General features: G+C 43.3%; 2 protein-coding genes across 2 annotated transcripts in view; both read right to left on the bottom strand.

The window, feature by feature from the left end:
• Positions 1-13374: 13374 nt before the first annotated feature.
• LOC311237131 (sushi domain-containing protein 2-like) lies at positions 13375-38366 on the bottom strand (the record flags this gene model as incomplete). The annotated part of the gene is made up of 15 exons (XM_084324937.1): positions 13375-13502; positions 14426-14608; positions 24759-24853; positions 25960-26143; positions 28084-28332; positions 31436-31594; positions 32392-32535; positions 32978-33246; positions 33966-34051; positions 34202-34403; positions 34689-34863; positions 35380-35547; positions 36485-36636; positions 38004-38205; positions 38360-38366. The coding sequence occupies 15 exons, from the start codon at positions 38364-38366 to the stop codon at positions 13459-13461; spliced, it is 2319 nt and encodes a 772-aa protein (XP_084181063.1). The 3' UTR covers positions 13375-13458.
• Positions 38367-68890: 30524 nt separating this feature from the next.
• The window catches only part of LOC311237407 (uncharacterized protein), a 7838-nt gene continuing 4639 nt past the window's right edge, over positions 68891-72089 (bottom strand). Inside the window, exon 2 of the mRNA XM_084325263.1 lies at positions 68891-72089. This exon is cut by the window's right edge and continues 570 nt beyond it. Coding sequence (XP_084181389.1) covers positions 71382-72089 — 708 coding nt within the window. The 3' untranslated portion in view covers positions 68891-71381.

The following is a 72089-nucleotide window of genomic DNA, read 5'->3' as shown; positions in this document are numbered from 1 at the left end:
ATATTGTGGACCTATTACCAATATATGAGAAAATGTCCAATCATGTTTTGTTCTTGTAAAACAAAATATGACGTGTACGTAGGCTCGCTCCAAACTATTTCAACCAATAATATCATGACTTTTCTGCTATGGAGACTTAAGTGTTGTTTTCAACAATCAAATCAAATTCCTTCCATCTCCAAATGCCGTTTCAGCTCCAAGTTAAATGAACAAAGTCATGAGTTGAGATAATGTATGATTTATTACAGTGTGGATGTTAAGTGTCTTGCTCAAGAGCACATTGACCAGAGTAACCTTTCAGTCATTAAACAGCTCAAACAACACCCATCACATGACAATATTCTTTATTTTACAATATCCAAACGTGAGTTCATGTTCTCTCCTAGAAAGAAGTGGCTTAGTACACAGTAAATTTCACAGAGTAAATTTTACGCAAACTGAGTACATTCTACTCAAACTGAGTCAATTTTACTCTGCGAAATTTACTGTGTATTGACAACTTAACTTCACAACAAACATTTTAACAAAAGAAATGGAGTGTGTAATTGTATGCCATTGTAGCAGGTGACACATTCAAGGCAGGTGTGTGTTTATTTTTCAATATATACACAATCCTTAAACTAGGTCTGTACTATATACTGCCCCATGCAGTATTTGAAAAATATAAACATGATAGACAACACTATGCCTACATTCAAACTGTCCTGAAGCCCAAGTGTTCATCTGTCTAGCGCCACATTGTTTTCCATGATTGGTCAGTTTTCCCCATCATTCATATCTCGCAGCATAAACCGCAGAAGTGATATCCCACTAGTCCCGCCCCCTGATTCAAAATAACTTCAATTTAACATGCAAAACATCAATTACATTTCTATGGTAAAGAAAGAAAATTGCCACATTCAGCCAAAACCTCTACTGTACATCTCTCATTGGGGCGACTAGAACCTGTACCTGCTCCAGTCTCCTACGGTGGGGGTGGGGGAGGGGCGAGCAGCACCTTGTTTAGCTCGTGTGACTCATTACAGGAAGTATGAAGGACTTGTTTAGTCTCCCTTTGAAAGGCCTCTGATCAAACCCATAACACAGTAACATCCTGGTATGTTTTGTGCTGGAAAGCTGCTGTGAAACTGACACATAATGCCATCACACAATACCATGGACCAAGACAACATTCAAATCAAGTAAAAACAGAGAACTGCCAAAAGTGGAGTTGTGATGAGTTGTGAGGTTTTCCTCCGGCAGCAGTGATAACGAGTTAGAAGACTGTATCTACTTCACCTGACAGTGTAGCTCTCCTGAATGAGACAGAAACAACAGGAGGCAACCCCAAATTAAATCATGTATTTTGGCAGGTAAGGCATTCTAAGTGGATTATAAACATATGATAAGCACATACTGTATGGACTACTACTACTTACCTTGATTGTTCTTATTACTAGGGATGTCCCAATACCAATACCAGTATCAGTACTCGTACTCGCTCATGTACTCGTAAAACTACTTATACTACTCAGTGGCACGTTTGTTCAGGAAAACACAAAATTGAATGCTAAAATCTTTATTATATTTATATTACTTTAACTTAAAATGTCAGCAACAACACCATGTTGTATATTTCAGAAAGTGAGGAACATCTAATGAAAATAAAATGTGTCATATCAGTAATCGGCAAGTACCCAAATGTAAGTACTGTACAACAAAAAAGTGGTATCGGGACATCCCTAATTATTAGACACAAAAGTAAATAAAACGCCTTTTATTGCATTGTGACAGGCAAACACATTATGAATCTGAATTATGTAGAATAATGATCCAGTAAATATTGAGGAGGAATACCATACCTTTTCGCCTGCCTCCTGTGAAGTATGATTGTCATTATCATTATAATTAATGCCAAACCTCCGATGACTGAGCCCACCACAATACCTGTGACATTTGGCCTACCTGAAATATGACAGAGAAACCATGCTTTGAAAAATTATATGTGACAGAAATTGTGTATTGTAACAGAAATATGGTATAAATCATGCACTGTAATAGGAAAATAAAGATTATTAATCAGAATTGTTACAATTAATCAATAGTTTGTCCCGCCTTCTAAACGGTGGTGTCGGCAGCGATGTATTAGTTCCACAGAAAATTTAGAAGAGAAGACAAAGATCTAGTTTGAAACTGATAACAATATTCAAACATGAAGATAATTTACTGTAGATGTAAGAGTTCAGACAAATTCTAAGTCTATGAGATCAGTCTCCCATTCAACAGTATGTCGGTTGTCACTGAATGGCCAAGCTGCAAAAAATAATAATAATAATAAAATAACTTTATCTTTTGGAATTGATGATTAAATATTTTTTTAATAATTCACCTCTATTTTAGGCTAGGATGGCACGTGAGGTGTCCACTGAGGTTAAAGGGTAATTCCGGTATTTTTAAACCTGGACCCTATTTTTCCATCATTCTGGGTCTAAATAACAAATAGACCCGGGCTGTATCTTTGCTTCAATAAGGGCAGGTAAATAGCATCAAAGATTTAATAAAAACAACATGATCTGAAAAAACAACAACGTGTAGTTAATTAATCAAAGATGCATGCACAGACTCTGGTGTAGTGTGGTACCACAATATATCATGTATACTACTATTATTATTATTATTATTATTATTATTATTATTATTATTATTACTTCCTCTCCCCCTCCCTCATGCTGCTATGACACCTGCATTTCCCCAAGGGAATTAATAAAGGAACACTTGACTTGACTTGAAAACAAAGCACTGAAATCGACAATGAATAGATTAACTGATAGTACCTGACGATGCAGAGTGAATGTAATAACTTTATTTGTATAGCACTTTTCATACAGAAATGGCAGTTCATGTGTTGTAGAGTTAGCTATTGTAAGAAATGCACTACACTGCTGTGCTATGTTAACGTAACATGCATCTTGCTTTATTTTGCCTCAACCAAAGTTGGCATTTTGTTCATATGGTCCTCTATTATACAAAATATGCTGTGGTCATTAGTTTGTGCAGCTCCAGCCGCTCAGATGCTCTGGTCTGGTCAGTAGCTACAACACTCAGATGCTCTGGTCTGGTCAGTAGCTACAACACTCATATGCTCTGGTCTAGTCAACACTCAGATGCTCTGGTCTGGTCAGTAGCTACAACACTCATATGCTCTGGTCTGGTCAGTAGCTACAACACTCAGATGCTCTGGTCTGGTCAGTAGCTACAACACTCATATGCTCTGGTCTGGTCAGTAGCTACAACACTCAGATGCTCTGGTCTGGTCAGTAGCTACAACACTCATATGCTCTGGTCTAGTCAACACTCAGATGCTCTGGTCTGGTCAGTAGCTACAACACTCAGATGCTCTGGTCTGGTCAGTAGCTACAACACTCAGATGCTCTGGTCTGGTCAGTAGCTACAACACTCATATGCTCTGGTCTGGTCAGTAGCTACAACACTCATATGCTCTGGTCTGGTCAGTAGCTACAACACTCATATGCTCTGGTCTGGTCAGTAGCTACAACACTCATATGCTCTGGTCTGGTCAGTAGCTACAAGACTCATGCTCTGGTGTGGGCAGTAGCTAAAACACTCATTATGCTCTACAACACTCATGAATGCGTATTTCAACAATGGGCAGTCAGTCAGTCAGTCAGTCAGTCAGTCACCCAGTCACTCACTCACTCACGCACGCACGCACTCACGCACGCACTCACTCACTCACTCACTCACTCACTCACTCACTCACTCACTCACTCACTCACTCACTCACTCACTCACTCACTCACTCACTCACTCACTCACTCACTCACTCACTCACTCAGTAAGTAACTGAGACTTGTGTCTCTGAGGGAGAAAGAGAGATAGATTGTGAAACAGAACATGTGCAACGTGCTTTCCATCTCTCTCTCTCCACATTAACAGCAGGGCATCTGTCTCCAGAAGGGAAAAGCTACACACACTCAGTTCATTGTGTGTGAGCTGGAACATCCCTAACATGCAGTGTGGAGATACGTCTGGTGGGGCAGGATTAGTGTGTCTCCGTTTCAAGAGCAGCTGATGCTGTGGAAAGAGAGCTGAATGGATATCGGAGCTAGTCGTAGTCTTCATTCATAGCAGGGAAATATTTTAGAACCAATTAAACTTGAGCGAGAAACACTATTACCCATTTGTGCTTGACGAAAGTTGAGAAACTCTCTTTGCATTGTAAATATGCATTCAAGTAGTAGAGTATAGGCTATTCAATTTGAAATGCTATTTTAAAATATGAAAACTATATGTGTTTAAACAGCTTACAAACTTGTAATTAAAGCAAGTTTTTATAAGCTCCCACTTAAAATGTGTAAATAAAGTAGGACTAATCAAACACAGGAAAAAAAGTACATTATGTACATTATGTTATAGCCATAAATAATATACATACTTATTGTATTGGACATGTAAAATGTGTACATGATATTATTGTAATATATAATATTGTTACAAATAAGCACTTTTTGTTCAAAACAAGCACTTTCTTTGTTTGGTTTGGTTTTGTAAAACTGAAAATACATTTGGAAAAACAATTAAAAGAAAATTATATATGCAGTACTTTTAGTGAACGTACTTTGTGCACAAATGCCCCTGATGATTACATTGCAGCCAGTAGGCTGAAGCAATCTCACTCAATGCTGGGCCAATTCCAAAATGTTTTGTCCGATTTAGACCCCAAATGATGGAAAATAGGGTTTAAAAAGTATTTTGTACACACACCACTCTCTCCTAAAACTATAGATCAGAGATTTCTATGGAGAGAGACCTGCAAAGATGGGTGATCTCTGGCATGTAAAATCTGGGACTGCTCCATAGACAATGAATGGGGATCTGACTTTATGAGGCCAGACTATTTGTATGTGTTATTAGACCAACGGTGGTGCAGTGGTTAGCACTGTTGCCTCACAGCAAGAAGGTTCTGGGTTCAAATCCAGTAGGGGGCCTTTCTGTGTAGAGTTTGCATGTTCTTCCTGTGTTTGCGTGGGTTTCCTCCGGGTACTCGGTTTCCTCCTACACCAAAAAACATGCATGCTAGGTACTGGCATTACAACTGGAGTTGGTCCCCGGGCCTCACACTGTGTCGCTGCCCACTGCTCCTGAATAGTTAGGATGGGTCAAATGCAGAGGACGAATTTTCCCAAGGGGATTAATGAAGGTACAATTTATGTAATTCCCTCCAAGCACAGCAGACACAAGTGGTTTCTTTCTACGGGTTTATTGAAAGCTTGGTCCTCCAATCCACCGTGAAAACTTAAAAGAGAAAACATAAGTCGCGTTAGGTCGACACAAACAATAATATACACAGTATGAAAAACAACACGTCAACAAAGCAAAATACAAACAAACACTAAATACCTCGTTGGCTGCATGCTACAAAAAGGGGTTTTCATTCTTCTGTTCTTGTCAACAGTCCTGGGGAACCTGTACAACTCCAACCATCCCTGCTGCTTGCTCGCAGGTGCCGTAATCAGTCCCAAAAGTAAAACGCGAGAGCAGCCCAACGGGACACCATATATAACCAGACGTCAAAATGAATATACTATAAATTGTAGCAAATTAAATAATAAAGAAAATAAAGAAATGCAACATAAATACATTCTCAAATATTACACTAGACTTACAAACTTAAATAACATATAAATTATGAAACCATATAATGGCCACAGTTACACTCCCACCAAATCGCACACACATGGGATTTCTCTGAACATAATGGTTGACTTCTAAATTAAACATGTCTTGTGATCATTCAGCTGATAGAGTTGTGCCCTTCCTGATGACTTGTACAGAACTTGTAAGTCGCTTTGGATAAAAGCGTCAGCTAAATGACTAAATGTAAATGTCATTTAACATAAATTTCAGGCAAAACATTAAATACATTAGTCTGCTTCAAGTAGCGTTACTACCTTCTGTACAGGTCTATCAAGGAACACTCTTTTAGTTGTAGGTTTCCCTTTTTGTCAAAGGTGGTGTCACTCACCAGCAATCTCAGTTACCTCACCCTACCATCTGACCCTGGATAGACGTCTGTGATTCTGGCCAGCTTCCATTCATTATGTGGTGCCAGATTGTCTTGTAGAAGAGCGATGTCGTTGACCTTCAAGTTCCTGTCCTTGTGCCACTTTTGTCTTGGTTGTAAGTTTAAAAGATATTCCTTTCTCCATCGAGTCCAAAACTCATTAGCCAAATACTGCACTCTGCGCCACCTCTTTTGCAGATACAGATCTTCTCTGACAAATTGACCAGGTGGGGGCAGAAGGATTGTGGACTTCATTGTAAGGATGTGGTTGGGAGTTAAAGGTTCAAATGCAGATGGGTCATTCAAATGCTTAGTGGTGAGTGGTCTACTGTTAACAATGGCCATAACCTCATACAGAAATGTCCTTAGAGAGGTGCAGTCGAGCCTTTGTGCCGACTAGTCGAGAATAGCAGTAAGAACACTTCTTACAGTTCTTATCTGCCTCTCCCAGACACCGCCCATGTGACTTGCTGCTGGAGGGTTCATGAGGAATTCACATCCTAGAGCCTTCACTCTTTCTTGGTTCATTCCTTTCATGAGTTCTGTGAACTCTCTCCTTGCACCAACAAAATTGGTTCCTTGGTCACATCTTATTTGTCGAACATTTCCTCTTATGGCAATGAACGCTCTTAAGGCATTGATAAATGCATCAGTTGTCATGTCATCAATCATCTCTATGTGTATGGCCCTTGAACATAGACAGCTAAGTAAGAGACCATATCTTTTGAGATCCTTCCTTCCTTCTTTAACATAGATCGGACCAAAGCAGTCTATGCCAGCGTAAGTGAAGGGTGGAGTTGCTTCCGATCTATCTTGTGGTAAGTCACCCATTCTTTGTTCTTCAGTACGTCTTCTGTACTTTCTACACTTGACACATTTGAAGATGTGTGATGAGACTCTACCGCTGCATCCCAGGATCCACCATCCATTAGCTCGCAGTTCGTTCATCGTCATCCCACGTCCTTGATGCTGTACCTTTTCATGAAAGTGCTTGATAAGTAAAGCCGATATGTGGCTGTTATTAGGAAGTATTGCCGGATGCTTCACATGTGGGTGCAACATGGCTTGACTTAGGCGTCCGCCTACTCTTAGGATACCTTCTTCATCCAAGAATGGATTTAACTTGTACATCTTACCCTCTTTGGTCTTGGCAACTTCTTTCTTAATTTTCAAGCTCTTTATCACATCTGAGAATGCTTCCTTTTGAACTAGTTTGATGATGGCAAGTTCTGCTTCCTTCCTTTCTTCTAGGCTTGTACTTTCATTTGTTCTTTGCTTCCCACACTTGTATTCATTGACTTGTCGTTTCAATCTGGCAATTGCTCTTACTACCCTTGACCATTCCGAGAATCTCTGTAGTCGATCCAATAATTACCTGTTTTCCTTTGCTTTAGTGTTGCACACAAAAGCCTTGCTGAGTTCAGGATCATCTTCCTTAATTTCTCCCACCTTGAGTTCTCTGTCAGGTAGTTATTTTTGCCAAAGAAACGTTGGTCCTGTGAACCAGTTTGAGGTCTTAAGTTGCTCTGCAGTCAAACCTCGAGAGGCATGATCTGCAGGATTGTCTTCAGAGGCAACATAAGCCCATTGTTCAGGCTTTGTACTTGACTTGATTCTCTGTATGCGGTTGGCTACGAAGACTTGGAATCTTCTGGTGTCATTGTTAATGTAGCCAAGAACAACTGTGGAATCCGTCCAAAAGAACTCTTGCAGGTCTTGTATTTCTAGCTCACCCCGGAGCATGTCGCTGATTCAAACTGCAACAACCGCTGCAGAGAGTTCAAGTCTCGGTATAGTTGTGACCTTGGTTGGTGAAACTCTCGACTTTCCCATTACCAGACAGCAATGGACTTCGTCTGACTTGTTGATGGCTCGTAGGTAAGTACATTCACCATATCCAGAGACACTTGCATCCGCAAAATGGTGAAGCTCATACATCTTGACATTGCCAAAACTTGAAGGTAAGAAGCACTTTTTGATTTGCATTTTTGCCAGATTGGGAAAGTCTCTGATCCAGGACTCCCACTGAGGTCTTAGGTTTCTTGGGAGTTCTTCATCCCAGCCGATCTTCTCTCTACACATTTGCTGGAGTATCTGTTTCCCTAAAAGGACGAAGGGTGCCATGAACCCCAGGGGATCATACATAGAGGCTACGGTAGAGAGCACACCTCTTCTCGTTAGCGGATTGGGTTTTATTTGAACTCTGAACTTAAATGAGTCAGATGTGACACACCACTCTACTCCCAGAGCTCTTTCCATATGCGGTAAGCTCAAGGCCATGTCTTGATCCTTGATTGCGGCATGTTCTTCTTCTGGGATGGTTGCCATCACATTGTCACTGTTTGAAACAAACTTGTGGAGTCTTAACTTGCCAGTGCAGCAAAGTTATCTTGCTTCTTTAAAGGAAAACTCCAACATTTTGGGAAATTAGCTTATTTAACATCTTCCCTGGAGTTAGACAAGAAGATAAATACCTTTTTTGTCTCTCTGCATGCATTAGGCTTAGGGAACGCCCGCACCGTTAGCGTAGCTTAGCTTCATCACTGGAAGTGGGTCAGACCTTTACCCTGAAGTTCCCTACAGTCCCCTACAGTTACGAAATACACTCCCAATACAACTCCAAAACGTTCCTGTAAACATGTTGTGACCTGTGTATTTACCACGTGGAAAAATAAAAAATAATTGAATTCGACATTTACGTTTTCTAAGCAAATATACTCGGAACTATTTTTTGCCGAACCACTCCTCTCTGGGCTCAGTGATTTCACGTCACCAGTGCTACTTTCTAACGTGAGGCCAGTCTTTGTTTACATTTTCATTTCATTCAAAGGATCCGAACCGATTGAAGTTTATGGATACCCTGACTGTGGTAAGTTTTCATTTATGTTTTTAGATGGAAGGCTGTATTCCATATGTCTAACGTTAGCGAATATTGTGAGATTGATGAATAGGACAGTCACAACGTTGCTGGACTATCGACCTAGTTAGCCCCTTTCATGACTGCGATGCACGACTACAGGGTTTGGGCGAGTGAATCCACACTTGTGGTATTATTATAACTCATTTATTGTGTAACGCTAGCCCCTTAAAACTTACCACAGTCATGGTATCCATAAACTTCAATCGGTTCGGATCCTTTGAATGAAATGAAAATGTAAACAAACACTGGCCTCACGTTAGAAAGTAGCACTGGTGACGTGAAATCACTGAGCCCAGAGAGGAGTGGTTCGGCAAAAGATTGTTCCGAGTATATTTGCTTAGAAAACGTAAATGTCGAATTCAATTATTTTTTATTTCTCCACGTGGTAAATACACAGGTCACAACATGTTTACAGGAACATTTTGGAGTTGTATTTGGAGTGTATTTCGTGACTGTAGGGGACTGTAGGGAACTTCAGGGTAAAGGTCTGACCCACTTCCAGTGATGAAGCTAAGCTACGCTAACGGTGCGGGCGTTCCCTAAGCCTAATGCATGCAGAGAGACAAAAAAGGTATGTATCTTCTTGTCTAACTCCAGGGAAGATGTTAAATAAGCTAATTTCCCAAAATGTTGGAGTTTTCCTTTAACAAGTTGGATGGCTTCCTTCTCAGTTTGAACACTTGTCAGACCATCAGCTACGTAGAAATGTCTTTGAATGAAGCGCGTGGCTTCCTCACTGAACTGACCTTGCCCTTGTGTTGCCAGATGTTTTAGGCCAAAGTTGGCACAGCTAGGAGATGAGGCCGCTCCAAACAAGTGGACCAATCGACATCATCCTGTAGATTGATGGTGTGGTTTCCAAGTTTCCCTTCTCCCACCATAGGAATCTCAAATAATCTTGATCTTCCCTTTTCACATGAAACTGGTGGAACATTCTTTCGATGTCACACATGACTGCGACAGAGTCCTTTCGGAAACGGCATAGGACACCCACCAATGTATTTGTCAAGTCAGGACCAGTGAGCAGATGGTCGTTGAGGGATGTTTCTTGAAACTTGGCAGAACAGTCAAATACTACACGTATTTTTCCTGGTTTCTGTGGATGATAAACCCCATGATGTGGAATGTACCAAGCTGACTTGTTGTCAATTTCTCCCTCTGGGACCTTCTCTGCATCGCCACGTGAAATGATGTCATCCATAAAGTTTACGTAGTCTCTGTAGTACCTTTGATCTTTCTTTAGTCTCCTTTCAAGACAATTCAAGCGGTGTATTGCACATATCTTGCACATATCTTGATGTGACCATTGTTCTTTTGTGTGATGGTTTTTCTCAACTTCGACAGGAACTTGAGATCTTCTTGAGACACAGGATCATGTTCTCCAGTTCTTTCTGCGAAGTCTGATTCAAGAACTCTTATGATGTCTGAGGGAGTCATTTCTTTTACTTTGGTTCGGCTCACATAGTGCACTTCAGTTTTGAGATTACTGTAACAGAAGATTTCACACCTGCTGTTACTTGTCTCAACTATGCGATGGCTGATTCCGATGGCGTCGCCGTAGTCTATGCAGGGATTCCCATGGCCAACAATACTCCATCCAAGGTCTGTACGCTGTGCATAAGGCTGACTTTCTTCGCCAGACACAACTTCCCTTGGAATTGATTGATTGATTGAAAACTTTATTAACAGATTGCAGAATGGGTACAGTACAGTACAGCTCAATACATACAATTGTTAAGGGGATGCAGACCAGAGAAAGACTTTCGTTTTGTTTACATCAGGGTCCCCCATTTTCAATTCATCATAAGCAGGAAGCAGGGCTTGTGAGCAGTTGTACCCAATGAGCAGACCTACTTCGCAGTCCTGCATAGGTTTGATTGATTGATTGAAAACTTTATTAACAGATTGCAGAATGGGTACAGTACAGTACAGCTCAATACAATTGTTAAGGGGATGCAGACCAGAGAAAGACTTTCGTCTTGTTTACATCAGGGTCCCCCATTTTCAATTCATCATAACATATATGACATATATGACATACAGATAGACAGTACTGCTACATCTATACATTTATGACATACCAGATTTGCAAATACAGTAGTTTGTGATAGCTTTTGCAGTTCCATCTGTTGGTATGTGAGTTCTGTTGGCTGGAATGAAATCCCGCGTGTAGACTGGTGGTAAAGATATCTTCTTACAAGAGAAAAGGCCACGGATTTGTAAGTCGTTTACTCTTTCAGAGTTTACTACTGTGGTTCTTGAGGTCATAGTAGAGAGCTTAAGTTTGACTTTTACTTTGGTTGCTTCCAAAGCTTCTGCCAATTCCGTTAGAACAAAGGTTGTGTCGCTTTGAGAATCCAACAGAGCGTATACCAGGACTTCTTGTGTTGGTTGAGTTGTGGATGAAAGCCAGACAGGAATTATTGCAGCTGTTTGTGTGTTAACTTCATGAAGTATTACTCTATGTGAAGTAGAGGTTGTGGCTGCTTCTTTGTATTGTGCTGATTGAGGTCTTTCTTTGTACCATTGTTGACTTGTACTTGGCTTTTCTTCATTCAGATTTAGCTTGGCTTGTGGTTGTCTTTGTCCTTCTTTGGCTCGCTCCTCATGCAGACATGTAGGATGCTGCTTGTGGCACATATCGCAAACATTCCTACTGCTGCAGCTCTTTGAGTAGTGACCAGACTTGAGACAACCAAAGCACAGCTTTCCGGCTTGAACAAATTTGACTCTGTCTGAAACAGTTTTCTCCATGAACTTCCTGCATTTATGCAAAGTATGCCCGTACTTCTCACAGAAAATGCATGTTATGACAGTCTTTTCATTGGAACCTGTGGTTAGTGTCTTTGCTCCAAAGCTTTGATATTTTGGGCATTTTGGTTTTTCAGTCTCACCTTGTTTCAGTGACTGTAGTGATGTCACAGGGTTGCAGGACATTTTCGCTTCTCTTGTTAGAAATCTTACAAATTGGCTGAATGAGGGGAATTGGTTACTCTCTTCTTCTTGGATAACCATCCTGTTCCATCTCGCCGTTAGCCAATCAGGCAACTTTAAAAGAATTTTCCTGTTTTCATTACAGTAATTTAAAATGTCCAATGCCTTGATGTGGATGGCAGCCTCGCAACTCCTGAGAAAGTCGGCAAACTCTCTGAGCTCAAAGCTGTCCTTAGATCCCATCTTGGGCCATGCTTGGAGCTTGTCTCTATATGATTTTGCTATTGTAAATGGATTTCCGTATCTCTCCTCCAAAATCTTCCATGCTGCAACATAGGCAGATTTGGTTCCGAGTAAGAAATAGCCATCAAGTGCTTTCTTAGCTTGCCCACTTACATACCTACGGAGGTAGTATATCTTCTCCTTGTCTTCAATGTTCTTCTGATCAATCAGTATTTCAAAGGAGAGTTTCCAGTCATTGTATTTCAATGGGTCCCTACTGAATACTGAAGGTTCAGGAATTGGAATTCTGTTGGCACTTAAAGCACCTGCTAGCATCTTAACAAGCTCTGCTGTACTGTCATTTGAGGAGGTGGTCACAACTTGTGGTACAGGAGACGTATACAGGGACAGAGGACTTGTGGGAGCAGGCACTTTGTTGTCTGCTACCCTCTCATGTTCTAGTACGTCTTTCCGCTCTTCTTCTGTGGCCTCCACTTGATCGTACACCAGAATTCTTGCTCGTGCTGCATTAAGACCTTTCACTGCCTCCAAATGCTGTATCTTTCTCCGCTTTTCCTCCAGAGTCCTTTGTATACCTCCATGTTCTTCTTCCAGTTGAGCTTTAAATTTAGCTTCCTCTTCCTCTCTCTCTATTCTTCATTTAACCTCTTCTGCTTCTCATTCTAAACGACGTTTAACCTCTTCTGCTTCACGTTCTAAACAACGTTTAACCTCTTCTGCTTCACGTTTAACCTCTTCTGCTTCTCGTTCTAAACGACGCTTTATGACTGCTGCCTCTTGATCAGCTATCTTCTTTTTAGCTTCAGCTTCTAGGCACTGTATTTCCAATTGTTCTCTTTCTTGTTCTTTTAACACTTCCAGAACAGCTTGGCTTGCAGCAGCATCAGTGACAGCTTCTCGTCGCTTTACAGAAGATATGCTTGAACGCCTTTCCTGAAAGAAGTGGCAGAACCAGATGATTCCTGATGAATTGAAAATGGGGGACCCTGATGTAAACAAGACGAAAGTCTTTCTCTGGTCTGCATCCTCATAATGTCCAAGTTCTTTATGGCTTTATCTTGAAACACTGCTCTTTAAACTGTGTGCATCTTCTTACTTCTTTGTGTTTATGCGTGTAGTGCGTTTTTTTGTGACTCATCTGTCCTTTGATGACGGTGCACAGCAAAAAAAAATTGGGAAAAGTCCGCTGGACGCCGGTCTTACACTTGGACTTGCTTCATCGCCCACTCGCGTCGATGCACAGTGCGAGTTTTCACTGTAATTCCCTCCAAGCACAGCAGACACAAGTGGTTTCTTTCTACGGGTTTATTGAAAGCTTGGTCCTCCAATCCACCGTGAAAACTTAAAAGAGAAAACATAAGTTGCGTTAGGTCGACACAAACAATAATATACACAGTATGAAAAACAACACGTCAACAAAGCAAAATACAAACAAACACTAAATACCTCGTTGGCTTCATGCTACAAAAAAGGGGTTTTCATTCTTCTGTTCTTGTCAACAGTCCTGGGGAACCTGTACAACTCCGACCATCCCTGCTGCTTGCTCGCAGGTGCCGTAATCAGTCCCAAAAGTAAAACGCGAGAGCAGCCCAACGGGACACCATATATAACCAGACGTCAAAATTAATATACTATAAATTGTAGCAAATTAAATAATAAAGAAAATAAGAAATGCAACATAAATACATTCTCAAATATTACACTGGACTTACAAACTTAAATAACATATAAATTATGAAACCATATAATGGCCACAGCTACAACTTATTATACATACTTATGTAATTCTGGTTCTGACCATCTAGCAATGCTCATTTGGGTGTAATATCTCACACAAAATTTGACGGCCTCATAAAGTCAGAGTCCATTCATTGTCTATGGAGCAGTAAAACACTGAAAAGGCATGATATTACAGTTCCACTGTGACTCGTTTACAAGATCCATTAATAATACACCAAATTACTATGCTTATGTTGATAAATGTATCATACAGTATATCAACACACAGCAACCAGGTACAAAACAACGGTTGCTATGTTACAGGCAGCCATGTTGGAAGATGGAGAACTACACAAACATTCTGTGCAAGGCTAATCTATTATTTTCACAGATTATGTTCAGAAATGCCTTAATGTTACCCCTATTTATTTATTTTTAGCAGCACATGTTCCTATATGTCACCATAGTGCTCTGTTCATAGCAGACCACAACGATCAATTCAGTGAAGATGTTAATTAGATGTTGTGGCTTTTCCTTCTCCATACCAGAATCAGCCACACAGTGTGTGGTTTCCCCGGACCACTGGCCGGTCTCCTGGCAGGTCCGCTCCGCCGATCCTCTCAGGGTGTAACCGTCATCACAGGACAACTTCACCCCCGCTCCCTCCAGATATCTGGTCCCTTCCTTCTTCCCATTGGCTGGTGGGGCGAGCCAGCCGCAGGACACCACTGGACAAGACAAGAATAATAATGTCTAGTAACATTAACTCTGGTTATTACATGGCGTTTTAACATTCGCCGAAATGCTTGATTGTGATTGGTCAATAGCCCCTGACAGCGGTGAATTATTTTTCGATAACCACCGGTGATTATTGTTTTTCGCAGCTGGAGTAATCAAGCGGCTTTGCCCCACTGACGCACACTGTTTCAGTGCAATTAGACACACCTGCCGGGCTGCCGGCGATAATAATAATCACTTTATTTGGGCTGACAGAGCCACAGAACAACTGCGTCTGCATTATCTCGTCTTGTCGATTTTGTAAAATGAATTAGGTATAGTGTTAGTAAGTTAGCCATGTAATAAGCGGGATAATGTATAGCTATACTCGGTCATCATCGCAAAATAATTGACCTTCACTGACGTTTAAAACACCTCGCCGGGGCGGCTCGGTATTTTAAACTCCGTGTCGGTCAATTATTTTGCGACAATGACCTCGTAGCTATACATTATCCCTTACTTAATGTCCTGCAGAGACCATGTGGTACAATCTTTTTGGTTTTCTTGTTATTTACAGTTGACATTGTATCCAGACATGGAGGAAATTGATCATAAACGAGGGACCTGTTCTAAAAGTATCACTAAATAACGTTAGGTTATAACTATAACCAAGTTCTGTTAATAGTGGTGACGCTCGGCGTCACTCATGCACTATCCCCGCATGTGCACGCGCACTGAATAAAGACCACAATGTACCTTTATATCCCAATATTTGTCTGACCACACCCCTATCAGCTTCCCATATAAGCAGGGGTGGGGCCACCCCCTCGCCTCCTTCCCAAGCTTTCACCACAAGGCGAGATCAAGGGCTGCAGCGGCGTCGGACGCTGAGCGTCACCACTATTAACAGAACTTGGTTATAGTTATAACTAGGGCTGTCAGTTTATCGCGTTAATTAGATTAATTAATTACACAGCAAATTATCGCATTATGAAAATTAACTCAAAATTAATTACAAAAAAAAAAAAAAAAAAAAAACATTTCTTTTTTTTATCTCATTCATTCCATAAGAACGTAGAATACACATTTGCAGACTTTTTTTTTATATGGTCAATTTGCATGTTTTTAGTATCTGATTCTAGGGACATCTATGGATCTCAGGGAATGTATTCCCAGTGTCAGAAATACTGTGTCTGTTACTAGGCTTGAGTAAATTGTAATGAACCAAATGAGAATATCAATACATTTTTTTTTTTATCTTTGACTGTGAATAACACCATGCTTAAATTGACCAGACCTGAAAAATCTAAGCAAATTAATAGATGGAAGATGATTAAACAGAAGGTTTTGTAGATACAGTACTGAATTCTGCCATCCGGACACATGCAATTTGAAATATGATTATAGAATATAGAATATCAGGCATAAAATGGTTATGCGATTAAAATGTGATTAATTAGATTAATTAATTACAAATCCTGTAATTAATTAGATAAAAAAAATTAATCGCCTGACAGCACTAGTTATAACCTAACGTTCTGTGACATAGTGGCTCCGCTCGGCGTCACTCATGCACAAGGGAGGCCGAGCGGGAGCCACCGGCCGACAAATACACCCCGCTGAAGGCCCCCCACAACCATCAGAACAGGGAGGGCCGAGCCCCCCCGACCCCCCCTAATGGAGGGCACCCCCCCTATTGGAGGTTTCCCGGGAGGGTGACGGACCCGACCGTGCGAAGAGGCACTCAAGCAACTCAACGCACAGGGTGAGCAGACCGTGGCCTGACCCCACGACTACACACGCACAACCCGCATGCCACCCGGGAACGAACGGAGGGAACAACCTCGTTACTGCCCCCAGAATCACGGGGTCAAGGGCAAACCCAACCCCGTGGCAAGGCCGTAGCAGCGGAGCGCGAAGGAAGGCCCAGACCCACCAAAGGGACTGGACCCCCTGGAACGGGGGCCCGGAGAAGTCTATGATGCCAGCATCAAGACCCCACCAGGTGGGCACTTAGTGACCCCGCCCCCCACATCGCCAGCGTATTCGGACAAAGGCCCCTCAGCCGAGCGGGCCCTGTCCCCCCAATAGTACACCGCCTGGCACACTGACCCTGCAGAACAGGCAGTCAGCATGGCCGTAAGCACACAAAAAAGGTTAACCAACGGAAGCAGGCAGCGCACCGGGGAAAAAACCAGGCAACAGGCTGTAACCTGAGCCTGGAGCACTGCGGACGAGACAGGCGCCAAAGGAGTCAGCTGAAAACAGCTGCCCCGGCGGAAGGGGCGTATGCTGGCGTTGTTGCATGACCAAGCCTCCATTTAAAAAAAACCCACCCAGAGGGGTTGAGGCAGAGAAGGCTGACACGATTGGCAGACGTCATGAACGTGCAGGGGCACCCTCAACCGGGTAACCCGGGAGTTGACACTGCTCCAACACACCAGGGAATCAACCACCTTGGTGTTACCCAATGCGGTGGTTGTTCCTATAACCCCTCAAGAAAAAACTCCAAAACACACCTGCGGGTATACACCGGCTATACCGCAGTACAAGTGTTTCAGTTTTCAAAAAAGGGTTAACCCAGGCCTATGGGTCGACGAAACATTACTTCGGACCGGGCCCGGCGATACGGGAAGCACAGGGTCACCAGAGGAGGTCAAAGACCACCCCAACAGGCCCCTCTTCGCCATGCGTGAGAGAGGAGCGAAAAGAATGGAGAACCAGCCCCAAGCACACCGTACTTGGTATTCCCAGGCGGTCTCCCAACCAAGTACTAACCAGGACCAACCTGCGTAGCGGCCGAGATCTGACGAGATCGAGCGTGTACAGGTTGGCATGGCCGTAAGCCATTACGACAGTGCAGAGTACAAAATGTACCCAACCAAGGTCTCCATAGCGCTTAACCCTGTGACACCCGGACCGACCTGGCATTTTCCCCCTGAAAAAGCCCAAGTCCCTCAGGGTACCAGAACAGCAGATCTGCATCCACGGCGGACAACGGGTTTAACTGATCCGGACCAGCGCGACCAGAACCAGTCCCGTGCCCTAACCACGCCGACATGCCTACTCCAGGAGAAGGGGCAGATATGCGTGTTGATCTTAAACATGAAAAGAAGGCGCCACCCAGACGTACGGGGCGAACCGCGCCCGGTGGCCCACCCCCAGGGCGTGAGACCCCTCTACATATGTTCAGATCCATTCCGTCATCATCCCCCAGATATGAACGAGAATCCGTCGACAACCAAAACAGGTCGTCGGAAGAGGAAAAACCTCCATCCCAGTTGCTTTATAAAAATGCCGTTTTAACCTCAAGCAACCAAGGCGTGCCAGTCAGTCGCCTGATTACAGAACACCCCGAGCTAGCACTATACGTGCGTCGGGACACAACCACATCAATGAACAGGCTATTTAGACCTGTCATTGAATCCCCAAGGCGCCATGGGGAACGACAAGAGGGGTGTGATGCCTCCTAACTCCAACTCTTTTTAATATAAAAGAAGGAAGCACCAACAGTATGTATCCCAGTCTACACAGCGAGCCCCCCCCCCCCCCCCTAAAAGGTAAAAAAGAAAAAAAAAAAAAAAAAAATATATATATATATATATATATATATATTTTTTTTTTTTTTTTATTATACAGTCAACATATTCTTAAATAATAGCGCTGCCCGAGGCTGGGCATGATACAGTCAACATATAGCAAGAGAGAGAGCGAGAGAGCGAGAGAGAGCTCCCGTTCTACAGTCAATATACAGTGTTATCGCTGCACAGACCCGGCAGGCCGGCAATGCCCCTGGCCCTCCACCAGAGCAAGGCCAGAGCGAGAGAGAGAGAGAGAGAGAGAGAGAGAGAGACACATTGGAAAGAAACAACCCAAAACCAGAGCAAATTGAAATGCTATTTGGCCCTAAACAGAGAGTATACAGTGGCAGAATACCTGAGCACTGTGACTGATCCAAAACTAAGAAGATCCTTGACTAGGTACAGCGAGCACAGCCTAGCCATCGAGAAAGGCCGCCATAGGCAGACCTGGCTCCCAAGCGAAGACAGACTATGCACCCACTGCACACAAGATGAGGTGGAAACCGAGCTCCACTTCTTAACAACCTGCCCACTAGGGGTGGACGGTATAAACGGTATACGGTATAAACGGTATGAATTTGCGCTACGGTATGGATTTTGACTATACCTTCATACCTTGTGACCGGTAGACTAGAGCAGCTAGTCACAGCAGTAGCAATGACGTTAACGTTACTTGACGATTCACTCGACGTTTGCAGTGGTCGTTGCATAGTGTTTAATTGTACTGAGTTGTTCTCCACTTGCTCACGGACCTTGCCATATAGTTTGGGCATTTCAATTTGGCTAAGGAGGCTGAGAGGAGACTTGCTTTGGTGCGCTAAACGTTAGCCGCTAACGTTCTAACGTGACTCCACGGCATCAGTTTCATTAGTGAGGAAAGGAAAGGGGGGAGGGGTATATTGACGAGGCTTGACAACAGAGGTTCAAAGATAACTTCACATTTATTGGCTATTTGTTTCTTTATATCGCTTTATCCATCGGGCTGCTCTTGTTTCCAACTCTGTGTTGACAATGACATCCTGGTGTGACATCAACTACGGCAATGTAGGACGTTCAAACCTCAAACTCAAACCTATTACATCATGCTCTCTCGCTCTCTCTCGACGTTGTCAAACATGTACACAAAATATAAGTTATGTTGGTGTTTTATTGTGTTTGAGTTGTTTGAGGGAAAGAAACCTCCTGTCCTGCTGTAGTTTTTATTTTCACTTTGTGCTGCTTGATCTTATTGTATTTCATGAAAAAAGTGTTTTTCAGAGATGGAAGTAACTTGAGAAAAGGTTTTGCATTTTTCTATTGCAGTTTTGCACAATAAATGTTCTTAAAATACCTCTGTACTATGAAATATGTCCTAGTAATACAAGAGTACAGTAATAGCTGCCAGTGTTTTACCCATTCAGAAGCATTTATATAGACATTTTAAGATAAATGAATATACCGTGATATATACCGTTACCGTCTATGCTTCAAATTCTACCGTGATATACATTTTAGACCATACCGTCCAGCCCTACTGCCCACTATACCAAGACATCAGAGACATATACTTCCCACAAATTGCAAACACCCAAAGAGACTTTGAAAACATGGACAATAACTCAAAACTCCCATACCTACTGAGAGAAATACAAGAATGTGAAATAAAGCCCATTTGAATTGAAGAGAGAGAGATAGATAGAGCATGTCTGTGTGTTAGAAAGAGAGAGAGAGAGAGAGAGAGAGAGAGAGAGAGAGAGAGAGAGAGAGAGAGAGAGAGAGAGAGAGAGAGAGAGAGAGCATGTGTGTTTGTGTGTTAGAGAGAGAGAGCATGTCTGTGTGTCAGTGTGTGTGTGTGTGTGTGTGTGTGTGTGTGTGTGTGTGTTAGAGAGAGGGCATGTATGTGTGTGTGTTAGGGCAGTGGTTCCCAATCCTCTCCTCGAAGCACCCCAGCCGTTCCATGTATTTGTTAAATTCCACCACCAGCACACCTGATTCAACTAATAAAGGGCTTGTTAAGTTGAATCAGGTGTGCTGGTGGTGGAATTTAACAAATACATGGAACGGCTGGGGTGCTTCGAGGAGAGGATTGGGAAGCACTGTGTTTTAGAGAGAGAGAGAGAGAGAGAGAGAGAGAGAGAGAGAGAGAGAGAGAGAGAGAGAGAGAGAGAGAGAGAGAGAGAGAGAGAGAGAGAGAGAGCTCAACGGCGGGAATAGAATAGGTTGCATGAACTCACCATAACGCAGTATCAATGGTAAAGTTGGAAGGAGACTTTCCGTGGAGATGAAAAGTACCAGTCCCTTGGGAGTCCTAGTTTATCTGCCACACGTTAGCACTCGATAACTTAGCAATTAACTAAAGGCAGGGACGCGTAACTAGCGTTAGCTAATGCTAGCTAGCTAGCGTTAGCTAACGCTAGCTAGCGCTAGCAACAGCTAACGCTAACTAGCGTTACGCTAGCTAACTAGCGTTAGCTAACACTAGCTAGCATTAGCTAACGCTAGTTACGTGTCCCTGCCCTTAGCAAATTGCTACTAGTACTAGCCGACATAGCTATAGCCTGACTGAAGGTTCTTCTAACATGCAACAACTTTCATCTTCAGTCCATCTGCCGAACATCCTCTTGGCAAAGTTGGCATAACCATCATACTTGGTATTGATAACAAGCTTATGGCCCACGGTGTAATTTCTTCTGATCCATGCTGCTTTTGAAAAGACATCCACTCGCTCCTCTGAATAGCGCTGAATAGATCCCTGTACCTCGTGGGTCCGGGAAGAGCCCGGAAACACTATTCTAAAATCTGTAGAGCAGCAGAGCCACAGAAACCGGAACACTGCAGTCTGCAGAGCCGCAGAGGCAGGAACAAGTCAGACACATTCTACAAACGTGTCTAATGTGAAATATATAAGCATATAAGCAAAACTAGATTTTAGGTCTGTGATGAAAAAGGGCCTCGCGGGAAGGGGGGCCTCGCAAAAAAATTCAAAAAAAGAAAAAAAATATATAAAAAAAAAAGAAAAATAAATTGTGTGAGGCCCCCCTTCCCGCGAGGCCCTGTGCGACCGCACTGCTCGCACACACCCTGAGGCGGCCCTGCATGCGGGGATAGTGCATGAGTGACGCCGAGCGGAGCCACTATGTCACAGAACATTTGTTCCTACACTGTTAACATGTAGTTTCTCATTAGGTCATTAAACATTATTTGTGCCTCCTAAAGTGTTACCGAAAAATGTCAAGAGAGAAAATATCCTGTAAAGAAGACTTTTTGAAGACACAACCTTTCTGCAGGAAACTAACTGACTATTGTAACGTTTGGGGTTTTGCTCTCCTCTGGGAGCAAAAGCCCTAGCGTTACCCGATGGTAATTAACCTGTCTATCTGCCCTGATTGCATTCATTGGTACCCGGTGTGTATAGTTAAGTTGGCTTTTTATGTTCTTCCTGGTTGCTATTCAGATCGTCAGTCGATCACTGAACCTACCCGTGAGTACACCGCTGTGTGAGTAACATTTATTGCTCCTGCCATGGAGGATAAATTAGTTCGGCATGTATCGTTTTTACCGTGCCTTGCTTTATCAAATGTGTAAATAGTTTTGTGTGCTTATGTAGCACCGTCGCCCGACGTATGTCGTGTAGTACTATGTTTTGGAGACAGCGTTTTCTCCCCTTTGCTTTTCCCATTTTCGCTATATACCTCAGTTTATGATTTTGTACAATAATGTGTTTTGGGGACTTGATTTCTCCACTTTACTTTCCCTCTTTTGAAGACGAAGCATTCTCCCACTTTTGTTTGTGCCCCGTTGTCGGTGGGTATGCCACCAATGTCAACAATAAATAAGAAGCCTTTTGTTTGAGAAACCTGCCTCTCGTCTATCCGTTCTGCACTGCACCTGAGTCCAACACACCTACCCAACTCGTAACAGACTATATGACAATTATGACCTCGCAAGCGCTGTCACCATTTAAACATTTCTTTTTTTAAACTTTGGGAACCTGCGATGGTAAGCAAATTTTGGCTTTTTTTATTGACATTTCGGAATTCCAAATCCCCTGCCTTATCAAAGAGAGAAATAGATATTAAAAACCCATTAAAAGTAAAGACTTTTAATTTCCAGGTAGCAGATGAGTGAACCCAAACACCATTCTATTATTAAACACTTGAGAGGTCTATAGTAACTGGTCCTCGTGTTGGTATTTTTCATCACATTTAGGCTGGGATCACATTGAATGCTTATTTTTTTTGTTTGGTCACATCTCCTCCCAATGACACACCTTGCATTTTTTAGGCTTCCTGTTTTAGGGGGTCTGGGGAGGTCGTAGCCTGCCACCAGCCTCCTCTAATACATGTGGAGTCGCCAGCCGCTTCTTTTCACCTGACAGCCAGGAGTTTTGCTGGGAGAGCGTAACACACGCTTAACAGGGACCAGGACCAGTAAGAGTCGCTGTTGCAATGACCAGGACTCACCCTACCGGCTTCCCACCCACAAACACTGCCAATTGTGTTCGAAGGGACGACTGACCAAGTTGGAGGTGCAGCTAACACCGGGATTTAAACCCCTGGGCCCTCATTCATCAATAGTGTGCGTAGAACATTTCTATTTCCACACGTAAGCACGGAATGTAGAACTAGTGTACGCACAGGGAAGTCGGGATTCATCACACGGTGCGTACGCAGGCTCTATGCCCCTCCGTGTTGATGAATACCACTTTGTTCTACCGTCAATGCTCGTGCATGATTATCCATATATGGTCATGAAAATGAGGAAACACCCCCCATGGGATGTGAAATAATGGACTGACCCGAGCGGAACCCTGAGAAACTCCACGAAGATTGTTCACTGCTGTCGAACCAAGAAGACACTATTGCGTATTATGGGATAAATAATAAAAGGCGGACTTGTAAACGGTGATGTCAGATATCAACGGCTCCCTAAGACCATTGCTGCAATTCTGCCTGGACAGCTCAGAATACTAATAAAGACCGTTCGTTGACCACTGTTTGGCGTTGGTTGTGTGTCATTATAACCGTGCTGTAATATGAATGCCTTTATTAGTTGTGTTCGATTGGCTATATGATTTTTAGAGGCATCTATTTTGTTGTCGGCTAATAAAGACCGCGCTGGAATATGACTGCCTTTTCCCGTGTTGTTTGATTGATACCCAGGGATTAAAGTTCTCCTCAATTCTATTCCAAATCGCGATGGATCTCCCGTCAATTTTCTACCTGCTGCATATGATTTCTAGAGGCATACTACAATCTATTTTGATGTCAGTATTGGGTAGCCTATATAAACAATAATAGAGAGCATATACAAGAACAATGAATCTCACTGCATGTATGATGTAGGCATGCCTTTCAATACATGAACTTGAATTCCATCATGTTTGTGTGCGGGACTCACAAGGCTGTTGTCACAATGGGTGGTACCGGTACAGTAATAATTACAGTCCACACAATATCACGATCCATGCCATAGCCTATGTTCTATTAGGACATGATCTGTGACGACAAATGTTCTAGAATGTTTGATTAAGATATCATACTCTGACAGCATGCCTATGAGCAACAAAAACGCGAACTTGAATCCCATCATATACATAGTCTGTCCACTATCTGCATGGTGTCATTGCAATGCGTTTTCTATTCTTTCTTATACAGTAAAAAGGGGGAAGAACACTATATTCATATGACTTATTCTGCTTACAGCTTCGAAATTCCACTTGTTTCGTTTAACGTAAAGCCTTTTAAATATAATCAAAACGTTCCCGTGTTTCGGCGGTCTGTGCGCAAAATAATAACGAGTTGAGCTTTATGATTTATGATGAATTGAAAATGGGGGACCCTGATGTAAACAAGACAAAAGTTGGTCTGCATCCCCAATTAACAATTGTATGTACTGAGCTGTACTGTACTGTACCCATTCTGCAATCTGTTAATAAACTTTTCAATCAATCAATCAATCAAGCTACGCGGAGCGCAGTCAGTCAGTAGCCTACACCCCGTATATTCCGATAACGCTATATAAACCATGCTGCATTCATTCTGAGAGAAAGATCTATTATTCCAAATGCTATTTATAGGGTTTTGACCATAATTACACTACTGTTGCTATTTTACAATGAACTATAATGAACTACGGTTCGTACAGAACATGCCAGTGTTATTATGCACAGAAGCTCATTTCCTTGTTGTAATAATATATTCTACCACTGGGCGTCAGGTAAGTGTGGTCTGACCTGTGCGTAGATGTAAGCACGGAGTCAAGTTCAAATCGAAATTGATGAATCCCACTCTTTGCTTAGAAATGATCGTACGCACAGGGTAAGCACAGATCTGTGCGTAGAACACGTTGATGAATGAGGGCCCTGGTCTCTGCGGTGGTAGGCGAGTGCTTAGACCTCTACACTACCCAGTCGCCCATCATCAGCACTTTCTAGGTTGTCGTGATTCATCTTCCTTTCTCCCTCTTACATTGTTTACATTAGCAACCTGTCACAATGTATTTGATGTTCACAAACTATACAAAGTAGTTACTAGAACATCAGCCTCAAGAAGCGCGCTAATCTGATCCCAGCCTTATTTACCCTCTGGCTTGCACCCACCTGCCGCTAGATCCTCCACTAGAGTCATGTGGTGCTGGAAAGACTCTCTGGTGGCGTTGCCCAGCTTCAGACTGCGAGTGACCAGGATGTCATACCTGCAGCATGGAGGAAATTACCTCACATCACACACTGGCCTGTTAAGCCCAAGGAAACTACAAAAGAAGGGAGGGTCATCACGTCACTGTGTAGCGTGTGAACCCACATTGGTGCCAAGTGTGGAAACATTCAGTCCGGCCAACATTGAGTTGAATGGGATCCTAGTTTATGACCATTTAACTCATTTAAACAAGTTATTACCTTGAATGTCAGAAACATCTGCAATTTGTTGCATTGTTAACTAGCTAACGTTTGATATATTGGTTGATGTATATTATTTCCTCAGATAGCTTGTATATTTAGAATTTTAATATAGGCTTCAATAGAACTGGCACCAAAGTCTGGCACCAAGCAGAGCATAGAACGTTGGTATTGACCCTTCCTTCTTTTATAGTTTCCTTGACACCGGCCTGTTGAACCCAGGAACTCTGCGTTCCTACACCTCAAAACCTGAAAAAAAACATCTGATGCAACCTGATACTACAAGCTGACTCCCAGTCCCTCGTGAGAGCTAATAAGTACTTTATTATGCCACTGAATAACTGAAAAAGCAGAACCTTTGAACTACCTCAGCCAGTAGAAACTGTTGTGTTTTGTAAGGGAGTAATAATTGTTAATAATTTGTACCGATATATGCACATATTGTGTATAGAAGATTACTAAAAACAGACGTTAAGTGTTTAACAAGGTATATTAGCAAAACAAATGTATATATTAAAAGGTAATGTTGGACACGTATCCCTACGTCCCACTTATCAACGATGTTGAAGGGTTGAATCCATGCTGTGCTTCATACTGGATACCTGCAGTTCTGGCTAGTTTGCCAAAGACTAAGTTGTAAAAACCAAGCTACATTACCTTGTGTGCACTGTGGAGTATGTTTCATGGTTACTTGTGCAGAAGACTAGACCCATTTCTTTACATGAGTTTTGTGGCAAACAGGCCAGAGCTGTGGGTGTCCAGTACGAGGAACACGATTGTGCTGAGAAAAGACTGCAGATCGACAACATCATTTGTAAGTAAGAAATAGGGCTAGGTGTCCAAAATTCGGAACTATACCCTTTGAATAAAATAAATGAGATGTTTCCTGTGGTGGTGGTCCTACCTACAGTACTGAGAGCCTTCTCCAAAGCAGATCTCAGTAGCCTGGCCTGCCAAAGGATCGTTTGGGTCTTCAGGGATGGAAAACACTGGGGTGAAACTGGGGTCGTGTCTGGGAGCGTAGAGATAGGTGTCCAACAGATACTGTGAGTCATATGTGAACAGGGAAGACTCGTTGGATATTGCCCCTGAAACACAGGGACAGCAAGGACACATAGTGACAGATGTGAAGCTAACTGTCTTACATGAAGGCCATTGCCATGTGAGCCGCCACTAGGGGCAGAGTGGCTAACCATGACTGACTAAAAACGTTATGACCAGGGGTGTAAATAGCGTGATTTTTTAACGTGGCCTCTGTTTCCGACAACGCTCTCTGATTGGCTAGGCCGTGTACAGCGAAGAAGAAAATACCCTCTCCGAAGGGTCTCTTCCGCCTTGTACGGGGGACCCTGATGTAAACAAGACAAACGTCTTTCTCTGGTCTGCATCCCCTTAACAATTGTGTGTATTGAGCCGTACTGAATTTGTACCCATTCTGCAATCTGTTAAATAAAGTTTTCATTCATTCATTCATTCATTCATACATATATTCTCTGTTATGCTTAGGCATTCTTTCGAAGTGGTTATGCTTAGGCATTCTTTCGAAGTGGTTATGCTTAGGCATTCTTTCGAAGTGGTTATGCTTAGGCATTCTTTTGATGTGGTTATGCTTAGAGTTAGGGTTAGCCAATCGAAGAGCGTCTTTCTTCTTCGCTGCAATCAAAGAGCGTCTTCGCTCACAGAGTCTACGTTAAAAAATCACGCGTGTAAATACATGTGGTGAAACTGTGTGCTCCACGGCTGATCTATGGACACTGTGTTTAGGGGCCCAAATAGAGAGCCCTCCCATAGAGCCCATACATTACATGAAATGGCTACAGCATTAATATCAATATATCATCATCTGTCAGTATAAGGAGGATGGCCCATCTGCCAATTGAAAAATACAGACACATGTCATATGACATAAGTTCTAGGTATGCTAAACTCCTCATACAAATTTAAAAACAAACACATTTTTCAAAGATTTGTCTCTTGACAACATCAACCAGATAGTTTGTTTTCTGAATTCTAGTAACAGGAGACACAAGTTCATAATCACAAAACAAATATTGATTGAACCATCAATCGGAGGAATATCACCTGTATTCTATCACAGAGTGAACTGTCCTTTTTGTCTATGGTAAATGCTAGATCCCACAGCTCGGAAGAACGTTCTTACATTTATTTTTTATTTGTAGGTAGTGAGTTGTTAAAGGAACATGCCAACATTATGGGAAATGCACTTAACGTCTTCTCCAGAGTCAAGAAGATAGATGCCAGTTTCCTCTCTGTGCGTTCAGTAGAAAGCTATCCGGCTGCAGGCTAGCCTAGCTTAGCACAAATGAAAGGAATTGAACACACAGAGAGGGAATTGGTATCTATCCTCTTGTCTGACTCTGGAGAAGACGGTAAGCACAGTTCCCATAATGTTGGCATGTTCCTTAAAGGTTAGGGTTAGCATAAGGGATAGGTTTATAAACCACTTTTAATGTGAAAATTATGATGACTATGCAGTAGGGATGCTCGATATTGGCTTTTTTACCGATACCGATATACCAATATTGTCCAACTCTTAATTTCCGATACCGATATCAACCGATACCGATATATGCAGGGTTCCCCCCCCCCCCCCCCCCAAAACGGAATAATTTCAGGTAATTAACATTACATATATCTTGTCATGGAATTAACACAACATTATGCATACTTTTGACAATAAATAAAATCAGAATTTGTTCTTACTTGTTTGCCTGGGTAAATAAAGGCGAGATAAATGTAAAATAAAAAAAAAAAAAAAACGATACCGATAATTTTCGATATCACATTTTAATGCCAATATCGGTAGGCCGATAATATCGGTAGGCCGATAATATCGGACATCCCTACTATGCAGCTTTGTGGTTTGGCCAAAAAGTCATATCCCTGATCAAACGCAGATGACGCAGTAACCCGTGATCTAGGATCTTCCTATCTCCACCTTTTTTTATAACATTTTTTTTAAAAAAAATTTTTAAATGTTGCTTGTCTATCAGCCACCTTAACTCACAGCTTCCTCCGAATCTGAACACTTCTTCCGGATTGCTTTTATTGTACACCAGTTGACCGTCACTGGCAACAAGGTCATCTTTGGCATTGTTATTCATCTTTCCCAGCAGGCCAAGCGTGGAGCCGTGAAACTCCTGTGGCAGGAGCACCGTGGTTGCCATGGTTCCCTCTCTGAGTCTCAGCTCCAACCCGACTCCGGAAGGAAACATCACAGTCACATTCTTTGGGCTGGGTGAAAACACAAACACACCTGGAAGAGAAGGTTGGTTCATCTTAGTGTAATAGGTGTAACAGGACAGCCCTGCCTGAAGCCTAATAAGCCTAATGAAAAAGGACCTTCGACAAAATCATAGATGAGTAGGAAATAGGGCTTGGGGTCCATAATTCTGAGTCTTTGAGTAGCCTAAAAGGAGTGGGTTTGTGACAGGAGAGTGAACTTCTTTTTATAATTATTTGTAATTATGTGTTTCAGCCCAGGTGAAAATCTGCATAAAATGTATACCTAGGTAAATGGAATATTGCTCCACTTCTACAAGGGCTATTTGCATATTCTTGGTATCTAGGTACATCTATGGACCTCAATGAATGTATTCTCAGTGTCAGAAATATTGTGTCTATTACTAGGCTTGCTTAAATTGTGATGAAACAAAGGAGAATATGAATTATGATTTTTCTTTTCATCTTTGACAGTGAATAACACCATGATAATAATGACCAGACTTAAAAAACTGCGACTGACCTCGTTCAGTACCCTCTTGAGATCATGTGTACAAAAGATCTAAGGAAATTAATAAAGGGAAGATGATAAAATCGAAGGTTCTGTATATACAGTACTGAATTCTCCCATCCGGACTAATGCAATTTGAAATATTATTATAGAATATAGAATATATGCTTATACATTACCTTATTATAGCCAATTCGCACATTTATATATATATACATATAGTATCTTTCAAATGCCCGAGTTCAATTTGGATTTAGTATCACCAGGCATGCATAATAACAGATAATAATATCTACTGTACTCGACTGTACTTTTTTATTTTTCTCACAGTGCAACCATTTTGAAACTAATTTCAGATCTAGTTGTTCCTATATGCTCACAATAGGGAGGAGAAACTAACTGCGTTTCAATATTTGTCAAATCGTTACCTTTTGTGGCTTATTATCAAGAATTGACATATTTTATTGACATATTCATAATTCAACTCTGAACTTTGAACCCCCATAGAACTTGAAGGGAAATGTAGTTTGGAAAAATGTCAACGCTGTTCTACACATAGATATCTATGGTTCTACACCTATGAATGTCCTCGACAAAATGGCAGCAAAGAAACTACAATTTGCGGGGTTTTTTATTTCCAAAATGGTCGCCGGCTCGGATTCAGGTCGGATTATACTTCTTCAAAACGAGAAGGTAAAACCATATTATGCCACTTATAACCTATTGCTAACCTATTGCCAACCTAACGTTTTACATTCTACATGCTTTTGTGACATGTTTGTGATGGTAATACTTGAAAACGGTTGATTTTAAAATCGCAAATGATTTCCATCAATCATAAAAATATGGATCTATGATCATAATGGCAAAAGGGGTCGGTACCGACCCAGAGGGGTGGAACAGGTTAACGGGTTTCTCTCATAATAGCAACACCACGGATGTATTCAATTTGTAAAAAAGATACTTTTTTAGGTGTCAAATATGCAAAAAAAAAGCTAACAGAGCATACACAGCCCTGCAGCCCATGTATAGTAATATTGCCCAATTAACAAACAACACAACCTCATGTTTCAACGCACATCTATCTCTTAATCTATAAATTGTTCAACATTAACACCAGCCTTATCTTGACATTTAATTGCATGATCGTAGTAGAGTCACCCACTCCAAAGGTTGATTACCAGTGGAGAGCCACATGTTCAATCTGGTACTTGAAATCTTGGAAAGCACATATTATGCTTAGAATATCCTCTAAAAAAAACACTCATGGATCTGGATAATTTATATCCAATCAAATACATATTCATTTATGTGAATTTTGATTTGCCTGCTCCTTGGATATATATATGATTTTAATCATTTTATATATTATGATATATATTAGATTTATGGATTGTGCTGAAATCATATGTGTTTTTAACTTTACACCTGTCTGAAGTCCTCTGCACTTGAAATATCAATGCTGCTGCCATTTGCAAGGACCCTGGAGCACATGGAAGGTAGGGGTTCATTTCACACATTTCAAGAATAAATAAAGGTTTCAATCAATGCTTTTAAACTGTCGCAACTCAAATGGCTTTATTTAAGATGATAATGTACAAAGTCTTACTTCATCTAATCTATTCTAATCTAATCTAGAGTAGACAACATCTCTATAGTCAGGGCCAGACTGGGGAAATCATTTAGGCCAGGAAATATAGTGCAAAATTGTCATGGTTTTTGCCTTATTTCACCTTTCTGTGAGGGACAGCTGTCTATTTTTGCTTTATTTCACCTCTCTGTGAGGAATAGCTGTCAATCCCTGTTCCCTGTGGTTAATTGCCTCATGGGTCGGCAGGTGTGTGGGCTTGATTGCACCTGATGCAGTGTAGCTGTGCCTATGGCCATGTGGAGTCTATTTAAGTTTGGAGATCGCAGTGTCAACTGCTTTTTCATTTTCCTAGTGTTGGCTGTCCTTTTGGTCACGCTCATTATATTGAAGTGTAGTCTGATCTCTGATTCAGAATTGAGCTTTATGGTAGTCATTCTTATTTTAGGCTACTCACGTGATTCTACACAAACTCCCTTAGTGGAGGTTTATTGTTTAACTTTTTCCAATATAAACTCCTTTATTAGGAGGTGTCCTTGTGGCTTATTTACTTTTATACTATACCTCTTTATTGAGAGTAGTCCTGTTTTTTGGGACTTGATTTATTTTCTTAATTACTCACTTTGAGATTTCCACCTGTAAAGGTTGTTTTCTGTTTAATTTTTCCCCTCTCCTAAAATATCTGCGTAAGCAGTCTAGTGGTTGTCCATTTCATGGATAACTTTAAGAGTCCCTGTTATCTGCTCATGACCCACACACACACACACACAGCCCTCACAGGCCACTTTTTAAGCGGTGGGTGAAACGTTTTTTTCTGCAAGCCATTTAACAGGCCAGGCCACTGGCCCAATGACCAGTGGTCCTGCTGAGAGGTCCACCAACTCATCTTCGCTATCGCACTGTTGCAACTAGAAACACTGACCTGACTAGAAAAATAAATACATAATATGCCACTCGATGGCCAGTCCGGGCCTGTCTATAGTGAGTTATTCAGTGTGAGAGGCATGGTGATTAAAGAAAACTCCAGTAGGTCCTGACCTTTCAGGTCCATCCAGCTCTGTTCAGTAAAGGAGAGGGATCTCTGGTTCTGTAGAACCTCCAGGTGATCCTGATTGCCGTCGACTCTCACCTCGAGGACATCAGAGGCTTCTTCTGTCATGGAAACTGCTGACAACTTGGTTGCCCTCACCACAGTTCCTGAGTGGTAGGATAATGGATAATGATGATGATGGTGATTATGATAGCTGATAACGATTGCAGTACAAATGCTAATAAATTGTAATAATAATAAAACTAGGTCAATGAATTACAGTGAATGAAATGTCAGTTGTACAGCTACAATGTTGTTTTTGTTTTATAAATCATTTCAAGGTATTTATTAGACAGAGGTGGAGAGGGACAGGAACTCTGGGGGTGGAGAGGAAAGGGTATGATAATGATAGTCCTACATATTACAGCTGACCAATCGCCAATCGCTCTGGTGATTGGCTTACACTTAGGGTTCCCAGAGTTTGCACTGAATTAGGAAAATCAGCTTTTAGCTTCTGTGCCCCAGAAACATAAAATGTTTTGCAATGCACTTTAAAATTAAATTCAGTATTGGTCAGTTTAAATAATTAACAGCAAACCATTTCACCACAGTCTGCAGTTGTTTTAAATAGTCTTTAAATGTTTAATTGATTGATTTTCTGTTTCTATATAGGTTTCTTTTTTTGTATTTATTGTGTTGTATTTCTCATAGCATAGCATAGCATTACATATACAGGTTGTGATATGTAACTAGCATCCATAGCATAGCATTACATACAGGTTGTGATCTGTAGCTAGCATAGCAGCATAGCACAGCATTACATATACAGGTTGTGATATAGCTATAGCATAGTGTAGCGTTGCCGTTGGATATACACCCGGGGACCAACAAGGGAAAGACATGGAACTGGTCAGGAGCCCAGCTGGATGAAACAACAAACAAAACATAAATAAATAAAACTCACCATTCATGAGTGTGACAGGCTCTGTCCTGCCCTGTACGGTCAGCCGGTGTTTCTCTGAGATCACTAGGACATATTCTCCCTTACCGTTGAAGGAGTAGCTGACACCGTCAAACGTTACAAAGTGGGGATCTCCATACACCACACCTAGCATCAGACATTTACATGGTTGGAACAAAATCTTTGTATATTGATATAATTAATTAGCTGTGGGTAGGGTTAGGAGCAGGGTATATGAGACTAACAAATGTGTCAACTGACCACAGCTTCTTCTGTAAATGCAGTGTCTCAACAGCTAACTTAATTTAAAAAAGTAGTTCATAGAATAGCTAAATCTGAAGGATAAAGAAGCTTGCTACCTGCCCAAGTGAACTGACAGATTTGTGAGTAAAAAATTACTAGACTTTGGCTGTGAATCACTCAACCAATGTGATGGCCGAACATTGTTTTATGAAGAAGGTTTTCACTGTTCAAGTGTAGCTGATCCCTCACCTTTTTTGTTCAGTTTGCTCGACTGATTTTTAAGGACCTTAGTACAACTGCAAGGCTGCAACAGATCTGTGTCCTCCTCCTGGAGTGATTGACTCACCCGATTTGGGTGCCTGGTAGGTCCTGCAGTCACTGGAGGGGCGGTGTGTGAAATAGTAGTGGCAGTGATCTGACCACAGGCAGCAGTAATAGAAGCTGAGAACGTCATACACCCAGTGGGAGACTCCAGGCACCCTGGGGGGCTTCTTGAAGGGAGGGGACCCCCAGTCGTGAGCTCTGTCTGGGGTACTCCCCCCAATAGAGTCCGCTGTCAGGATCTGGGTCCCTGTGTGGTCATAGCAGCACTGCTGGCCCGCCGCGTACTCTGGGCTGTAACATGAAGAGAAAAATACGTAATTTTTCCACATTACTAATACATCATTAGTAAATTGTGTTTTAATACATATCCCTCCTCCTTGACACATACATTAGCCGTACACATAGCACAGAGGTCACAGTGCAACACCCCTGGCCTGGAGTAGTTTGGGGTTCAGTGCCTTGCTCACAGGCACTTTGGCAATGATGGTGTGTTACAGACTAGCTGATAGTATAGTTCAAGTTTGTTGGTTGGTCCGGTGACAAAACAAAATACTGGTTTTCACCCAGACTGGCGTCGTGTCATCAGCAGTACACTGTGATCGTCATGCCTCTTTTTGGGGGAACCACTTGTGGGGATTAAACAGGAGGTTGATGGTGTTTGTTCACAATCTACAACTTCAGGACAAAACAAACAGGCATAATTCATGCTGTCATGATGTTTCAAGTCCCAGAGATAGAAATTACTTCTTAGTGTTACATCACCTGGAGATTCACAAGTGAAATAATATTAAATCTCCAGGTAGGGAAATGGGGAAATATTAACTGGTTATACAATAGCCCAAACCCTCAATGGCATCCAGTGTTACAGATGTAACTGTCCTGCCAACAGATTTTACAGGGAAATGGCGTTTGTTTTCCACCAAAAGAGATTGCTCGTAGAACCAAAGTACCTGCAGTCTGATGTATAGTATAACAGCAAATAAACTACAAGATGGAGATGAAGGACTCACCTGGCCTGTATGGCCCGGACACAGTGCACACTCCCCGGGTGGTAGGTGCACACACTACCCTTCTCTATATCACAGCCATAGTCAGTCTGAGGAGAAACAGACACATGCATCAATCAATTCCACCCAGAATCCCCTCAACAAATGAGTTGTGTTTTTCTGGGTGCTTCTCTCCTGGCCAGCATTCTATCCAACAGGGCGACCATGGAGACAAAGATTTCCTGTGTTATTTTACTCACATGGAACCTGCCTGTGTCCGCTCTGGCCTGGGCCAGGGTGCAGGGACAGTCAATGGTTTCATTGAGGAAGTGAGGCAGCTGTTTCTCCAGTAGATCCCAGGCCAAACATTTCTTCAGAGCCCACGCTGCTGAATCCTGCCGGAATTTCTCTTCCAGATGCCAGGCTAGAGCGTGGTCCTCTGTCCAAACAGCATGAACGTTCCTGGGACATACCAGAGTATAACATACACAACACAGCTTTAGTTTGTTAATATTCAGGGCAGAATGGTGCCCTCTGTTGAAACACTATCGCCACACTAGTAGTTAGTTGTAGCTAGCCCAAACATGACCTGGGACATTTCAAATCAGCTAACATTTGCATATAGAAGCTAACAAATATTTGATATGGAGGTTGCCATTTTTGTGATAGAATAGTCATGGCATTTGATTAGCAGAAATGTCCAGGAACCCTTGTCCTTTCTTTCCAGAGGCGCATGTTCTGCCGTACCAGGTGCCGTCTGGGTGAGAGCTGGAGCTGATGCGGAGGCAGCCGAGTTCCCAGGCTGAAAAGGTGTTCTCGGCTGGTTTAGGTAGAAAGCTAAATGTCCCATTGTTGGGCAGGTCCCTCTCCAGAGAATACAGGTACTCCCACCTGGCATCCCAGGAGGCAGAGTACGGTTGCCCTGCAGAGAATTCAATCTGTCACTGGAGATTATGGATACATCCATACCATGGTTTTACTGCCCATACCAATTCAAAACACTGATTATTACATCCAACAATATAGACTTAGTTTGGGGTCAATATAGTTTGGGGTCATTAAGAGATACAGTATTATATCCTATGAAAATCAAGTCAGTTTGCTTGTATTTCTGACATATTTCATACGGCTCTCTGTATTGGATTGTACTAATAGGGAATTCCCTGATGGCTTATTTTAGCCTGATATTACACAGTATCCCATATCAGTATCACTACTTTTGCATATCCCCTCTTGAAATACTCCATTGTAAATAGATAAATAACTACTAAACATAGTTCTTGTACAGTATGTAATCTCTGTGGCTCTTTTTACTTATTGGTTGCAGCTAAAAAGAAGACAAAAAGAAAGAACGATAAAGAGCTACTAAACATTTCCTGTATCAGGTTTATTTTCTAAGGACCTTGTACTGTATGTGTCTGCCCTATGTGGCTCCTACCTGTCTCTATGTACCCCCAGAGCTCCACATTAACCCTTTCTGCTCTGATCAGGGAGGTGTTCCACGTCATGCTGAGAATGCCTCCAATGCCAGGAGTGCCGTAGTACTGCCACCTGGTGGAGTTGTCCAGAGCTGCCTTGAAATTAGCATCTAACTTGCCGGAGTGTACTGTTAGAAAACATAAACATCAAATAAAATATACACTAAATAAAATATACACTATCTAAATACCACATACACATTGGAAATATGGAGGATATCGTATATGATATGATATATATATGATATACTTACTTACTTACTTACTTACTTACTTACTTACTTACTTACTTACTTACTTACTACTACTACTACTACTGGTGCTGCTGCAACTACTACTATTTTTACTACTACTACTACTACTATTTTTACTACTACTACTACTTTTACTACTATTACTACTACTACTACTACTACTACTACTACTACTACTACTACTACTACTACTACTACTACTACTACTACTACTACTACTGCTGCCGCTGCCGCTGCTACTCATGTATTGTAGGAGCAGCACATCTGGTTACAGTTTTTGTGACTGTAAAACAGGTCAGGTTACAAGTCAACTTTTGTCTGATGGTGGTGCTAGGGGAAAGGTGAGGGGGTCACCAAATTCAAAAGGTTTCTCCCTCTGAGGGTCATGAATGCCATATTCACAGCAAATCAGGAGATACGCTCATTTCAACATTGAAGGTTTGGCGTTAGATGAAAGATCATGGGGTTAGCCAAATCAAAAGGTTTCTTTCTCTAGGGGCCATGAACGTTAACAGCTAATTGTATGGCAATCCAGCCATAACTTTTCAGTTTGGCCTGATGGTGGGACTAGAGGACGGGTTTCTTCCTCTATGGCTCATGAATATTCACAGCATATCTTGTGACTGTACAACAGATCAGGTGATACACTCATTTGAAGATGTAGAGTTTGGCTCAATGGTGGCGCTATAAGAAAGGTCATGGGGTCACCAAAATCTAAATGTTTCCTTCTCACAATGTCAGAGGTAAAAAAAAAGCCAAAGTGAATAGAAAAAGAAAACGTCACAGTGTACATTTGTATTGTGTATTGTACCTGACAGCCAGGCTCCATTTCTGCTGAATGTTGAGCCATTGTCTGAGGAGATCTGGAAAGGCACCCATCCTGTTTCATACAGTAGAGGGGAAATACAATGGCCTCTGTTGTCTGTATCCACGTACCCCACCGTGTCCGTGTCACCGTTGTACCTGTCATCATCAAAGAATGGCAGATGTTTATGTTTTTAGCTGATCTACAGCTCCAATAGTTTACATACTCACTGTCCTAAACATGATAGGCCAAACTGCATGGACATGGAGGTAGCATGTCTATGTTCCCCGGGTCCTATGTTCCCCGGGTTCTATGTTCCCCGCTTTGATTGATTGATTGATTGATTGATTGAAAATTTTAGACCACCAGCCCTGATTCCAAACTCTAACCTTAACCAGTTCGAAAGAGGGCCTAAGCTTAACCGTTCGAAACAAGGCGGACATTAATAATTAATAAAATAATTAAAATTAATAAAATTTTCAATCTATTAATCAATCAAAGCGGGGAACATAGAACCCGGGGAACATAGGGATGATCCCGACATGGATTAGGGACATCATGGGCACAGTCCTAGATTAGAAAGGTTGCTTTTCAGTGGGGGTCTCCTTCTAGGAAAACTCTTGAACTGAAAAAACAAGAAAAGCTGGTTGATTTTCCTATTGATCCAAGTTAATTATTGACATTCTGCAATGCATTAGCAGTTGTTTGGCTATAGGTCCTGAAGTTGTGAAACCTTTTTTCTCAGCATGTGGAGCTGGAAGTTAAAGGGACATGCCAATATTATGGGAAATGCGCTTACCGTCTTCTCCAGAGTCAGACAAGAAGATAGATACCAATCCATTAATTTGTGCTAAGCTAGGCTAGATTGCAGCTGGATAGCTTTCTACTGAACACTTGGTATTTATCTTCTTGTCTAATTATGGAGAAGGCGGTTTGATTGATTGATTGAAACTTTTATTAACAGATTGCAGAATGGGTACAATACAGTACGGCTCAATACAAACAACTGCTAAGAGGATGCAGACCAGAAAAAGACATTTGTTTTGTTTACATCAGGGTCCTCCATTTTCAATTAATCAAGACATTTAGGACATACATGACATACAAATATACAGTACTGTTCCATCAAGACATTTATGATATACAAGACATACAAATATACAGTAGCCTACTGTTTCAGAAAAAGATATCATAAAAAAAAACACATTTCCCATTATATTGGCATGTTACTTTAAAGGTAAAATGAGGCGATTCCCGGAGGATAGTGACAATACACAATACTCTTATTTCACAAAAACTTTGGTGTGTTTACCCTCCACTACATCCCTCTGTGTGTATCTAGCAAAGCAGCACTATAGAGGACTTTATGCCTAGCCTCTCAAGCATCACCACTTGTGAATTACAAATAACAAAGACACAATCTGTTGAGCATTTCCATTCAAGTCTTACAATCTGTACAGAACTCACATTCAGCAGCATTCAGAAGCACATGAAGCTGCTGTGAGGCGAGACGGGACATCCTAACCTGCAGATGAGACGCTCACTCTGGTTGAAAGAGTGAGTGTTGAGGACAACAAAATCTGTCCCGCCAAAGATGGTCCCGGAATAAGGAGAGGTCTCCAGGCAGTACTCTCTGTAGTCTGCACAGCACGTCTTCAGAGACACACAGGTGGGGTGGCAGGAGCACGATGCTGATTTGTCTCCACAGTTTCCTTCACATGTCTGTCCTGTTGAGGAGAAGGAGGGAGCGAGGAGGTGGTCAATGGGGTCTGTAGTAGGGCTGGGACATGAACACCCAATATGGTAAATGGTAATAAAAAAAAAAAGTGAAGGTATACCATCATGGATCCATGCAGGGCTAGTATGGAGGTGCAAACAGACTGCACATAATTGGTTTTGATGCAAATACTTGCATCAAAACCCAGTCAGAATGCTTACCCAATACAATAGGATCAATTCTGGGTCCTGTCTTATTTACCTATTGTCTATTGTATTACTGACTCTGTACAACTAGCCATTGAAAACCTGCAAATCTCCTTAAGCTTGTACTTAATGCAAACAAAACTAAATATATCAATATATAAATATATCGACTGTGAATGTGTCTGACATTGAAAGAGTTATAAAATACACATTTCTTGGTATCTTGCTTGATGAAAGATTTACATTTAAATACCTTAGACAATTCTGTCAGTAAATTGCAGCAAAAAGAATTGGTACAAGAAGTGAACCAGCTTCCCAATGTTTAGCAGAAAGGTCATTGAAGCAGTTTTTCTGTCTGTCCTGCATTATGGAGATGTGATTAATAGAAGTGCTGCTCCTTCCACTTTGAAAACTCTAGACATGGTGTATCATTCTGCTCTCATATGTATTACTGATGATCAGTAAATTTCGCAGAGTAAATTTTACTCAAACTGAGTCCATTTGAGCCCAAGTGAGTAACATTTTACTCAGTTTGAGTAAAATGTACTCAGCAAAATATACTGTGATACTCACCACTGCATACTGTATGATAAAGAGAGAGAGGCAAAATTAACATTGATATTTGTTTATCGCTAAGACGTTTATCCTTTATCGAAATGACCACCAATCAGAATGTTGCTAGATTGGAACTATGAACCCTATCTGACACACTCGGATGACTAAGGTCCCCAGAATGCAGACAGAGCTTGGAAAGTCAGCCTTTTGTTTTAATGCACCAGCTTAAATTATCTTCAACTCATGCTAAAAATCAATACCTCACTATCCCATGGACGATTTAAAAACATGATTACAAATCTCCCTGCTTCAGGGAGTTTTACCTGGTTTTCACTATTTTAATCTGTGCTTTGTCCTATTTATTCAATGTGTAACTGTTTTAGCCGATTTTCTTTATTTTCATCTGTGCTTTGTCCTACTTATTTTTTACTTTTCTGTAACTCAACATCATTGTAAATGAGGGCAACCTCAATAAATAGTTTGAGTCTAAAATAAAGGTTTGAAATGTGTGCGCGCCACAATCTCTCATGTTCCACGTGTGTCAGTTCATACATATGGAACTACAGTATGTTAGTGTCGACGTGTCTGTTTGCACATTTGCACCAATCAGAACACCTGTGCATTCCATTGCACTGGCAAGAATAACATGACTTTGATTCTAATCGTGTGTGAAATCAAGTTTGACCATTTTCATTGACTCCTGATTCACTTAATCCCAGCACTGGCACATAGGCCTACTTACCTAATGTCCCTGAAATCAAAAGGATGAAAATCACTGCAGAACAAGATCCTCTTTCCATGGCAAGGTGGGACAGATAGATCACCAGAGAGTTTTCCAGCTGGATGCTCTTGTTTAAATGTTGAAGATACTCAGCTGTGTCAAACCTTTGATCTGCTGACACACGGTTGTTTATAAACATTTATATTACCTTGAAACCAAAGTTCACCGTGATAACGCTGTGTGTCATCTACTGAACCTTTGAGTAGTTCCCAAACTGTGGGGCGCACCTGGGGGCCCGGGCAAACTGCAGGGGAGGAATGTTGTTCCCTTATATAGTTATATGGTTGTTCTACTAGTCTAGTGGAATGCTGGCACAGCGCTAAAACAGTGTGGAGAGGGGTCAGGCTATACAAAACTACCAATAGAACAAAAAAACTAAATGTATTCAGATTTAAAGTAATAATCTCAAAGATTTTCATATAAATAAATGTCTATTTTGCAACTCTCTATCGCCAACTGATATAACACAATCCAGTGATTCTACTAATAACCAGTTCATGAATGCTTTTACATTTGGTGTTCTTGGCTGTTGTAAACACTGGTGTAAACACTGGTAAGAGATTCCGGGAAATTCATCTGGAGCACAGTACAAAGTAATGTATTTTACATCACCGCTCAGCAACAGCAGTTCATTTAGAATTAATAGAAGACTAACTGAGTAATTAGCTTTCAATTTCTACATGGAAAGCAAGTCAATACAGTGCAAAAAACAACAACAGCAATGGCTTATCACCAATAGATGTAGCCAAAACAACAAAAACAACAACACAAACTACCACACAAGGCTCACATCTCCCTAGCCCCTTTCGTGACTGCGGTGTGCAAGCCTGGGGCTCTAGTGACCGCAGTCACTCTCAGGTGTGCCGCGGTCAAATGCCTGGTGCGCATGCGCGGTGACACCAATGGCGGAAATATACGGCTCGCTCTGTAAGTACCACTCGCTTTGTAACAATGATTTAAACTGTTTATTAGCAACTCCGAGCTTCCAGACCCCACTGTAAAGCTGTGTTAAACCCATATTGTACGCTGGGTATCTTTGAAATTCATATATGATATATTTTGACCCACCCCCAGCCCCCCGATCACGCTTGGTAGTTATTTTTTAAACTGGTCGCGGCACACCTGAGAGTGACTGCGGTCACTAGAGCCCCAGGCTTGCACACCGCAGTCACGAAAGGGGCTAACATCTCCCTTGACTTCAGTCTACTGAGGTTGGTGCAAATCATTTTTTAATACAATTTTAAATGGTTATCTAACTATGAGGCCCAATAAATAAAATAACCTTAAGTTTAATGTTCGAATGAAAAGAGACCAGGGTGTGAGGGGGGGGGGGGGGGCTGACTGAAAAAGTTTGGGAACCACAGTTGACCTAGTTGTGACAAGACTCTGGTTGTGACCAAGACTTAAGGCAGCACTGTGGTAATTTGACCACCAGATGGCATCTTATTGCCACCATGTAATCAGCCACCAGCACTCTGCCTCACTTTCAGCCAGGAGGAGAGACTGGCATAACCAGGACATGAAACTAACTTTCAAGTAAATTTACCAGTTATATATCGTATTAGCTTACGCTCTGCGCTCAAGTGGAACACATCCCATAGCCAGTCTAATACTGAATACATTTCTTCACATGTACACACCCATCCGCCTGGCCACACCCCCATCCGCTCCTCTACATAAGCAGGGGTGTGGCCATACTAACAGCTCATTCCCTATTTTCACCACGACAAGTGTCTGTATACGCCCACTTGAGTTTAGTGCCGAAATAGTTGTTGGAAAGGAGCTACGTGGACATTTGTTGGGGTCAGAGGTTCTGTGTAGGATTGTTAGTAACTGTCTAACTGCATATATAACTGTTTCCACCAGTAACTGTCTAACTGCATATATAACTGTTTCCACTAGAGGGCGCTCTAGGTGGAGCCACTCAGGTACACCACCATGTGGCGAGTATAAATACAGATGTCTCCTCCCATTCTTTCTCTTTCCCCCAGTCTCTCAGTGAGAGAAGACCTGTAGTGTAACTGCTCTGCCATGTGAATAATAAACCACGCCGATTAAGGGCTCAAGATAGAAACCATGCCTCTTGACCACATTATTGTCGCCCTATAGCCGAATTCTGTTAACAGGTTATGGGCCCAGATAACGCTGGGGCGAAATAATAAGGGTACTGTAGCAAGCTTAGCTAAAGTATAGGCTAGGTTAGCGCCGGGAGCACCGCGTGGCTAGACGCTAGGCCACAACAAGAGCTAAAGCTAAGCCTACGACCAACGAAGAGGATGGAAAACAAGAGAAGGGGCAAATGGCCATCATTCAAAGGAAAAGCAGAGGACTATGAGCTCTGGGAAGAGCGCATGCTATGCTGCATGCACGGTGCGGGGCTGAAGGAGACGATCCTGGCAGCCCCCACGAGAGAACTGACGGCGGAAGAGCAAGCCCTGGACGACCAGCGTAACGCAAACGCATACTGTGAGTTAGCGCCGCTGCTCGACGACACCAGCTTGGGGCTGATATTCCGCGACACTAAAGACCGAGGCCGAGAAAGCCTGGAGGTGTTGAGAGAGCATTACATCGGGCGAGGAAGACCCAGAGTCGTGGCCCTCTACATAGCACTAACGGCCCTGAGGAAGGGGCCCACCGAGACTGTGACCGAATACGTCAACAGAGCGGAGCAGATCACGACGCCATTGAGGAGTGCCGGAGGAGCACCAAGCGATGGGTTAATGATGGCGATGATGATGAGAGGACTACCGGAGCTGTACAAACCGTTCACACTCCTGGTAAGACACGGTTCAACGGACATGACGTTGGGACAGTTCAAGGCTAAGTTAAGGAACTTCGAGGCCTCAGAAGATACCGACCCAGCCGCCGCGGAGGCGGGAGAGAGGGTGCTAAAGGCCCGAGCGACGCCAAGGGAGAGGACCAGGACCACGACGGAACTGGCGTGTTGGCGATGTGGAGAGAAAGGCCATCGGAGAAGCGACTGCACAAAGACTGTCTGGTGTAGCTTCTGCAAATCCACGGGGCACACAGACAGAGTGTGCATGAAGAAACACGACCAGAGCATGCGATACGCGCATGGGCAAGATGACGGCCATGGACGAGATGGCGGTCAAGGACGAGACAGAGGCCACGGACAAAATGGCTGCTACGGACAAAATGGCGGGTACGGACAGATGGCGGCTACGGACAAGAAGTCGACGTGAGACGGTCGACGTGAGACTGATCGAGATGACGCCCGGAGAATAACGGGACAGGAAGACTGCGCTTTCGGGGCGCAGACGGCTTGCACCGCCGGACCGGCCCAGCTGCAGCGAGCCCAGAGAAGGGGACTGATCGTGGACAGTGGACACAGGTGCGTCGTCCCATATCATCAACAACAGGAGTCGGTTCAAGAACTTTGACGACACTTTCCACCCGGAGAGGCACAGCATGGAGCTGGCAGACGGGAGACGCACCTACGGATTGGCGCAAGAGAGAGGAGACGCACAGGTATGCCTCACGGACAGTAAGGGGCGCTGGCGTACGGTGACATTAAAGAACGCTCTCTACGTACCATCGTTCCCACAAGGACTATTCTCTGTAATAGCTGCTACTGCAAGCGGTGCCAAGGTATTCTTCGATAAAGGTAAAAATGTTCTTGTAGAACCTGACGGTACAAGGTTTGACATAAAGATGTACCAGAGAGTATATTATCTGCAAACGGAGTGTAATGACAACGACAAGTGTAATGATAATAATGATATGTGTAGCGTGACGGCCAGCCACGATATTCAGAAATGGCACAAGCTTATGGGTCATTGTAATCACGAGGATTTACTGAAACTGCAAGTAGTGTCAGAAGGCATGCACATTGAAGGAGAAAAGCATAGACCTGACAAAATTGTGCAGAGTGCAAAACGGGGAAGTTTACTCAACCGAGATACAGAAATCCCACAGACAGAGTAAGGGTACCACTTGCATTAGTTGACACAGACTTAGCCGGCCCAGTAAGCAACGAGTCCATAGGAGGTTTTGGATATGTACTGTCTTTTACAGATGTGTGCACAGGGGCAGTGTTTGTTTACTTTCTCAAAGCAAAGAGTGACACGCCCCAGGCCACGGAGAGATTCCTGGCAGACGTAGCACATTATGGTAACGTAGGATGCTTGAGGTCCGATAACGAAACCGAGTTCACAAACAGAGAGTTCCAATCACTGTTGAGAAGGTATAAGATAAGACACGAGACGTCACGTCCATATCCCCCACACCAGAACGGGGTGGCAGAGAGGGAATGGCATAACCTTTTTGAAATGGCTAGGAGTAAGCTAGCAGATAGTAACTTACCTAATAGCCTAACTATGGCATTATGCGGTGCAAGAAGCCGCTTACACCAGAAACAGGTGCTTTAATAAGCACTCGGGCACCACCCCGTATACAGCACTGACAGGAAAGAAGTGTAATCTAGCCAGAATGCACCGATTTGGATCAGTATGTTATGCGTACCTGCAGGACAGGGGAAAGCCCAAGTCCAGAGGGGTAAAAGGATTTTTCGTAGGACACGACAAGGGAAGCCCCGCTTTCCTAGTTCATCATCCCGGTAACGGGAGAGTGCAGAAACACATGCTAGTCGAGTTTGTCACGAAGGCAACAGGTGAGAGCAAGACACAGACAGAGGAGCCAGAGCTGGACTCCAGAGTAAGGTGTGTAGAAACAGAGACACATCAACCCAGTGTACTTAGTATGGTCGTGCAGGCAGACAGTCAGCGACCCCCAGAGGGCGATGACGAGGAGCACCCGAGGGTGACGTCAAGTGCCCCAAGCAGTGGGAGGTATCCCTCAAGGGAACACAAACCCCCAAAGTATCTGACAGACTATGCCCGGAAAGGGAGTGACGAGGAGGACAGTACACCTACCCCCGTTGATTACTACTACAGGATAGTCAGTGGGGTAACCCCGACCGTTAAAGAGGTCACATTGTCCCCCGAAGAGGGCAGACAGACAGTGGGAGGGAAATGGGTGTATTCAACCAAGTTACCAGAGGGCAGACAGACAGTGGGAGGGAAATGGGTGTATTCAATCCAGGAGGGTATTGAAGGCCACGACAAATACAACGTGTGGTTCGTAGCAAATTCCTTAAATGCTGAAGGAGGGTACTCCATGTTTAAATAATGAAGGAGGGTGGCTACACTGCTTAAAGGCAAGAGGTGGATGATTAATCCCAGGTTTAAGTACAGAGGTGGATGATTGTTTAATTCCATGTTTAAGTACAGAGGTGGATGACTTACCATGTTTAAATACAAAAATGGATCCCATGTTTAAATACAAAGGTGGATGACTTACCATGTTCTCAATGATGTAACTATGTGGGAAAGACCCTGAAACGTTTAGACATGTAAGAATGTAGATCAAGGGAAACACCATGTGATCAAAGACTAGACTATCAGGAGGATGCTCAGAAACTGGAAATGTATAGAGATGCTGTGGGTAGCCTCATTTATTTAACAATGTTTACCCGCCCTGACCAATGGTTTGTACTAGAGAGTGGATTGTCACAGCATTTGGCTGACCCCATAGAGGAGCATTTGGATTACAGCCAAACATGTTTTTGTTGTTTGTACAGGATATTGTGTGAGTTTGAATACAGACAGCTCACTGGTTTCGTGGGGAAACAAAGAAGCAGCCCACAATGGTACTATCAACTAGTGAAGCCGAATATACGGCTCTAGCTCTGACCATACATGAGTGTGTTTATCCAGAACAACTGTTAGGAGTGATGGAGATAAAATTACGAGTATATTGTTAAGCCTTAAGGTCCCCCTATAGGGGGACCCTGCTTTTCTTTATCATAAATCGATCAATAGAGACCGTATTAGATCCCCAATTATCATATCATGGGGTATCATTGGAAAGCCACACTCATTGGCTACAACCCTGTGCAAAGATTTTCGAGATTGCCAAATGATTGACGGAGCTAGAGCCCGGGGAGTCAGGGGTGGTAATGTGTACTTTTGCATACTTTGGGGCACGCCTCACATATCGGCATGTAACTCGAGAACCGCTGAACGGATTTTGTCACCTGAAAGGGCAATCGACAGGCAACAAATATGGCTTTAATTCTATCTATATATTGTATTAAAAGAAATGCACACCTGAGCCACTAGAGGTCGGCAAAGAATCGTCCACATGTGGGCCCTTGGATGTTAAGAGGTCAATGTTTTTAAATATTTTTTTTTGTAGCCAAGAGTAAAGACCATAACCCTATCAAAAACAGTAGTCAAAGTGTATATTTTCATTTTTACCGATGTTTTATATGTTTTATCGGAAATACAAATTTATCGGAAAATACTAATTATCGTAAAAACCGCAAGAAATGACTAAATCCAGATTCAACCCTGCCATTGGAAAGAGGAGCATTTTCCCTATCCATAGATGTATGATTTGGCTATAATAAGGTCAAGGTCAAGTTCAAGGTCAAATATGAATTTATAATTAAAGTCGATTATCATTAATTACTGTATCTACAAATCCTTCTGTTTAATCATCTTCCCGCGGTTCATTTGCTTAGATTTTTTTGTACACATGATCTCAATAAGGTGGTGAATGAGCTCAGTGAGCATTTTCTCCTACCCGTATAAATTTTTTATCATCATCATCATCATCAAAATCATAAATCATAATTAATCATAATTAATTTATTCATTACAATTTACTCAGCCTAGTAACAGACACAATATTTCTGACACTGGAAATACATACCCCCAGGTCCCTAGATGTTCCTAGATACCAAGAACATGCAAATTGACCTTGCAGAAGTGGAGCAATCTTCCATTTACTTAGGCATGTACCTTTAGGCGAAAACGGTCTACAGATTAACAGGTTAAGATGTAATAGGTAATTGGAATGTACTCTCTATACCAGACAAGGTGGTTTTTGAAGATGAGGGGCATTTTGTGAACATCAGTTAACACTTTAATCGCCATGGGTTAAATTCATAATTTACCATCCCTCGCCAGCTCTATTTGTCTATGGAGAAGTTCCCCTTCTTTGCAGGGCTATAACTTTTTAAATTCTATTGCTAAATTGCCATTATTATGGCCCATTCAATGTCCTATATGTATTGTTCAGGGTGTAGCAACGTTAAACTTTTTCATTCACATATTCATACTAAAATATGGTCTAAAGCAGGGGTTCCCAAACTTTTCAGGCCGGGACCCAGAAAATAAGGCGTCAGAGAGCCGCGGCCCAATGCACATCGTCAGGCTTTATTTTTATTTATTTTTTTGCCAGGCGACCAAATTTTTAAGCCAAATATCACTTCATTCCTTAGTTAGTTCAAGTTAGTTATTCATTTATATGTGCTATTTATGAGAGGGCTAACTTGTTGCAAAATAATAATGATAATAATAATAGCCTCATTAAAATACTATTGTTGCTTCGGTTGTTTTCAGCGTTTTATGTGCATAATCTGTTATTTAGTTTGAAATGTTCGTTGAAATAAGTAGATTTTTCGTTTTTGTTTATTTATTAAGTTAATATAAAACCATATAGTCACATTTTAGAATACAATAGAATAGAATTTTAGAATTCAACTAGAAACACTGTCCTGGCCTGCTTCTAAGTTCAGTGGCCTGACCATTTTTTTTATTTTTTTTTTATAAATCATCTCGCGGCCCTCCCGTGGCTGCTCGTGGCCCACCTTTGGGTCGCGACCCCGACTTTGGGAACCACTGGTCTAAAGTATACGTTTTTATGTTTTATGTTTTTATCGTTTTCTGCAGCTTTCTTCAGAACGTGATTTATAGCCCTAAATGCATTATATTGATGATCAAATACAGTTTGGTAGGAATCTGTGCGAGATAAAAAATGTCAACTGGACGTGGTTCTAGAAGTTTCTACGCATCATCTGATGATGACCGGATGGGCGGGGGATCGTTTATAATTCTGTGGGCAGCGTTAGATGATTCATACAGAGTGGGTCATATGTTCATCATAGCAGTTTATATGGAACACGTTAGAATATAACGCTGAATCTGAACGCTGGCAGATGAGCGTGGAACAGAATTGTTTCTATTATGGGATGGAGAAATGCCCGATCCATTTCCAGGTTGTATAATAGTATATACGTCCAAATCATGTTCTTTTTTCGAGTTATTTGCACCGATCGATGTTCACTGTGTCAATACGGAGTCTCTCTAACGATAGCGAGTGCCCGGACCACATATGGATGAGCACTACCGGTTCAAAGGTTAATTTCCGGTTGGCGATCTGCCGATCTGCCACCAGATGGCGCTCTTGAACCGCTAGAGAGTTGAGTGGAGCTTTGCAGTGTGTCTCAGGGCTCCGGAAAGGAAATATGATTTCGATGACAGATTTTTTAAATATTGACATCAAAGACGAGTTACGGCGTCTTCAGCAGAATGAGCATGGCTAGGAATGACGTGTAAACTCGTCCACAGCGATCATAGTGTTAAAAATTATGGACACTGTTGTTTATGAGGGCAACCAGGGAACCATTGTGATTGCTAGGAACCCAGTGTGTCAACATAGATGTAAACCTGTCAATATAGAAAATATCATCTCATCAGATCTGTCATGAGGGAAGAAAGGATGACACTGGTTTACTGTCCAACGGACGACAGGGTAGCGGACACTATGAGGAAACCTGTTCCAAATTAAAATTGAAGGGATTTGCAAGGGTCATGTTTAATGTGAAAATATTGACTGTCACCCTGTTAATGTTTTGAATTATATAATTTCCTTTATAAAATGTTTTTCAAAGAAGTTATCCAGTATGCTAATACAAACCTAAGTGGGAGTGTTGAGGTCAGGGGTTCTGTGTAGGATTGTTAGTAACTGTCTAACTGCATATATAACTGTTTCCACCAGTAACTGTCTAACTGCATATATAACTGTTTCCACTAGAGGGCGCTCTAGGCGGAGCCACTCAGGTACACCACCATGTGGCGAGTATAAATACAGATGTCTCCTCCCATTCTTTCTCTTTCCCCCAGTCTCTCAGTGAGAGAAGACCTGTAGTGTAAGGCTATGTGTCCACTCAAAACCTCTTTTTCAAGGCGGACCGCTTTGAAAAAAGAAGAAAAAAAAGCTTCAAGCGCTTTTCTGGGTCTCCCCAGAGCTTGCGCCAGCCGCGGCTCCGCCCCTTCCTCGATGAGTTACATTGATGAGCGCGCTCATTTCCCAAAAGTTTAACGAGTTTCAACTTTATGAGCTGAGAGCGCTCCGACCAAAAACGCTGCCGTCGAGAGCTCATAAAACGCGAGGCGCGGCTCTGGGAAGAGGAGCGCGCCTGACGCTTCTCCAGCATAGAAATTAATGACAAAAAGGAGCTGACAACTCATAAAACGTCCCCTATGGACACAAGCCCTAACTGCTCTGCCATGTGAATAATAAACCACGCCGATTAAGGGCTCAAGATAGAAACCATGCCTCTTGACCACATTATTGTCGCCCTATAGCCGAATTCTGTTAACAACATTGTATCTTATTTTTTCTCTCTCTCTCCAATTTTCGAGAAAAGCTAAGTCATAATGTCTGCACCTTCGGGGGGTTCGAACGCTCACAACGTCACCCTTCACCAGCGTTTCTCCATTGCCGCGTCCGCCGTGCGTCGTGGGGCTGCTCTGATTCCACGGTCGTGGCAGTCAGATACGCCCGAGCAGCGCCTGGTGGTGAGTCTGCCTCTCCGAGGGCCCGTTGAACCACCGTCTCCCGTGAGATGGCCTAGTTCCGGCCCTGGTTCCCCCGCCCGTGGACGGTCGGCCGACAGGCCGACAGCTCCTCTGGTGCCTGGGGATTTGTAACGCAGGCTCTTCGCCTCTGCTCGCTCCCGTCGTAGGGCGGCGAGCTGCAGGGACGAACGGCCTGGCTTTGGGGAGGTGCTGGAGCCGAACGAGGGTGCTCTTGCCCTGTCTCCGTTTCCGATGGAAACTGAGGATCACATGGAGGGGGCGAGAGCGCTCTTGTTTGATGCCCCAATGGATTCGTATCATTCTCCCCCTCGGGGTGTGGCAGGGAGTGTTGGGTTAGAACCTCCGACCCTGAGACAAGATGCCCAGCTATCTGCTGCGTCGGATGGTGGCGCCCGACATGGCAGCCTCCCGTACGTGAGGGACGCGGGCAACGTGGAGGGAGGTGAGCAAGGGGAGTTGCGTGCCTTGTTCCCCAAGCTCATGGCGGCCGCCGCAGCCGCTAATGATGTGGCGTTGCCGCAGCCTCTGCCTGCACCTGTTCCTGATAGGTAATCTCAGGCAACGTCGTCCTGTGAGAGAGACAGGCGTTGTCTGCCCATTCTTCCCGTCAATGGAGGCCTACGTGAAACAGGGACAGGTAATCTCCCGCATCACTGGCCTTACCCCCGCCTACGTGCCAGTCACGTGGGTGGAGGGTTTAGTCCAGGGACTAAAGGACTGGGTGCCTCGGCTTGATAGCCCGATGACATCCATTCTTTGTCCCGAAGTGGTGTGGGAGCCGTTGCAGAAGTCGGTTCCCCAAGGGAAATCGGCTAGGCAGATGGCTAACTGGAGTGGCCAGGCGTACATCGCCGCGACTCAGAGCCTAGCTGCGACGTCCAACATTGCGCAGCTAGCGCGCTACATGTCGGGGATGATGGCGGGCGCCCCCCATCATGACCCATGGACTGTAGACATCGGCATCAGAGACTCCAAGGTCAGATTTAAAATCGACACAGGGGCAGATGTTACAGTCATGCCAGAGCAGGTGTATGAAAAGCTAGTTCAGTCAGGCTCAGAGCATAAGCTGATCAGTCCATGTAAGCCACTGTTTGGGCCCGGACGGGTGCCACTAGAGGTGAAGGGAGCTGTGAGGGAAGTGTTGTGCTATGGAGACAGGACCGTAACTGAGGATGTTTACATAGTCAAAAACCTCCATACATCCCTGCTGAGTAGACCAGCCTCTGCCAAGCTTAATCTAGTAGCTAGAGTGGATAGCATAAGCTTAGACACAGTGAAGGAGAGCTACCCAAAGCTCTGGGAGGGGTTGGGTCTGTTGCAAAAGGAATACACAATCAAGCTCAAGCCTGATGCCAGACCGTTCGCACTCAGTGTTCCACGACGAGTTGCGCTCCCATTGATGAGAAAAGTCAAGGCGGAGCTTAAACGGATGGAGCAGCTGGGGGTCATCACCATGATTGAGGAACCTACAGACTGGTGCTGCGGCATGGTCGTAGCCCCGAAGAAGGCGAAGGACGAGGGCCGCATCTGTGTGGACTTAACCCCTCTGAATGAGGCAGTGTGCAGAGAGAAGTTTATTCTCCCCTCAGTTGACCAAACCCTTGGCATGCTAGCACAACTCTTCACCAAACTGGATGCTAATATGGGGTTTTGGCAGATTCTTCTGGCGAAGGAGTCTGCACTCTACACTACATTTATCACCCCATTCGGCCGTTACTATTCAATCGACTACCATTTGGAATTTCTTCTGCCCCAGAACATTTCCAGAATCGGATGGTGACAGAAGTCACAGAGGGTCTCGAAGGAGTCGCCTGCCATATGGACGACGTCCTCATATGGGGCTCATCTCAAGTGGAGCACGATGCAAGAGTGCATGTTGGGGGGGCAGGTGGCGCACGGAGATTACGTTCGTCACCAACACCGGGAGACACTAGGATTCGCCTGTTCGAATCCAGCTCCCGGCGTTGCTATCAGCTTGGCTGTCCTCTCACGCTGATACAATTGGCTGTATCAGGGGGTGGGAAGCTGAAGGGTGGGTCCTGGGCTTTGTGGACAGCGACCCCTACAGTTCGGTCGGGGCGCCTGCTCAGCGAGGGTTGGATCTGAGGAGAGATAGTGTGGCCTCCCACACGCTACACTCTCCCCGGTGAGAACCTGCGCGGCCAGGTTGGCCTGCCCCAGGCTGCACATGCGTCGGAGGAAAGCATGTGACAGTCTCCGGTCTCCCGGACCAACAGTAGGGGAAAGTACGCAACAACCAGGAAGGGTGGGATGGGAGAAAAATCGGGAAAAAGGAGGGGAAGAAAGATAATAAAAATAAAAAAAATAAATAGTGCATGTTGTCCTGGAGAGGGCGCAAAAGGCCAGAATCACTCTCAACATGGACAAATGTGAGTTTGGCGTGCGCGAGGTGAAGTTCCTTGGACACGTTGTCTCCGTGGAGGGGGTGAGGTCAGACCCGGACAAAACAAGAGCGGTTCAACACATGGACCTGGGCCCTGACCTGGGCGTGTGAGAGGTTCAATGACTTTATCCTGGGTCTGCGTTTCGAGTTGGAGACAGACCATAAGCCACTGGTGAGCCTGCTAGGGGGACAGGCGCTCGCCGCTCTCCCACCACGGTTCCGGATCCAGCGGTCCCGGATGCGTCTCATGAGATACTCGTACTTTGTCACTCACGTTGCGGGGAAGAGTCTGACTACAGCCGACATCCTGTCGCGTGCGCCTCTGGGGGATGGCGGCACAGGATGGGACAAAGAGCTGATGGAGGGCACCAATATCTACGTCGACTCCATCATGGATAACCTACCAGCAAGTAGCAGCTACTTACATGATCTCAGGGAACAGCTGGGCAACGACAGAGTGTGCACACAGGTCATGCAATACTGCGTGCAGGGGTGGCCAGACCGCAGCAGACTGGAAGGGCCGGTGAGCCACTACTGGGCGGAGCGCGCCGTCCTGAGTGTGCATGATGGACTGCTACTGAGAGGCACGAGATTGGTGATCCCCTCCACATTGAGAAACAGTGTATTGGAAAAGATACACAAGGGCCACCAGGGGGTGGTCAAGTGCGGAGACCGGGAGAGGCAGGCTGTGTGGTGGCCAGGGTTGAGCAGTCAGATAGAGGAGCTAGTTCTGAAGTGTAAAGCGTGTCTCGAAGAGCGGGTGAACACGCAGGAGCCACTCATGCCAACTACACTCCCCGACAGGCCCTGGCAGAAGCTGGGGGCAGACCTGTTCTCCCTGAACGGTAGCAACTATCTGCTCGTAGTTGACTACTACTCCAGGTATGTGGAGATAGCCAAACTAGGCCCAACAAGATCATAAGATGTCATAGTTCACCTCAAATCGATGTTCGCTCGGCATGGAATTCCAGAGACTTTGATATCTGACAACGGGCCCCAATTTTCGGGACAGGACATGCAAGCCTTCGCTGCACATTATGGCTTTGTGCACACAACCAGCAGTCCGAGATTTCCCCAATCGAATGGCGAATCGGAACGAGCAGTCAAAACGATTAAAAACCTGCTGAAGAAATCATCAGATCCATATCTAGCCATGCTCGCATACAGGGCGATGCCTTTGAGTAATGGTTTCAGCCCAGCACAGCTGCTTATGGGACGCCGTCTGCGCACAACAGTGCCTACCTTCCCAGCGGTGTTGGAGCCAGCACTTCCCGATCTAAGGAGACTTCAGCAAAGGGAAAGAGAGAAGAGATGGATGGATTCGAAGCACTTCGACCAGAGACACAGGGTGAAGAATCTCACAACGCTGTCACCAGGAGATCCGGTGTGGGTCACCGATATGAAGTCACCAGGCACAGTGACAGCCGCACATCACACACCACGGTCCTACCTTGTCAGCGGGCCACATGGCACAATCAGACGAAACCGTCATCACCTAGTGCCTATGCCTGAACAGAGACGCGAAGCCCGACACAGTCATACACCACAGGAGGACATTCCTGTTGTGCCTGGTTCTCCTCAACCAGTACTGTCTAGTATGGACTCACCTCGGGTCTCCCCTGACACGGTCAGAACAAGGTCAGGCAGAGAGGTAGTCAGACCTCATAGACTAGATCTGTGAGAGGAACATTGTGTGTTTTAATGTACACGTAAAGAGTGCATTGTTTGATGTTCTAATGTACACGTAAAAAGTGCATTGTTTAACCAGTTTCATAAACACATTTATTCTGTAAGTGAATGTTATGTGAAGATGTTCATGTGGAACTGGGAAATGTTAATGTTATTCTAACAGTTCAAAAAGGGAGATGTGGTGTAAGCCAATAGCCTAAGGGAGTGGGCGGGACTTGAGTAGAGTTCAGAGTGCAATTGTGTATGCTCACGGCATGTTGTATTGTGATACACGGACGTACAGTAAAAGCTATAACCAAAGGTACCTACTGTCTGACTGGCTCATTGAGGTATAGGAACACATTACACGACAGAGTGCTCCTGCCAGAGTTTTCAGGGTATTCTTGTTTATCAGAGAGGAGATCCGGTACAAGAATCGAGTTCGTTGATTGACTTTTTTTATTACATTGGATGCCATTTTGTCACAGGAAAGATTAGCCTCTAGGATGGAACCCAGGTAGGTAATTTCATCTTTCCTTGTGACAATATTGTCACCCACTGTAACTGAGAAGCCGTCGGTCTTGCTGAGTTTGTTATTTGAACCGAAGAGAATGGACTCTGTTTTGCCCATGTGTAATAATAGTTTGTTGTCGGCGAGCCATATGCAGATTTTGCCTAGTTCCGAGCTGAGGGTTTTTTCAACCTGTAACTTGTTCTTGTCAGAGACCAGCAGGGCTGAGTCGTCCGCAAACAGGAACAAGTTGCAGTCACAAGCTGACGACATGTAATTTGCATAAATTAGGAACAGTAGTGGTCCTAGTATGCTTCCTTGTGGAACACCACAGCTCACTGGGAGGGGGGGGGGGGGGAATAGGGTACCGTTTACCTCCACCATCTGTTCTCTCCCCTCCAGGTAGGATTGTATCCAGCTCACTGATAGACTATCAAAACCAATTGCTTTTAGCTTGTCAATCAGAATGGTGTGATTGACAGTGTCGAAGGCCTTTTGTAGGTCCAGCATGACCATGCCGCAGTATTTGCCCGAGTCCACCTCTTGTTTGATGTGGTCGTTCAAATAGAGAAGGCATGTGTCAGTGGAGTGGGATGTTCTGAAGCCAGATTGGAATTCGTAGATTAGATTTTTTTCCGAAGCAGCTCGGACTCGGAGGTGCGCTGTTTTAAGTGAGCGTGTGTTATTGGATTGATTGATTGATTGAACATTTTATTAATGTCCGCCTTGTTTCGAACTGGTTATGCTTAGGCCCTCTTTCGAAGTCGCCCTTTTTCGAAGTCGGTTATGCTTAGTCTAACTTGTCTAAGCAGCTTAGAGTTTGGAATCAGGGCTGGTGGTCTGGTCTATCGTCCTGCTCTAAAGATAAACTCTAAGCATAACCGACTTCGAAACAGGCCCTAAGCATAACCAGTTCGAAACAAGGCGGACATTAATAACATTATCAATCAATCAATCATTCCAATAACACACGCTCACTTAAAACAGCGCACATAGATGTAGCAGTACTGTCTATCTGTATGTCATGTATGTGATTTATTGATTGATTGAAAACTTTATTAACAGATTGCAGAATGGGTACAGTACAGTACAGCTCAATACATACAATTGTTAAGGGGATGCAGACCAGAGAAAGACTTTCGTCTTGTTTACATCAGGGTCCCCCATTTTCAATTCATCATAACATATATGACATACACGCAGGGATGCAGTCGTAATATCAGAACTGCCTGGACGCCACGTGCATGCGTGCTCCCGTGCACGCGTGTGCGCATGCGCATACATGTTCCCTCGCAGTCGCACAGAACAGATGATTATTATGCATAAATAGTAGGAAACATGTTTGTATAGGAAATTACTAGTTTTAGTTTAGTTTTTGTAAATATTGCCTTGAAATAGAGATGCTGAAAAAGGTAGCAGGATGTAGCCTTCAATATATAAAGAAATTATATTGTCAACAGATATGGTTGAAAAACAAACAATGTTTTAAATGTAATTGTAGATACAATATTGTAGTTACAATTTATTTAATTGAATTAACTTAAACTAGAAAAGTAAATACAAACTAAATTAACAATGTAACTTACAGTTTATAGAAGGACAGTTTCCTTCTGAAGCACAACTTAATGCCTCATCCTTCCAGTCGGGACCATTTGTCACATAGTGAGAGTTCCACAGATCAAGCAAACCCCCACAGGGCTTGTATTTTGGTTTTGCACTTCTCGTTCTTTGTTATGTTAGTATTGGTATCCTATTATTATGCAAAGTCTAGGTGATAGATAAGATAAGTGCCGGGTAGTGTAGTTGAAGACACCTGACGACCTGCGCTATTGTTATAAGACGGTGGGTACTTAGCGCACAACAAATGAGTGGAGCGTATTTTTGTGTGCGCGCGCGTGCACATCCATGCGCGACTGCGCGTACACATCCGTGCACGACTGCGTGTACTTCTGCTCAGAAAACGGCTAGGACGGCGTGGTACCCCGTGGACCACCACTGCATCACTGCATACACGACATATAGACAGTACTGCTACATCTATACATTTATGACATACCAGATTTGCAAATACAGTACTGTTTGTGATACAAAAAGAGTCCAGAAAAGAGAGTATATACATTTGACATAGAAACTGTACATTGGAGGAGGTTGGGTAGGTGGGGTGGGGTTGAGTGGGTGGGGGGGGGACTGTTACATTTGAGGTGGTTGGGTGGTGGGGTGGGGGGGAGGGGAGGGGTTGGGTAGGAGGGGTGGGTGGGTGGGTGGGTGGGGGACATTGTACAACTGTACAAGCAAAACTGTACATTGGAATATTGACAACCATACTTGGTCATTTACTGTACATTGGAGGGGGTTGGGTATGTCATATAATGTCCTGGTGAATTGAAAATGGGGGACCCTGATGTAAACACAACGAAAGTCTTTCTCTGGTCTGCATCCCCTTAACAATTGTGTGTATTGAGCTGTACTGTATTGTACCCTTACTGCAATATGTTAATAAAGTTTTCAATCAATCAATCAAAACCTCCGAGCTGCTTCTATAGAAAGTAGGTTCGTGGCTGCCACAGGCTTGCCCAGTGAGAGGATTCGCCGGCGCTGCAGCTGGACTCTACTCGCCTAGCCTCGAGCTAGCGCCTCCCTTTCACCCGCCCATTAGTGCGTGATTACCAAAGGTAGCCGCATTTCTGGCAGACGCTCTCTGATTGGCCGACGCCAGTTTCTACATTGTCTGGTTAAGCTTAGGCAATCTTCGAAGTTGGTTAAGGTTAGGCAAGTTCTTTCGACGGTTAAGCTTAGGCACTCTTTCGAAGTTGGTTAAGGTTAGAGTTTGTCTTAGAGCATGGCGATAGAACGCCAGGTAGTTTGCAGGCTGTTTGACGTGGAAATGGGCAAAGACACAGCTCGTCACGCTATTGGGCGCACATGTCACATGACCAGAAACGTCTGCCAGAAATGCGGCTACCTTTGGTAGGAACGCTTCATTAGTAGGTCCCGTCAAGCTAGTCTCGCGAAGCCTTACCTCAGAGTCATGTCACACCGAAAGTCTCGCGAACGTTCCTCGGTAAAGGCTACGCATTTCGCTGTTGTTTGGTAATGCGTCATTAGATCTATCAACATGGCGGGGACACTCGCAAAGAAATGTATCAGTCCTTTGGTTTTTATTAACAGACAGCTTTCTCTGCCGGAGTTCATGACACAATGTTGCTACCACAAGAAGGTAAGCTTTACTATTAGTGTAACAAATGTATAATAAAATAAGACTGTCGTGTAATGTTGTCAGCTGGCAGTTATCTTTGGTAAAACAACATGGTCAACATCGTCCATAGCGGTTATCTCTCGAATAGAGACTAGTAAGGTCATGGGCTGCTAGGACTGTTTTGACAGCATCTGGGGACACACACATACCGTTACACAGACATACTTATTCAATAACTTTACCAGTGTTCATGTGATGTTGTCTTATTATAGAAATCATAACGTTGTCACATTGCTTCAGCCAGAGTATGCCAAAGACAAAGTAACGTCAGCGAGCAAATAGTTTCTTCATAAAACGAAATAATATCTGACCGAATAACTTAGACTAACTTGCCTAGGTTAACGTGTGTACATTACTTGAGTTATTCGTTAAAATAATTAATTACGCCCATGAGCAGATCCCTGGGTGAGGGGTTAAGTGAGCAGCAAATTTAATGAGTCCTCCAGTCCTACCTACCTCCTAGTCTGACTCCCGTCCTAATCTGTTTATTTGAATTTGTCTTACGTAACGCTAACCCCCCTCCCCCTTGTGTAACTGGCAACACACAAGGCCTCTCGTCTCAGCCCATGCTTCATACCGGAGGACAACAGCTGCTGCTGTTTATTTAGCTGGATCATATCACAGGGGTCGTTCAGATTTTTGGAACCCAGGCCTTATTTCTTGTGATAATAATTAGGGATGCACCGATATGAAAATTGGCCACCGATACCGATTGTTCAACTAACACAATCGGCCGATACCGATACTTGTGGCAAAAAAAAAATGAATGAAATGAATGCCACAAAACGAATGCCTTTGTTAATCATAAGTCACTTTGATGCAGTAGCGCGTGTGTGTGGGGGCGGGTTTGTGCAGGTCGCTTGACTGAAACTTTTTTCAAAGTTTGAACGTGTGGACCAGATTGACGCGACACAAATTGACGGATATTTATGGCCACTGCCATCGGCAAATTTGAGCTTATCGTCCGACATGCTTGCCGATGGCTGTCAACAAGGCACTTATCGGCCGATACCCGACCGATATATCGGTGCACCCCTAATAATAATGATACTGTTGATCTGTAGTCCTTTCTCAGCACAATCCATAATGTGGGACCAATGCAAAGTCGGTTCAATAGACACAAAAAGGGGTGGGAATTAAGCAAAGGGGGCAGGGCACACATAGGCCAATTAAAGAGGATTCTCGAAGACACTCTGATGTCACGAGACCGCCGCCATCTTGGTATAGGGGGACCATACGGATTTCTACCATCAAATCCATGCATTGAGCTCCGTTTTTATTACATGTTTTATCACATTCTTGTTCATTTCATAACATTTTCATACGATTTGTTTTGAAAATATTGAGGCCAACATGGCATTTCACTATTTCAAAAGCCTTTCTGGTGATTCTAAGGCGAGATATGAGTCAAAGATCTCCCCCTGATTGACTTGACATAATGTCCATACAAAACACCTGCAGACATGGCCATCTCTCGAATACCCAAATTGAAGCTGCTGTGTTACGTTTTGTACTAATAACAAACACAGAAATCCAAATCGCAAGTTTTATATAATACCAGCTGATGCATCACGGAGGAAAAAGTGGCTGGTGGCTAACGTTCGGCTAACTCGCTCTGTGTTGTGGTCGTGGTAGCTACATGCTAAGCTAACGTTAATTACATAATATCGAACCGATAGGAGCTTATCTTATCTAATCTTACGTGGTGGTACCACGTGTGCCACTACCCGATCAAACATCCACGTAAGATTAGATAAGATAAGCTCCTATCGGTTCGATATTATGTAATTAACGTTAGCTTAGCATGTAGCTACCACGACCACAACACAGAGCGAGTTAGCCGAACGTTAGCCACCAGCCACTTTTTCCTCCGTAATGGTATAAAACTTGTGATTTGGATTTCTGTTTTTGTCATTAGTACAACGCGTAACACAGCAGCTCTTTGGCATTGTGAAGGACTGAAGAAAATTCTGCTTGATAGTCTTTAATTTGACGCTTTAACGATCCGTTTCTGCACTAAATGAACCGTACACAATGTACGAGGCGGGGCAGTTACCCCCCACGCTGCAGTTGCCTAGCAACAACAGGCAGGAAGTTGACTTCGAGAATATCCTACCAAGTCCAACAACCCCTCCATGAGATGCGTCTATACTTTCCGTAGCCGCATTTCTCCAGGACGCTCTCTGATTGGCCACTGACTGACGCTCTCTGATTGGCCACTGACATGTTTGCCCAATCGCGTGACGAGCTGTGTCTTTGCCCATTTCCGCGTCGAACAGCCTGCAAACTACCTGGCGTTCTATGGCCATGCTCTAAGACAAACTCTAACCTTAACCTACTTCGAAAGAGTGCCTAAGCCTAACCAGTGTAGAAACTGGCGTCGGCCAATCAGAGAGCGTCCTGCAGAAATGCGGCTACGGAAAGTATAGTCGCCCATGAGATATGAAAGGGGTGTGGTCTGTACATATGGGAGTGGCTTAAGAATGGAGCGTGGTTAACCCAGACCAATGAATGTAGAAGTCTGTACTGAGTTGATTGACACCTTCCATAAGCATGTGTGTATGTGCGTGTGTGAGTCTTACTGTCTTCCCAGTGAAAGTGTAAGAGGCTCATTCATGTGCCTGTCCCTTTTTTAAGTGAAAGTGCATGCAAACCCACTGCCAGCCTTAATTGATTCAAATCTTAACTGACACACATCCATCAATGCATTTCAATGAGGCGGCGCTTCACTCACTAGTCTTACAGTACAATAAAAGCGAAACCATCAAATCAAATCAAATGTATTTGTATAACCCGAGATCACATGGAATGTACAAGTCAAGAAGAAACATCACAATAGATCAAAAACACTCCCAGACATCCCCCAATGAAGATAAGGAACGACTCACTAAAAACCTAGCAATAGGGAAAAAAGCAGAGGAGAGAAACCTCAGATTGGCTGTTCAAAGGGGATCCCCCAACTGGATGTCAGTGATAATATAGTGGAATGAATGACGTTTTTTATTTTACGGTCTTGTTTACAGACATCAAAAACACCTGTGTGGACTTGCAAAAAAAAATATATATATATATATAGAAAATCACAAATGTACATATTCAAGGCAAGCTTACACACAAAATCCAAAATCAACGACCGAAAAAAATGAATAGGCTGAAGCACATGCTTATTTTTGCCTATCCTTTATAAATTCTTAAAAACTAAATATATTTTAATATAAGAAAGAAAAACTTAAAATATGCTGCAAGAATATGAAAGAAAAATATGCAGCACGGTGGTGTAGTGGTTAACACTGGCGCCTCACAGCAAGAAGGTCCAGGGTTCGATTCCCGCTTGGGGACCAGGTTTCCATGATGCCATGTACACACTACCCAGGTGGGGTATCTCCCCGGCCTTTCTGTGTGGAGTTTGCATGTTCTCCCTGTGCTCGCAAGGGTTTCCCCCCTGATAAGATAAACCCAATGGAAAAACATGCACAACAACAGATCGCTAACGCTGTGGCATCCTTGACGAAGACGGACACGAGCACTTGGATTGGTCCCCTGGCGCGGCTCACGTTGACGCCTGTCTGCTCCCGGCTGCCCTTGGGGGGGAAGGACGACGGGATGGGTTAATCGCAGAGACGAATCGCATCTGCGATCCTACAGAGACAATGCATGCGTGTGTGTTCCGGTGTGTGTGTGTTGAGGATAATTGCATGCCAATTAAAGACCTCTGAGCAGGTCCTGCATTATTATTATTATTAAGATATAATTTTTTTTGCAATGTTGCAATGGATGGAGAATAGAACAGGCGAATAATTGGTATGAATGTATATATATATGTAATGAAACACATACAGTATATATTAGGGCTGACCCCCATTAGTCGATTAGTCAACTAATCGGTGGAAAGGAGCCGTAGTCGACTGCCAACCTTAGTCAAAAAAATAAATTAAAAAATTTGTATATTTTTTTATTTTTTATTCTTTTTATCATTCTTTCCAAAAAGAAAAGAGGCCTAGAAGCGTGGCTAACGCTAATGGCACGCATACCAGAGGCTAACTGCCTACGAAAACAGGCACAGAGGCACTGAAAGAGGATTTCACTCATCTAATGAACACACTACTAGACTAGACAAATATCAAGATGTATCCATCAGTGGACCAATTGCATGCTTTTGCAGAGGACAAGAAGCCTTCAGTTGACTCCTTCAGACATTAAGCACCCCCCACAGCCCAAATGGAATGATAAAAAAAATATTATTTCTTATTTTTTTGGCAAATTTTTGCCAATCATAGTCGACTATCCAAATCTTTAGTCGGGGACAGCCCTATATATACATACATGCAGGGAGCGAAATAAACTTTTTGACTCACCGGCCAGTGGCGGGTAGATGGGAAGAATCTACCCGCCAAGCATATTTCTTACCTGCCAACTTTTTTTTGATAAAAATTGTCTTTATTATTTTATATAATTTTTTTTAATAAAATATATATATTATATAATCATACTTGTGATTGTGTTATCTGCGAGACATCGCCACCTCGCTGTCTGCAAACAGCTCCACTGTCTGTGTGTATACTCGAGTGGCCTCCAGCTCCAGCAAGGATTCTCCGGCGCTGCAGCTGGACCCTAAATGCTACATTCAGCATGCAAAAGGATTCTCCTGAGCTACAGCTGGGCCCTATTCAGCAGCCCTCACTCATGCGATGTAAGCCAGGGACTCTAATACGCATGTTGTTGTTGTAGGACATTGATGCCAGGAGATATCTGTAGCTACTGCTGGATGGCGTTGGGACAACGCCTCAGTGAACTATTTAGTTTACTGCGACATTTCGTAGTGACTAGTGAGCTACCTAGCCAACGGAGGTATTATGCACTGGACTATTGCTGGAGGATTTGTTGATGTCTGGAGCTATCAGTAGCTAGCCGGCTGGATAACGTTACACAATGCCTCATGTATTAAACTAATTGAATAGTTGACTGGGTCATTTTGTAACGGTAGCTAACGTTATCTCACGAAGGTCCCACACTGACTAGACTAACGTCACGGTGACTCGGAGGCAATAGCCTCTGTTTACATGCAGGCATACAGAAACAGGTGGGGAGGGGGTAGGAGCAGCAGCAGCAGTGCGCGGTGCGCTGCATGTCTGTGCTGAGACAGCGAGTGAGAACTCCGCTAAAGAATTGGATCATGATTTTCGGTTTTCACATGACTATTTGATTGCCCGCCACACGGCGGTCAGACCTCTCAGTGGGAGGCGCCAAACGTAAAAACTGAGCGCAAATGGCGGGTGGCGCTCTCTAGTTTCGGTCCCTGCCACATGGCGCCTGTGGTAGTCAGAACCAGTTTGAGGTAGGGCTGGGCGATATATCGAGTATACTCGATGTATCGCGGCTTGTTCTACATGAGATGTAGTAAATTAGTATATCGTGAACATCGAGTATATGTTGTCACGTCGCGGCTGAGATCAGACTTTAGCGCAGAGCTGTCCTCTCATTTCATTATAGACACATGACCAGCGCGGACCTTAAATTACATGCAATTGTAATTTCATTAGACAGACCAGCGCGGACCTTTAATGACATGCAATTTAATTGACGCAAGCAATGGGCTAACGTTAGCTGCTATCCAAGTTATCCATTATGACTAGGCTAAGCTACCTAGCGTTAGTAGTGCCAACCCTGGAAAACGCTCAAAGCGGACTCCACAACACTAGTTCCATTCGTGAGGAAAGGGGATGGGGTATATTGATGAGGCTTGACAACAGAAGTTTAAACATAACTTCATATTTATTGGTTATTCGTTTCTATTATCAGCATCCAGTTTCCATCTCAGTGTCTTAAACTCTTCCTGTTTACATTAGAGTGTTGACGTCATCGCCTACGGCAGCTTAGACGCTCAAAACGCGAACCTAAACCCGAGGGTGGTCTCTCTCTCTTTCTCTCTCTCTCTCTCTCTCTCTCCATTCAATGATTTAAAGTAGCCAAACGTTACAGTATAAATACTAACTGGATAGTTGATGATATAAACATTTTATTTCATTATCTGAAATATTCTAAAATCATTAAGTCTGCTATAAGCCATTATCCCTTTGTGTGTGACTGTGATTATTATTTTCTCACAGTAGTGTATATATATATATATCTATATGTGTGTTTGGCTAAAGTGGATAGAAAACACAGTACTGTGCAAAAGTCTTAGGCAAAAGTCTTAGGCACCCAATAGTTTTTATATAAATTGTCTTAGATGTAAATTCTTTTTTTATTGGTGTCAGTAGACTACTCTTAGTACATTTTCATTTAAAGGGGCTATGTACTGCTATTCCTAGCACTATTTGGGCAACTTTACACAATTCCTGTGAGTCTATGTAACACATCTGTAAGGTTTATTCCAAAAATAATCATTGTTTTATATTTCTAATCAAGTACTCAAAACCAGCATTTTTCTGCCTCAAGATTTTAGGCTGTTATGGCCTGGCTCCGCCCATAAGCACTTTGAGTGACAATCAGCCCACACAGCGACTGGTAGACAAAGAGAGAGAGAGGGGGGGGGGGTGGGAGAGAGAGAGAGAGAGAGAGCTTCTTCCAGAGCGAAACCCGACACCTCTGCACACACTCCAGAGAGAGAGAGAGAGAGATTCTTCCAGAGCGAAACCCGACACCTCCTGAACAAACATGGCACTGAGTATTCCTATTATCAGTAGTTGTAGTTTTACGAGTACCACTGTACCAGTATATGAGCACAGTATCTGACCCAGGTATCGTTATCGGAACATCCCTAAACATTGGTAAGAAATGGGGCTAGGGTTCCAAAAATATGAACTGTCCCTTTAATTCAATAGTCTAATATTCCAAAGAACATGTTAAAATGTTGCAGATATGATCCTCTTGAATGTAAGATTACACTACAGTAAGTTAAAGAATGTGATTTTCTTGAATGAATGACTGTAATGTTCTTACCAGTGCTTCTCCCTATATCCTATCTAAAGGTAGTGGATCATTATGAGAACCCGAGGAACGTGGGCTCATTGGACAAGAACTCCAAGTCGGTCGGAACGGGTCTGGTGGGGGCGCCGGCCTGCGGAGACGTGATGAAACTTCAGGTAAATTTTTTTCACAAATTTAGCACCTCTAGTCCAGTGCATCCTCTATGCTGGTTGGGTATCAGGGACGCGTCTATGCGAATACCAACGCAGTTGTGCGTTTTGCTAATCTGATTGGCCACTGACGTTTCTGGTCATGTGACATGTGCGCCCAATCGCGGGACGAGCTGTGTCTTTGCCCATTTCCGCGTCGAACAGCCTGCAAACTACCTGGCGTTCTATCGCCATGCTCTAAGACAAACTCTAACCTTAACCAACTTTGAAAGAGTGCCTAAGCTTAACCGTCGAAAGAACTTGCCGTCACGCTCTAAGACAAACTCTAACCTTAACCAACTTCGAAAGAGTGCCTAAGCTTAACCGTCGAAAGAACTTGCCGTCACACGATTGGTGTACATGTCACATGACCAGAAACGTCAGTGGCCAATCAGATTAGCAAAACGCACAACTGCGTTGGTATTAGAATATAGGCATCAGGGACCTCAGCAACCAGCACCACCATGTCATTGTCCAACTAATGCTCCCAAAAATACAGTTTAATATATTACCTGATAAAGATTCCGTCTGGGATTAAACCTGTGTCACCAGTTTTAATATACTATTTTGGGATTAGTAGTGGCAAGCCCTATTTTTTATTAATCATGAATAATGATGAGTCAGGGCTGAAACTTGATAAAGAACATTTGTTTCGTATTATGTTTGTTTCCACTAGGGATGCACTGATACAGATACTGGTGTTAGATATCAGTCTGATACCAGGCTAAACCAGTCTGATACCAGGCTAAAACAGATACTGTTGTCAGATAAAACATTGGTATCAGAGAATTATCCCAATCTTAAAACCCGATACCAAGAGTGTAACATTGTCAGAAATCAAAGCAAAGTGACTTGACTTACAGCATTTTTAACATACAAGCACGTTAGATCTCTAATGGAGAAAACATTATATCTCAATCATCTTTGTCCAATAGCCCCAAACTGACTAATATAATATATAGTCTAATATTGAGTGAAAGTGATGGATCGGATCTGTACTCTATATTATCCACCAATACTGAATGTTTAGGACTCTGAGGCTGCAGTTAGACTGACTGATGTTTTCGTTTAGCTTTTCAGATGAGTTTCGCTTTTCCAGGTCGCAACGTAGCGGTAGGCGAGTCACACTTTCGTTTTGTCACCTGAGCACAGTGATGTAGTACACTGCCAAAGCAGTAAGTGGCAGTAGGTGGTGAACATGAAGGCAATTTTCAACCAATCAGAACTTGAATGTGCCAATACACTTCCTGCAAAGAAAATGTCAACAAGCCGCCATCTTTAAATGCCTATTTACCCAATGCAGCACTTATTTTTCAGCAAAAGTGTAATAAAAGTGCAATAAACAAAACAGATACATTCACTGTGTGTTCTGCCTCTCATTTGTTGATGAAACAAAACTAACATCAACACAAGTGACCACCAAGAGCGGATAGTTTAGTCTCAAAAAAGATCGGCGATGCATGCATGCTACATGCTAACGTGAATGGAATATGCCAGTATAACAGTATAGCATTGTGGCTAGCAGCTAACATTAGCTCACGTTAACCAGCCAGCACCAAACTGATGATATCGGGAGCTATCAGTAGCTAGATAACATTAGAGACAACGCCTCGTGTATTAAACAAAAGTGAATAGATGACTGGGCCATTTTGTTTAATGCTTGTTAAGATTGAAAGAGGAGCTTGAGCTAACAGGGTCTGATAGCTAACGCTAGCTCACGTTAGCCAGCTGCTTATGCAATCGTTAATGCTAGCAGAATGAATGGATGTAAACTTTATTTAACATATCGCAGAATGGGTACAATACAATACGGCTCAATACAAACTATTGTTAAGGGAATGCAGACTGTTGTAGCTTGGACTGGGGTCCTTGTAACAATAACTTGACAACACATGGTAGCTGCAGCTATAGCTCTGTTGTCACCGGACGTGGTGAGAGCACGCAGATGTGGGTATCTACTGCGCATGGGCGTTGAGCAACAACAGCTCCGCGCAGATTACACGACACGTTGTCTGCGAGTTTTTGGCGTTATTCCAAAACAGAAACACAATTTAGCGTTTTCTGTAGGGCCAAAACGTTTCCTGCCAAAACGGCATTTCTATCTAATAGGGACATCAAACGTATTAAAAAAACGAACACAAAAACACTAGTCTAACCATGGCCTGAATCAGTATCTGCTGTTGCTGTTGTGTCCCTAGTTTCCACATGAATGTGAACCGTCAACAATACCAGCGTGACATGGCTATTTTCTGAGTTGCCACTAGCATATGTTTAAGTGAGTTGGTCTACATTTGTAAAACCCAGTTGTCCTTGCATTGAGTAATGACTGATCTTTAAATCCACCAGATTGAGGTGGATAGCGAGGGGAAGATCGTGGACGCCAAGTTTAAGACGTTTGGCTGCGGCTCAGCCATCGCCTCCAGCTCGTTGGCCACAGAGTGGGTGAAGGGCAAATCTGTAAGTGAGCATTCTGTTCTGTACCGCCTGTCACTTCATCTTCTTCCTGGCAGTGTTCTGTTCATTGCTGTTTGTGTGTTTTTTATTTGACGGTGAGTCATTTCCGCTTCCCAGCTTGTTTATGCTACATCCTGTCAACATTTTTATAGCTATAATGAATGTTCTACAAGTGTACTGCAACGCACTGCTTGCTGGCCTTCCGACCACTGCCACGAAGCCTCTTCAACTCATTCAGAACGCAGCGGCCCGCCTGATCTCAAACCTACCGAAGTCAGCCCATGTCACCCCACTTCTCAGGGACCTGCACTGGCTCCCCATTGCCGCACGAATCCGCTTCAATCCGTCCTTGCCTCACAATGGTGGAATTAACTTTTATATATATATAACCCTAACTAACCTTACTGTCATGACTTGTACTTATATACTAACCTACACTGTAGCACTCAACACTTTGATGAACCTTGTTACTCAGTTGATAGAGTTGTGCCCTTCCTGCTGACTTGTTGTACAAAACTTGTAAGTCGCTTTGGATAAAGGTGTCAGCTAAATGTAAATGTATGAGTTGATGCAGCAGCAGCATCATGGAATCACTTGCAACTTGACCTAAAGTTTAGTTTCCTTGGCTCTCTTGGTCGTTTTAGATTTTTTGATCAACGGCTGTCCGCTGTCGGCCTGTAGTTGTTTTGCTTGGTTCTGTTATTATTGCACGATGCTCTTACTACTGTATTATTTTTTAACTGTTTATTAGTATTTCTTTATATTTGTGTATGTGTTTGGATTTGTTGATGACATCATGTAAACTCTGCATCATTGAAAATTAGCATCCCCCTCAATTGACTCCTGAGTTTAAATAAAGTACAAATACAAATTGTTTTACATTAGAAGCTCTTACAACAGGCTCATAATGTGTACATTGTATGTTATCATGGAGCAAATGATCCCTCCCTTATCCCAGTTGAATGTTATTTAGGCCACACGTACACATGTCTTTTTGAAACTATAGCTTTTTCTATGCGGCTTGGTCTTTCGTCCACAACGCAAACAGTGTTTTAGGGTCACTGAGACTGGATCTTTTTGAGACCTCCTGCCAGAGTGAAGATTTTGTCACCGTTTTGTTGTGTGGCCTAGAGACCTTAGTGGACAATGTAATATTATGTTGTGTTTCTTTACTCAGATCGATGAAGCCCTGATGATAAAGAATACTGACATTGCCAAAGAGCTCAGTCTCCCTCCTGTTAAACTCCACTGCTCCAGTAAGTCACTGTGGACAGCTGCTGTTCTCTGACCATCTCACTGTATATAGTTTCTATCAGCTGCTGTTATCTGATCATCTCGCTGCATAGATAATACAGTTCCTATTGTGTTCTGTTGTGTTTTGTTTTGTTCTGCTGTTCTTCTCTGTTCTGCTTTTTACTTTGTTTTAATGTGCTATTGATGTCCCCTTCTCCTCTCCAGTGCTGGCAGAGGACGCCATCAAGGCTGCCTTGGCTGACTATCGCTTCAAACAGCAGCAGGAGGAGCAGAAGGAGTCCTCAGCCAGCAACTAAAGATAGAGGACACCCTCCTCCTCCTCTAGTCAATCCTGTACTCTCTATCCTGTATCTTACTGCCAATGGGACACACAGTATAGAAGAGAGTTATTCCAAAACCACATATCTACTGTCTGAAAACATTAATTCTGTCCTTGGTATTACAGTGTTACTACTTACTACTAGTACGCACTCTGAAAATACATTCTCGCTACATGGAGAACTGAAAAAGGATTGCACGTCCCAACGAGATTCAAAGAAGGGATGAATGTTGCGAATTATTTTCACAGGCCAGGCCCCACCCCCTACATTTCTCTCTCTGCTCCTACATTTCATCACAAACATTAGCTTGTTCCTACAAAATGATTGTTAGTCTAAAGATACAGCCTGTTGGAATGTAATCTACTGACCTTTATTAGCTTACAATCTGAGGAATTACTGCATTTTCTTGAATACCAAGTACTGATTTTCCAGATGACAGTTGTGTTTCAAAATGGATATGTTGGATTTTGGAGTGAACCCCTTCACATACTTTTCACATCCTTGACGGGCTCCAGGACATGTCTAGGGATGCCATAGAAGGACATGTTAACCAGGAGTTGTCCAAGTGTAAACAGATTCATGGGACCAGTGTGATGGGTCGCTAGGGGAAATTAACATTGGCTTAACCCATGCTAGCAAGTGATAAATCAATTCAGTTGCTGTGGATTTTTTTTAACCACTAAAATGTATTGAATTCTATCAAACTAGTTTCATTACTTGTTTGTCAGCTAGCTAGCTGATATCCATTATGGATGTTGACATTTTACATTCTGATGTCAGATTCTTCGTGTCATTGACTCCCATTCATTCCAGCCGCAGTTCTGGTCCCATGTAGAGGAATACTTTCTCATAAAGGCAAAGAACTGTGGGATACATAGCAACCATTGTCATCTCATTCTATGGCGCTTCTAGGAACATGTCCACTCTATTATACCCACAGCATTAGCACAGAGTCCTGTGGTTCGCCCACCCTTATCTTTCTAGCCTGTCATGTAAGCGCACAATGTAAGCACTGATCGGGGGAATGGTATAAAGTCAGGCCTTACCTCAAGGGACTGGGAAACGCACAGCACAGTATGCACAGAGTTTGATGCTTTCTATACTAACATGATTAATGGGCATTTCCATTGATAAGAGCAAGTGGTTTCAAACCACGAGGTCTGTTGATGGATTGTTTGTTGTCGTATATTAGAAATGCTTCCTGCACATACTGCAATAAAACCCAATTAAAACGTTGTGTTCCTGTGTCCTCGTTCCTAACGAGCATAATGTGGTAATTGATCTTACTGTAAAGTGGATAAAATGTCTGCTGACTGATGATGAAGAAGAGTGATAATGCAACTGGCCAATAGATGGCAATATTTCTTTACATTCCTCGTTCATCCGAATCCAAACAAATCTTTGGTCATGTCGCCAAATTAGTTTACTCGTCTTTGGTTGGATATGTTTGTTCAGTACAACCCAATTATACCCCGATGAAGGCTATTACACATTGGGTTGTGTATTACATTAGTACCCTATGTCTTGCTCTCTTCTTTGATTGCCATTGTTCTTTGAAGATAAAAGTAGTAATTAGCAGTCATCAATATGTATAACATTCTATAACCAATATTTAGAACCCTCACCGTTCTCAATACAATGACGAAGGGCAATTCAGCAGAAGTGGTTGTATACAGATGCTAATGAATAAGGCTATAATGATGGCGACAGTTTGTACGTAGGCTTCTCCTGCTTCCTGTAACAGCTGGTAGTGGGATCATCCATATGGTCCCCGCTTTGATTGATTAATAGATTGAACATTTTATAAATTTTTATTAATTATTAATGTCCGCCTTGTTTCGAACGGTTAAGCTTAGGCCCTCGTTCGAACTGGTTAAGGTTAGAGTTTGGAATCGGCTGGTGGTCTAAAATGTTCAATCAATCAGAGCGGGGAACATAGACATGCTCCCCTGGTAGTTACGTTAGCTTCTGTCTTCCACTCGTGTTGTTTCAAGACTGCAGCTGATGCTCTTGGAAACGTTCAGGAAGACCGACTGAACATGTTACTGGTCAAACGATGGACATTGAGGCAGAGGTTAGATACAGTAAATTACTGTATAGGTTCCAATCCCTGGACTTGCTACTTGGAGATTATACGTAACACGCTACACTAAACTGGCCACTGAGTTTAGGCACTCAACCCCCAACTGGTCCAATGGATCTTCTCTGGCCAACACCAGTTGGTTGTATTGGATGTGTGTGTAGAGTGTTGCTTTAAAATGGCAGGCTTGCTTGCTCATGCATTCTTCTTTGGATAAATAAAGGTTTAAACAAAACACTGAGGTATTCAAACAATCCAAATACTTTGCCACAGTACAGGAACTATTCTTGGAGGCTGTTTAAAGATGTAACTCAACAATGTGTTTAGTGGTCTCTGGTTATATCCAAGGTAAGGCCACATGGTTTGTCTGACACGGCAAACCAGAATAAAACAGTGTACATTCTCTTCCTGCAAGACCTGCAGCCTCTGCTTTAGAGCAAGTTTAAATAAATATGGGGACATTACATAGACGTACTTGCGTTCTGTAAAAAACCATCACATTACAATAGCTTGTCAAACAAAATGATGATGTAAAAAATGTCCTCATTTGGTAGCATGTACTGATTTTGTGAGTGTGGAGTCTTGACATGGTCCTGATTTTCTTTACATAAACGAGGTACACACACAAAACATCCAGACTACAAGAGCCAATCAGAATGCAGCATAATCTCTGAAGACATCCATTTCTTAAAAGGTTACAGGTTCAGAAGGGAAGACAAATGTTCAGTTTGTTGGGGTACCTTGGTGGTTAAGTATTCAATGATGTCCTGGGTTTGAGTCTAGTTCATGTATCACATGTCATCCACCCCCCCCCCCCTCTCCCTCTTAGCTGTCACTCTCCTCCTGAAATAAAAGCCATGAGAAAATATTATTTTCAGCACTGAGAATAGCTAAAAGGCCGTTTTCTCTCCTGTGATCAGTGGAGGAGTGGGAGTTGAGTCACTGTGGCGACTCTGTGTTTGGGGCCCAAGCTCCTGCTGGGTCTGTGAGGGCCCTGGGCCAGATGGAGACTGGGTTGACTCATCCTGCTCCAGGCCTGCTGATTCTGGTTCAGGAGGGGTCACAGGCTCTTCTGGGCCGCTGGTCCCCACAGCTGTTTCGCTGTGTGAAACCTGACACAGCTCCTCTCCTTTGCGCGTTGTGTCAGTGTCCGAGATAGTGGCGTGTTCCTGCTGGCTGGCCTCAGGGCTTTGATCTGCTGCTGGGCTCAGCTCTCTCTCTCCAACCTCAGGGCTTTTGATCGCTGCAGGGCTAGGCTCTCTCTCCTCAGGTCTTTGATCTGCTGCGGGGCTAGGCTCTCTCTCCTCAGGTCTTTGATCTGCCGCTGGGCTAGGCTCCCTCTCCTCAGAGCTTAGATCTGCCGCTGGGCTAGGCTCTCTCTCCTCAGGTCTTAGATCTGCCGCTGGGCTAGGCTCTCTCTCCTCTGGGCTTAGATCTGCTGCAGGGCTAGGCTCCCTCTCCTCAGGGCTTTGATCTGCCGCTGGGCTAGGCTCCCTCTCCTCAGGGCTTAGATCTGCTGCGGGGCTAGGCTCCCTCTCTTCAGAGCTTAGATCTGCCGCTGGGCTAGGGTCTCTTTCCTCAGGGCTTTGAACTGCCGC

The sequence above is a fragment of the Notolepis coatsorum genome (genome assembly GCF_963971535.1).
Source record: "Notolepis coatsorum genome assembly, chromosome: 11".
Lineage (NCBI taxonomy): Eukaryota > Metazoa > Chordata > Actinopteri > Aulopiformes > Paralepididae > Notolepis > Notolepis coatsorum.
Note: the sequence above shows the minus strand (reverse complement) of the source record. Positions and strands in the feature narration are given on the sequence as shown.